Source organism: Bufo gargarizans, unplaced genomic scaffold (assembly GCF_014858855.1).
Source record: "Bufo gargarizans isolate SCDJY-AF-19 unplaced genomic scaffold, ASM1485885v1 fragScaff_scaffold_693_pilon, whole genome shotgun sequence".
In the NCBI taxonomy this organism is placed as follows: Eukaryota; Metazoa; Chordata; class Amphibia; order Anura; family Bufonidae; genus Bufo; species Bufo gargarizans.
Genome location: NW_025334167.1, coordinates 2,374 through 63,845, shown reverse-complemented (window position 1 = coordinate 63,845; position 61,472 = coordinate 2,374). Strand labels below are relative to the sequence as shown.

General features: G+C 53.3%; 1 protein-coding gene across 1 annotated transcript; it reads right to left on the bottom strand.

Annotated features, from left to right (window-relative positions):
• Window positions 1–856: 856 nt before the first annotated feature.
• LOC122922761 (bromodomain and WD repeat-containing protein 3-like) lies at window positions 857–28,831 on the bottom strand. The gene is made up of 29 exons (XM_044273481.1): window positions 28,657–28,831; window positions 28,512–28,570; window positions 27,949–27,978; window positions 27,807–27,866; window positions 24,380–24,530; window positions 24,062–24,160; window positions 23,449–23,609; window positions 23,151–23,372; window positions 20,376–20,476; window positions 17,208–17,278; window positions 16,998–17,098; window positions 16,699–16,739; window positions 14,284–14,388; window positions 14,058–14,211; window positions 13,518–13,652; window positions 13,278–13,406; window positions 12,969–13,194; window positions 11,831–11,989; window positions 10,877–11,060; window positions 8,848–8,941; window positions 8,619–8,765; window positions 7,863–7,939; window positions 5,563–5,740; window positions 5,229–5,336; window positions 4,225–4,332; window positions 3,278–3,402; window positions 1,207–1,289; window positions 1,015–1,126; window positions 857–938 (listed from the first exon to the last, which is right to left on the bottom strand). The coding sequence occupies exons 1-29, from the start codon at window positions 28,694–28,696 to the stop codon at window positions 857–859; spliced, it is 3,342 nt and encodes a 1,113-aa protein (XP_044129416.1). The 5' UTR covers window positions 28,697–28,831.
• Window positions 28,832–61,472: the final 32,641 nt, after the last annotated feature.

The following is a 61,472-nucleotide window of genomic DNA, read 5'->3' as shown; positions in this document are numbered from 1 at the left end:
CTGCCCCCCCACCCCACAATCATGTACGCCCTCTGCTCGGCCCCCCATCCCTACAACTCATTGTCCTACCCCTCTGCTCGACCCCCTCCCCTACCATCATGTACACCCCTATGCTCGCCCCCCCCATTCCTCTTAACTAATCAGTACGCCCCATCTGCTCGCCCCCCATCCCTACAATATGTACGCCTCTGCTCGCCCCCCACCCCTACAACATGTAATGCAACACCCGTCTGCATCGCCCCCCCACGCCCTACATCTATGTACACCCCTTCGCTCGCCCCCATCACTACAATCACGTACACACCCTCTGCTCGCCCCCTCCCCTACAATCATGTACACCCCTGCTCTGCTCGCCCCCTCCCCTACAATCATGTACACACCTCTGCTCGCCCCCACCCTACAATCATGTACGGCCCCTTGCTCGCCCCTACAGTATGTACACCCCTCCTGCTCGCCCCCACCCTACAATCATGTACACCCCTCCTGCTCGCCACCCACCCCTACAATCATGTACGCCCCTCTGCTCGCCCCCCCCACCCTACAATCATGTACGCCCCTCTGCTCACCCCCCCTACAGTCATGTACACCCCTCTGCTCGCCCCCCACCCCTACAATCATGTACACCCCCTCTGCTCGCCCCCCACCCCTACAATCATGTAAGCCCCTCTGCTCGCCCCCTCCCCTACAATCATGTACACCCCTCTGCTCGCCCCCCATCCCTACAATCATGTACACCCCTCTGCTCGCCCCCTCCCCTACAATCATGTACACCCCCTCTGCTCGCCCCACTACAGTCATGTACCACCCCTCTGCTCGCCCCCCACCCCTACAATCATGTACACCCCCCATTCCTTGCTCATTGTATACTCCACGTACTTTCTTCTGGGATCGGCTCCATGTCCCATGGGCTCATGTTTTCCCGTTCATTGTTGTCCCAGCTGGAAACAGAAGATGGCGACACTATAATCCCTGCACGGCTGGGGGTCCGCATTCAGAGCCTGCGGCTGCACTTACTGGACGCTGTAGCACTGGAACAGACTGTCGGGGTACTCCATCCGGAGGGGCTGCTGACTCTCCACAGTCCCAAACCACCAGGCGTCGTCGATGATGCTGCGGAAGCGATCTCCTGCAGAGCGAAGAACATCAGCACATGAACCCACAGACCGTGACGGGAAAGCATCGCCACCAAGACGCCGCATCACCCACCGATCTGCCAGTTCCGCTCCTTCGCTTCCTTATAGAACTGATGGAGGACGAGAAAGTCAATCACATCCGGCATATCGTGATACCTGGAGGAGACAGCAACGTCATATAATAGTCACGTAGCCACTGTATACCCCCCCCCCCGACATTATATAGCCACCGCATACCCCCCGACCATTATATAACACCCCCGATTATATAGCCACCGTATACCACCCCCCCGACCATTACATAGCCACTGTATACTATCCCCCGACCATTACATAGCCACTGTATACCACCCCCGACCATTATATAGCCACCGTATACCACCCCCCCGACCATTACATAGCCACTGTATACCACCCCCCGACCATTATATAGCCACCGTATACCACCCCCGACCATTATATAGCCACCGTATACCACCCCCCGACCATTACATAGCCACCGTATACCACCCCCGACCATTATATAGCCACCGTATACCACCCCGACCATTATATAGCCACCGTATACCACCCCCGACCATTATATAGCCACCGTATACCACCCCCGACCATTATATAGCCACTGTATACCCCCCCCGACCATTATATACCACCCCCCGACCATTAATAGCCACTGTATACCACCCCCCGACCATTATATAGCCACTGTATACCCCCCCGACCATTATATACCACCCCCCGACCATTATATAGCCACCGTATACCACCCCCGACCATTATATAGCCACTGTATACCCCCCCGACCATTATATACCACCCCCCGACCATATATTAGCCACTGTATACCAGCCCCGACCATTATATAGCCACCGTATACCACCCCCGACCATTATATACCACCCCCGACCATTATATAGCCACCGTATACCACCCCCGACCATTATATACCACCCCCCGACCATTATATAGCCACTGTATACCACCCCCCGACCATTATATAGCCACTGTATACCACCCCCTGACCAGTATATAGCCACCGTATACCACCCCCCGACCATTATATAGCCACTGTATACCACCCCCGACCATTATATAGCCACTGTATACCACCCCCCGACCATTATATAGCCACTGTATACCACCCCCCCGACCATTATATAGCCACTGTATACCACCCCCCCCCCCCCCCCGAGAAGAATATACCACCCCCCAACCATTATATACCACCGTATACCATCCGCCGAGCATTATATAGCCATAATACACCATTTATCCCTCCACCCGAGCATTAAAGGGGTTTCCACACAAAGAACACTAATCTCCTCTCCATAAGACAGACATATGATCACTGAATGACGGGGGCCCCAACCGCTGGGGCCCCCGTGATCATATGAACAGAGGTCCCGGAGTCTCCAGTGTGTGTGACCATCACTCTCCGTTCTGGACACTGCTCGTTCAGCAGGAGCGCACAGCATTATACTGATAGGTAATGCTGGAAACGCTTGTCAGAAACAGCCCTAAGGGAACAGAGCTGTAGGGTAAAGCATGGGGGAGTGCCACAGCTGCAGCTGGAGCCTCTGATGAGACAGGAGGGAGATTTTACACACCCTCAGACTTCAATAGACCATGCAGATAAGCTGGAGCCAGGGGCGAAGCAATACGGGGTGCAGGGGGAGGTAAGGGGCCCCAAAGACCCTTGTATCAGATACGATGACACCACTATTACAGCTATGTGCTTCCCTGCCCCTGGCCTCAAGGCACTGAGGGAGGGGGGGGGTCCCCCAAGCTGAACTCTTGCACCAGGGCCCATGAGCCTTTGGCTATGCCCCTGGCTGGAACCATTGAGCACAGCTGCATCCTAATGAAGCAGAGCTGCAGTGTAAAGCATAAATAAGCAGAATGTACCAGTCTGATCCAGTCCTGTCCACACAGATGTTAGGTTCCACCATAAGCACCTAATATCTTGGGTCCCCTCTCCCGTCAGCTATATCAGGGTCTCCTCCCTGCTGCGCCCCTGCACTGTACCTACCTTGGCACCTATGTAGACTGATATAGCGGTATACTACTACTCTACACAATCACTGACCCCAGGAGCTGACAATCCAATCCCAGGACCCAGTGAATGTGGGAATCACGTCACTTACTTGACTGAGAACGACTCTCCGCTCAGCTGGCCGGACGTGGCGTCGAGGAAGGCGAGCTTCAGGCAGCAGAGGGTGGGGGGCCCCACCTCGTATTTAATGCCCACAACTTTCAACAACTCCTGTTCCTGAGAAGAAAAGGGGAGACGTGTTTATGGGGGACAGGCGCGGGCGGTGGTGGGGGAGGGGCAGTGACTACTCAGACATGCGAGAAGCTGGTGTAGTATACGGCGCAGCGATGGCGGTGCTGGGATCCCGTCAGGAAACCTTTAACCAAATCTGGAACAAGAGCGCCACCTGCTGGTCATAAAACACCGGGGGGGGGGGGGGGCGGAGGAGCCGCAGGATTGAAGGGGAATTCCAGATCTTAACTGAGCAGGATCTCTGCTTGCCGTCAGTGAACATAAACACTGATCTAATGCATCCGGTCTGGGCAACACTCTGAACTGCCCAACTGGAGACGTGTTACCTGCACTGGCACACTGTAACAAACCATCAGAACAGGATCTACGCAGCTGACAAAGAATGATCTACACTCTAATTAACCCTCAACTGAATGATGAGGACAGAATATATAAATGAGCATTACTATTCACTGACCGCAAGCAGAAGAGTGAAAAAAGATGAGGAATTAAAGATAAAGAGAAAGTTGTAGAGCCCGTTAACTGGCGGGAAGGGGGGGGCGCCTCATGAAGATCGCCACATCCATGACGGGTTAACAGACATCACAGTGGAGGGGTCCACGCTCAGGACCCGCTGTGTCCACGTATTACACTGACTGACGATCATCTCAATGGCCGCCATATGAATTCTACTGCTTCAAGAGGGGCGGGCTGGCTGCACTACAAGGCTCAGCATGCCCCAGGAGGTGGAGAACAGTCTCGCCTACACCAACCAATCAGAGCGCAGCACACAGCGGTTGTGGCCCTCCGGGGTCGCCCAGACCTTACCCTCAGCTCCGTCTTGTTCCACGGCTGTTTCTGCATGTTGACGCTGTAGATTTTCGCCTTCTTCACGGCGCGCACGTACGCTTCGTGTCCCTGCTTGAAATAGATGACCTGCGGGGAAGAAAGCAGCAGCCGCTGAGAGACGCATCATCACAGGAGGCGCGAGAGAACGGAAACGCCCCAGTACATGGAAAAGCTGGGTGACAACATGGCTGCCATAACCAGATGCTTTCCTGGAGTCCTGACCAGGCAGGTTACATGGTAGGGCCGGAGCGGAGCCGACACCTGCATCCATACAATTCAGCTCAAACCTCTCCAGCCACTCCCAGCAGGCTGCTGCAGACTGTAAGGGCATTCTGGGACTTTTAGTCCACCAAAGCAGAATCCTGAGCCAGACACTTAAAGGGGTCCTCTCACTTCAGTAAGTGGCATTTATCATGTAGAGAAAGTTACTACAAGGCACTTCCTAATGTATTGTCATTATCCATGTTGCCTCCTTTGCCGGCTGGATTCATTTTTCTATCACATTATACACGGCTCGTTTCCATGGTTACAACCACCCTGCAATCCATCAGTGGTGGTCGTGCTTGCATACTATAGGAAAGCACTCCGGCCTCTCTGGTGGCCAGAACTAGACACACGTCCGCGTGCGCAGCAGCACCCGTCTCGTCCACCTCGGATCTGCGCCGCAGCAGTGGTTGTAACCATGTATAACATGATAGAAAATTGGATCCAGCCAGCAAAGGAAGCAACATGGAGGATCCCAATACATTAGGAAGGGCCTCGTAGTAACTTTCTCTACATGATAAATGCCATTTGCTGACATCAGACAACCCCTTTAAGGACGTCCAGTAACATCCAGTGTGGACAGATCCCGTCTGGAGGACTATGGGACGGTAACCGCACCAGATCCCTTATCAATGGCAGCCGCATGGAGCGGACCGGACCAGGATCACAGGCACTGCTAGGTGTAGAGCCAGTCATCTGTAACATAAGCCCCCAAATACCTCGTCTCCCATCTGAGGGACGAAAGGGGAGCGGCGTGGGATGGTGTCCAGGATCCACTGGGGCGGAATCCACTCCTCACTGGGATCGCCCTCCAACTCGTTCTGCTTCTATGGAGAGTCACAAAAAGGGCAATGAAGGAAATGATGGACAGCCTTTGGGGAGAGCCAAATATTACTAGCCAATAGGGACTACAACCCTCACTATGCACATCTGCCCTCGGGAGCCTGGGAAAGCTGGGTGACCAGCACTGTGTCAGCTCCAGTGTCACCCAGATTTCCCAGCAGCAGACGACTGCTGAACCTCCTTCAGGACCCAGCCCGGCGAGTACCCAACTGTGAGAGCCCGTCTCCGCGTCTGCTTGCGTTTCCGCTGCCGCTCCTCCTCCTTGGCGGGATTCTCGTCCTCAGAGCTGCTGTACATCTTCCGTGTCGTCTGCCGCGTTTGTCTTTTCGGGGGCTGGAGGTTAATTCCAGCATCCGCCGTCCAGTCTGAATAGTCGCTGGAGGTGTCACTACAAGAGAGAAGGACGATGAAGACAACTCCCAGTGGGCGACGTCCTGCCCTCCCCCGCTATCCACACCAGGCTGACCCTGAAAACTACTCAGCCACAACGTCAGCATCCACACGTCCCGGAAAGCTGGGTGCTAACGCCCCGAGTGACACCCCGCACTCCATAGGCCACAGCACCGGGCAGACGTGATCTGCAGGAGACTGGGAAAGCTGGGTGCTAACGCCCAGAGTGACACACCCCGCACTCCATAGGCCACAGCACCGGGCAGACGTGATCTGCAGGAGACAGGGAAAGCTGGGTGCTAACGCCCAGAGTGACACACCCCGTCCTCCATAGGCCACAGCACCGGGCAGATGTGATCTGCAGGAGACAGGGAAAGCTGGGTGCTAACGCCCAGAGTGACACACCCCGTCCTCCATAGGCCACAGCACCGGGCAGATGTGATCTGCAGGAGACTGGGAAAGCTGGGTGCTAACGCCCAGAGTGACACACCCCGTCCTCCATAGGCCACAGCACCGGGCAGATGTGATCTGCAGGAGACTGGGAAAGCTGGGTGCTAACGCCCAGAGTGACACCCCGTCCTCCATAGGCCACAGCACCGGGCAGATGTGATCTGCAGGAGACAGGGAAAGCTGGGTGCTAACGCCCAGAGTGACACACCCCATCCTCCATAGGCCACAGCACCGGGCAGATGTGATCTGCAGGAGACAGGGAAAGCTGGGTGCTAACGCCCAGAGTGACACACCCCGTCCTCCATAGGCCACAGCACCGGGCAGATGTGATCTGCAGGAGACTGGGAAAGCTGGGTGCTAACGCCCAGAGTGACACACCCCGTCCTCCATAGGCCACAGCACCGGGCAGATGTGATCTGCAGGAGACAGGGAAAGCTGGGTGCTAACGCCCAGAGTGACACACCCCGTCCTCCATAGGCCACAGCACCGGGCAGATGTGATCTGCAGGAGACTGGGAAAGCTGGGTGCTAACGCCCAGAGTGACACACCCCGTCCTCCATAGGCCACAGCACCGGGCAGATGTGATCTGCAGGAGACAGGGAAAGCTGGGTGCTAACGCCCAGAGTGACACACCCCATCCTCCATAGGCCACAGCACCGGGCAGATGTGATCTGCAGGAGACTGGGAAAGCTGGGTGCTAACGCCCAGAGTGACACACCCCGTCCTCCATAGGCCACAGCACCGGGCAGATGTGATCTGCAGGAGACAGGGAAAGCTGGGTGCTAACGCCCCGAGTGACACCCCGCACTCCATAGGCCACAGCACCGGGCAGATGTGATCTGCAGGAGACTGGGAAAGCTGGGTGCTAACGCCCAGAGTGACACACCCCGTCCTCCATAGGCCACAGCACCGGGCAGATGTGATCTGCAGGAGACTGGGAAAGCTGGGTGCTAACGCCCCGAGTGACACCCCGTCCTCCATAGGCCACAGCACTGGGCAGACGTGATCTGCAGGAGACTGGGAAAGCTGGGTGCTAACGCCCAGAGTGACACCCCGTCCTCCATAGGCCACAGCACTGGGCAGACGTGATCTGCAGGAGACTGGGAAAGCTGGGTGCTAACGCCGAGAGTGACACCCCGTCCTCCATAGGCCACAGCACTGGGCAGACGTGATCTGCAGGAGACTGGGAAAGCTGGGTGCTAACACCCAGAGTGACACCCCGTCCTCCATAGGCCACAGCACCGGGCAGACGTGATCTGCAGGAGACTGGGAAAGCTGGGTGCTAACACCCAGAGTGACACCCCGTCCTCCATAGGCCACAGCACTGGGCAGACGTGATCTGCAGGAGACTGGGAAAGCTGGGTGCTAAGGCCCCGAGTGACACCCCGTCCTCCATAGGCCACAGCACCGGGCAGACGTGACCTGCAGGAGACTGGGAAAGCTGGGTGACAGCTGGCGATGTCAGGACGGGCACTTTATGGGGGTTATTTTAGGTGTCAACACTCTGGGCGTTACTCCAATACAACACCCGTCACCAAAATATTGCTAAAGTTTTCACACCATCAGACAAAACCCAGAATATTCCCATGACAAAAATCCAATGCTCAGGACAATCAGTAGAGGAGGGAATCCCCCCATCATCTCACACGGGGCGTCACTGATGGGAGTACCTGGAGGAGCTCTCGGTTTGCCATGGAGCAGCCGCTTCACCATCGGACGCATCGCTGGACGGACGCGACTCCTCATCCTGCAAGTACAGACAAAACAGCAGATCTGTGAGGAGGCAACGGCGTCTGTCAGCGACATGAGAAGTCCGGCAACAATCTAATGCACTGCCTCTCAATTCATTACAGCCTACAAGATCTCTGCTTGCTGACAGAGAATGGAAACATTTGACAGTTGATGCACTGTGAAAGTAGCATGGAATTTTAAAGGGGTTTTCCAAAAAATTTCTACCGATGGTCATCAGTATCTGATCGGTGGGGGGCCGCAGCCTTCTCATAGCTTTTCCGAGCCCAGTGATGACACGTTTATAGGCCACGTAGCCTAGTAGCAGCTCAACCCCATTAAAGTGAACGTTGCCGAGTGCGATACCAAGCACGGCCACTATACAATGTACGGCGCTGTGCTTGGCGAGCACGGAAAAGGCTGCGGCACTCACAGGAGTAACGATACCTTCTCAAACAGCTGATCAGCAGAGGTCCCGAGTGTCGGACCCCCACCGATCAGATACCGATGACCTAGGATAGGTCATCAACAGTAAAATGTCAGAAAACCTTTTTAACTTCTGAAGTTATCAGTGAATGAACTGTACAGCAAAAGGAAGCCGAGCGACTCATTGTACAGTGAGGACACACATATACACGGCAGTGGACGCTGGCCCTTTAACCGCGCAGCATTCCCTCCATGTCCAGTAGAGCAGATACCTCCGGAGAGCTATGAGAATCTTCCCCATTGGTTGTAGCAGCGCTGGTCTGAGAATCGTGCTCCATGTTGGATCGGGTCTGGTAAGTGTGCGGGCGCTTCTTCTGGACTCTCCGCAGTGGACGCCCACTACACACCTGATGTTCACTCTGAACGGAAGAGCACAGGAGACATGGTGAGCCAGACGCCCCCGATACCAGCAGATCCTAACCCCCTATCACCAGTACCTACCCTCTGTGCTGGGTGCAACGGCTTCCTCCTCTTCTCTGTGCTGTACAGATGTACCTCCATGTCACCCTTAGCAGATCGGCAATCCTCCAGCACCCTGCAATAAAGGAAACCGCAAACTAACCCCTGTGCACCGCATACATCACTAATCCTGCATTATACTCCAGAGCTGCACTCACTGTGTACATACATTACTTATCCTGTACTGATCCTGAGTTACATCCTGTATTATACTCCAGAGCTGCACTCACTATTCTGCTGGTGCAGTCACTGTGTACATACATTACTTATCCTGTACTGATCCTGAGTTACATCCTGTATTATACTCCAGAGCTGCACTCACTATTCTGCTGGTGCAGTCACTGTGTGCAGACATTACTTATCCTGTACTGATCCTGAGTTACATCCTGTATTATACTCCAGAGCTGCACTCACTATTCTGCTGGTGGAGTCACTGTGTACATACATTACTTATCCTGTACTGATCCTGAGTTACATCCTGTATTATACTCTAGAGCTGCACTCACTATTCTGCTGGTGCAGTCACTGTGTACATACATTACTTATCCTGTACTGATCCTGAGTTACATCCTGCATTATACTCCAGAGCTGCACTCACTATTCTGCTGGTGCAGTCACTGTGTACATACATTACTTATCCTGTACTGATCCTGAGTTACATCCTGTATTATACTCTAGAGCTGCACTCACTATTCTGCTGGTGCAGTCACTGTGTACATACATTACTTATCCTGTACTGATCCTGAGTTACATCCTGTATTATACTCCAGAGCTGCACTCACTATTCTGCTGGTGCAGTCACTGTGTGCAGACATTACTTATCCTGTACTGATCCTGAGTTACATCCTGTATTATACTCCAGAGCTGCACTCACTATTCTGCTGGTGGAGTCACTGTGTACATACATTACTTATCCTGTACTGATCCTGAGTTACATCCTGTATTATACTCTAGAGCTGCACTCACTATTCTGCTGGTGCAGTCACTGTGTACATACATTACTTATCCTGTACTGATCCTGAGTTACATCCTGTATTATACTCTAGAGCTGCACTCACTATTCTGCTGGTGCAGTCACTGTGTACATACATTACTTATTCTGTACTGATCCTGAGTTACACCCTGTATTATACTCCAGAGCTGCACTCACTATTCTGCTGGTACAGTCACTGTGTACATACATTACTTATCCTGTACTGATCCTGAGTTACATCCTGTATTATACTCCAGAGCTGCACTCACTATTCTGCTGGTGCAGTCACTGTGTACATACATTACTTATCCTGTACTGATCCTGAGTTACATCCTGTATTATACTCCAGAGCTGCACTCACTATTCTGCTGGTGCAGTCACTGTGTACATACATTACTTATCCTGTACTGATCCCGAGTTACATCCGGTATTATACTCCAGAGCTGCACTCACTATTCTGCTGGTGCAGTCACTGTGTACATACATTACTTATCCTGTACTGACCCTGAGTTACATCCTGTATTATACTCCAGAGCTGCACTCACTGTTCTGCTGGTGCAGTCACTGTGTACATACATTACTTATGCTGTACTGATCCTGAGTTACATCCTGTATTATACTCCAGAGCTGCACTCACTGTTCTGCTGGTGCAGTCACTGTGTACATACATTACTTATCCTGTACTGATCCTGAGTTACATCTTGTATTATACTCCAGAGCTGCACTCACTATTCTGCTGGTGCAGTCGCTGTGTACATACATTACTTATGCTGTACTGATCCTGAGTTACATCCTGTATTATACTCCAGAGCTGCACTCACTATTCTGCTGGTACAGTCACTGTGTACATACATTACTTATCCTGTACTGATCCTGAGTTACATCCTGTATTATACTCCAGAGCTGCACTCACTATTCTGCTGGTGCAGTCACTGTGTACATACATTACTTATCCTGTACTGATCCTGAGTTACATCCTGTATTATACTCCAGAGCTGCACTCACTATTCTGCTGGTAGTATTGCACACACTAATCACCTGCTGACACCGGGATGCAGCTCATTCACCACCACCCTCCTCCTCCACGCGATAAGATCTCGCTCAGTCGCCATCTGGCTTCTCGGGGCATTGTCGTGCATTTGGCGGACTCCTTCGATCTGACCGCTCCGTCGCAGGCCAACATTAGGTGGAGATGACAGATCTTGACTCTGACTCCTGACAACTGAAAAAAAAAAAAAACAAGATGGTGAATTTGGGAGGCTGTGACACTGTGAATGCAACCATCGGAAATAGGGTGAGAACCAAGTGTCAGTAAGGAGGCCACTAACAGGATGATGGGAGTGCTAGTCCAGCACTTCATGTGTCTCCTCACCATACTACATGATGATGTCACTGTCATTGTGACAGGTGCACAGATCAGGGACTGGTCGTAGTGATGGGGGTAACTCCGGCAGGGCGGACAGGACACAGAAGTTGGACTCGGCCACATTTGGCGCAGGCGCTGGGAAGGCTCCTGCACATATTCCATCGAATCCACAGGCCGCTTAATGAAGAGACATCCCCCCTCGCCCTCCATGCACACAGACCGGCGGGGCCGGGTGCCGATACATAGGAGCGGGGGACTAAAAGGTCTCCACGCTGCCAACAGTGTACTACTACTGTGCCACAGGCTCAAACTAATAGAATGCCTGTCACTTTAAGAGTGATATAATGGATTACTATAGCCTGCATAACAGCACTGCCAACCCCAACACCCCCCGCCCCCCCCCAAAAAATAAAAATAAAATAAAAACACATTAGCCCTGCAGTACGATGGAAGGGGAATCCACATCCAACATACGTCAGAGAAGTTATGTGCCAGGTCCACGTCACCCGTCTCTATAGAGCTTATTGGGCGGGGGGGGGGGGGTCTCTGTGTTGCTGCTTATGGGAGACGCTGAGGTGCGGGGCAGGGGCTCTATATGTGATCAGAGGGGGCAGCAGGACACTCACATCCACTGCTGACGGACAGCGCGAGGTCCCTGGGCGGGTCGTCCTCGGTCAGCCTATGGTCCTGCGACCTCTGCAGCTCTCGGATCAGACCGTCCAGGACGCTTTCCTCGTGGTCGGCCGTCTGCTGCCCGATGACCTGCTCCACCACGTCTCCATTACCTGTGCAGGGAGACCGATCAGTATGTACATCCGCCTGCACCCCGAGAGGGGGGCTCAGGAATCACATGCAGTGGTCACACCGGTATCATCACATCATACGTGAGCAGCTCGCTCACAATCCTCCATACTCAGGAGTCGCAATGAGGATCTGCCACAGTACTAAGTGAACCCCAGAAGAGCGCAGCACCGTGTGAAAGGCTCAGGAATCACATGCAGTGGTCACACAGGTATCATCACATCATACGTGAGCAGCTCGCTCACAATCCTCCATACTCAGGAGTCGCAATGAGGATCTGCCACAGAACTAAGCAAACCTCAGTGTGAACCCCAGAAGAGCGCAGCACTGTGTGAAAGGCTCAGGAATCACATGCAGTGGTCACACAGGTATCACCACATCATACGTGAGCAGCTCGCTCACAAACCTCCATACTCAGGAGTCGCAATGAGGATCTGCCACAGAACTAAGTGAACCCCAGAAGGGCGCAGCACCGTGTGAAAGGCTAAGGAATCACATGCAGTGGTCACACAGGTATCACCACATCAGACATGAGCAGCTCGCACACAAACCTCCATACTCAGGAGTCGCAATGAGGATCTGCCACAGAACTAAGTGAACCCCAGAAGGGCGCAGCACCGTGTGAAAGGCTCAGGAATCACATGCAGCGGTCACACAGGTATCACCACATCATACGTGAGCAGCTCGCTCACAAACCTCCATACTCAGGAGTCGCAATGAGGATCTGCCACAGAACTAAGTGAACCCCAGAAGGGCGCAGCACCGTGTGAAAGGCTAAGGAATCACATGCAGTGGTCACACAGGTATCATCACATCAGACATGAGCAGCTCGCACACAAACCTCCATACTCAGGAGTCGCAATGAGGATCTGCCACAGAACTAAGCAAACCTCAGTGTGAACCCCAGAAGAGCGCAGCACCGTGTGAAAGGTCCAGGCGAGCACAGACCATGAGGATGGTTACCATTGGATATGTATCCGAGCTGCGGGATCAGCTGCTCGTCTTTGCAGTTCTCCCTCCCTGGGACAAGGCGCTGGAAGCGCGTCGGGTGCGGATTTCCATCAACATCCACCAGAAAGGGCGGAGGCATGATGTGCGGGGCCTGCTGCGTCTGCTCATCCAGGACGTAGTTATTGGAGTCTCGAATCAGCGGCCGGAAGTCCGTGTGGAAGAACATCTGTTCAGGGATCTGCTCCAGACACAGACACCACAGTCAGCCGGGGGCACGAGAAGGGCGCCCCCCGACCTCCTGCCGGGTCACCCCTCACTTACCTTCTCATAAGCTTTACTGCACCCAAAACCGAACAGCAGGAGGTGCCCGTGGGAGTCCGTGCAGGCGAAGTGCTGCCCGTCAGGAGAGAACTTGCAGTCAAACACGGCGCCATGTCCCTGACCTTCAATCTGAAACAGCAGAAACTGCAGGGATGAGGACAGTACACTGCCCTATTCACTGACAGTAAGCAGAGTGTGAGCAAACGCAAGTCAGTCACTGCCGCTCCCGCGGATTCTCACCATGTTAAAGTAATTCCGGATCTTAGTTCCCTTTTCCAGATCCCAGACAAAAATATTCCCATCGTGTCCGGCGGAGAGCAGGATCCGGGAGTCGAAGGGGTGCGCCTCCAGAACGAAGACCTCGTCATCGTGACCCTGCAGAGAGCAGCGACGACACCATTTACAAGACCTCTGCTAATTCCAGCTGAGGGCTCGTCACAGTGTTTCAGTACAGATCTGTGCTCCCCCACTGAAAGACGACAGTTAAGTTCTATTCACTGACAGCAAGCAAAGATCTTTAAAAAGGATATTCCGGTGATATTAAGTTATCCCAACCCACAGGATACAGGACAACTATTAGATCAGCGAGGGTCCTACCGCTCACGAGAACGGGGGCCCTGTACCGCTTTGAGCACCCTGAAGTGAATAGAGTGGCCAGTCAGTATGCGCGCAGCTGCTCCATTGAGTTCTATAGGCGTTGTGGAGACAGCGCGCAGTGTAGGACCCCCACCGATGTAACAGTTCTCCCCTCTGGGGCCCCGGCTCGTTGCCCGCGCTCACCGATAAGATGTGGAGGAGCTGACCGCTGTGGGAATGCCACACTTTCAGCAGGAAGTTGTTGACGGCAGTGATGACGGTGGTGTCGGAGCGGTCCCAGGCCACCATGGTCACCTTCAGCTTGGTCCCTTTGTCCTCGGTGCTGGACACGTTGCTCCTGTGAAAGTACAGACTGATGACCTGAGGTCTCCACATCATCTGCAGGCTCTCGAGCAGCGGCGCCACTTACCCACTCATCCTGGTGCTCATGTCCAGCACAACCATCCTCCATTCCTGCTGCTGATACTGCCAGAGCCGCGCCGTGCCATCCCTGCTGCCGCTGACGAAGCTCAGACTGCCGGAGAAGGGAGACCGGGTCATACGCGCTGAGCGGCGAGGAACATACACCCCCCCCCCCCCACACGCATCCTACACGGCCTCCGGCCACATGTCAGACCGCTGTGATGTCACAGACGCCGCGTACACCGAGGAGTTACATCAGACCGCTGTGATGTCACAGACACCGTCTACACCGAGGATTTACATCAGACCGCTGTGATGTCACAGACGCCGCGTACACCGAGGATTTACATCAGACCGCTGTGATGTCACAGACGCCGTCTACACCGAGGAGTTACATCAGACCGCTGTGATGTCACAGACGCCGCGTACACCGAGGAGTTACATCAGACCGCTGTGATGTCACAGACGCCGCGTACACCGAGGAGTTACATCAGAGCGCTGTGATGTCACAGACGCCGTCTACGCCGAGGAGTTACATCAGAGCGCTGTGATGTCACAGACGCCGCGTACACCGAGGATTTACATCAGAGCGCTGTGATGTCACAGACGCCGCGTACACCGAGGAGTTACATCAGAGCGCTGTGATGTCACAGACGCCGTCTACGCCGAGGAGTTACATCAGAGCGCTGTGATGTCACAGACGCCGTCTACGCCGAGGATTTACATCAGACCGCTGTGATGTCACAGACGCCGTCTACACCGAGGAGTTACATCAGACCGCTGTGATGTCACAGACGCCGCGTACACCGAGGAGTTACATCAGAGCGCTGTGATGTCACAGACGCCGCGTACACCGAGGAGTTACATCAGAGCGCTGTGATGTCACAGACGCCGCGTACACCGAGGATTTACATCAGAGCGCTGTGATGTCACAGACGCCGCGTACACCGAGGAGTTACATCAGAGCGCTGTGATGTCACAGACGCCGTCTACGCCGAGGAGTTATATCAGAGCGCTGTGATGTCACAGACGCCGTCTACGCCGAGGAGTTACATCAGAGCGCTGTGATGTCACAGACGCCGAGGAGTTACATCAGACCGCTGTGACGTCACAGACGCCGTCTACACCGAGGAGTTACATCAGACCGCTGTGATGTCACAGACGCCGTCTACACCGAGGAGTTACATCAGACCGCTGTGATGTCACAGACGCCGAGGAGTTACATCAGACCGCTGTGACGTCACAGACGCCGTCTACACCGAGGAGTTACATCAGACCGCTGTGATGTCACAGACGCCGTCTACACCGAGGAGTTACATCAGACCGCTGTGATGTCACAGACGCCGAGGAGTTACATCAGACCGCTGTGACGTCACAGACGCCGTCTACACCGAGGAGTTACATCAGACCGCTGTGATGTCACAGACGCCGTCTACACCGAGGAGTTACATCAGACCGCTGTGATGTCACAGACGCCGTCTACACCGAGGAGTTACATCAGACCGCTGTGATGTCACAGACGCCGTCTACACCGAGGAGTTACATCAGACCGCTGTGATGTCACAGACGCCGTCTACACCGAGGAGTTACATCAGACCGCTGTGATGTCACAGACGCCGTCTACACCGAGGAGTTACATCAGAGCGCTGTGATGTCACAGACGCCGTCTACACCGAGGAGTTACATCAGACCGCTGTGATGTCACAGACGCCGAGGAGTTACATCAGACCGCTGTGATGTCACAGACGCCGAGGAGTTACATCAGACCGCTGTGATGTCACAGACGCCGTCTACACCGAGGAGTTACATCAGAGCGCTGTGATGTCACAGACGCCGTCTACACCGAGGAGTTACATCAGACCGCTGTGATGTCACAGACGCCGTCTACACCGAGGAGTTACATCAGACCGCTGTGATGTCACAGACGCCGTCTACGCCGAGGAGTTACATCAGAGCGCTGTGATGTCACAGACGCCGTCTACGCCGAGGAGTTACACCATGGAGCTCACGGATACGTGGCAGACTCTTTCTATACTGCGGAGTTACACCATGGAGCTCACGGATACGTGGCAGACTCTTTCTATACTGCGGAGTTACACCATGGAGCTCACGGATACGTGGCAGACACTTTCTATACTGAGGAGTTACACCATGGAGCTCACGGATACGTGGCAGACACTTTCTATACTGCGGAGTTACACCATGGAGCTCACGGATACGTGGCAGACTCTTTCTATACTGAGGAGTTACACCATGGAGCTCACGGATACGTGGCAGACTCTTTCTAGACTGAGGAGTTACACCATGGAGCTCACGGATACGTGGCAGACTCTTTCTATACTGAGGAGTTACACCATGGAGCTCACAGATACGTGGCAATGAGTTACACCATGGAGCCCACGGATACGTCGCAGACACTCACCGGTCTCCATTATTGCAGAACTGAACGGCAACCACCTTATCCTGAAACAAAGCAGAGGAGCGGTCAGGATGTGGACATATAGCCGAGGGCGCCCTCTGCCGTCTCAGCAGTTGCTGCCTAGCATCAGATGGCAGAGAAATACTTAAAAGTTAGCAAAGCTGCTGTCCCTCCACCATGCTTTACACTTCAGTATAGAAGGCTAAAAACTCTAGTGAGAAAGGGGAGATAATGAAGTGATGTGGCACATACACTGACGGGAGGGGCCAAGCAGAGAAGATTTAGGCGAACACTGATCTTACCACATGCGCCTCCAGCTCTGCGATCTTCTCCGGTTCTCCGGAGCCCAGGAAATACACTCTTATAACGTGATCCGTGCTGCCCGTAGCTATGAACATCCCACCTGGAGGGAAAAAGAGGAGACGCTGAGCGGGTGACGCACCCAGGGGGCCATGAGCGGGCGCAGACAACCACTTATCTATGTGACTGGAGAGATGCATGATGGGAAGTACCTGAGCTGAAGGAAGAGCAGGAGATCTGGACGCCCGGCCTGGATCGCTCCATGAACTTCAGGGGCTGATCGCTGCAGAGACAGAATGATCCATTACACTTCTATCATGTGACGCGGGTCAGAGGTGGCACACAGGAACAGTGCCTGGCAGCGGACAATGTCCCGGCTGTGGCTCCAGGGAGATTTCTGCTGCTGCAGAGGTGGCACACAGGGGCAGTGCCCGGCAGCGGACAATGCCCCAGCTGTGGCTCCAGGGAGATTTCTGCTGCTGCAGAGGTGGCACACAGGGGCAGTGCCCGGCAGCGGACAATGTCCCGACTGTGGCTCCAGGGAGATTTCTGCTGCTGCAGAGGTGGCACACAGGGGCAGTGCCCGGCAGCGGACAATGTACTAGGCTGGGGCTCCATGGAGATTTCTGCTGCTGCAGAGGTGGCACACAGGGGCAGTGCCCGGCAGCGGACAATGTCCCGGCTGTGGCTCCGGGGAGATTTCTGCTGCTGCAGAGGTGGCACACAGGGGCAGTGCCCGGCAGCGGACAATGTACTGGGCTGGGGGTCCGGGGAGATTTCTGCTGCTGCAGGAGGTGGCACACAGGGGCAGTGCCCGGCAGCGGACAATGTACTGGGCTGGGGGTCCGGGGAGATTTCTGCTGCTGCAGGAGGTGGCACACAGGGGCAGTGCCCGGCAGCGGACAATGTCCCGACTGTGGCTCCAGGGAGATTTCTGCTGCTGCAGAGGTGGCACACAGGGGCAGTGCCCGGCAGCGGACAATGTACTGGGCTGGGGGTCCGGGGAGATTTCTGCTGCTGCAGGAGGTGGCACACAGGGGCAGTGCCCGGCAGCGGACAATGTACTGGGCTGGGGCTCCATGGAGATTTCTGCTGCTGCAGAGGTGGCACACAGGAGCAGTGCCCGGCAGCGGACAATGTACTGGGCTGGGGGTCCAGGGAGATTTCTGCTGCTGCAGAGGTGGCACACAGGGGCAGTGCCCGGCAGCGGACAATGCCCTGGGCTGGGGGTCCGGGGAGATTTCTGCTGCTGCAGAGGTGGCACACAGGGGCAGTGCCCGGCAGCAGACAATGCCCTGGGCTGGGGGTCCGGGGAGATTTCTGCTGCTGCAGAGGTGGCACACAGGAGCAGTGCCCGGAAGCGGACAATGCCCCGGCTGGGGCTCCATGGAGATTTCTGCTGCTGCAGGAGGTGGCACACAGGGGCAGTGCACTGCAGCGGACAATGTACTGGGCTGGGGGTCCGGGGAGATTTCTGCTGCTGCAGAGGTGGCACACAGGGGCAGTGCACTGCAGCGGACAATGCCCTGGGCTGGGGGTCCGGGGAGATTTCTGCTGCTGCAGAGGTGGCACACAGGGGCAGTGCCCGGCAGCGGACAATGCCCTGGGCTGGGGGTCCGGGGAGATTTCTGCTGCTGCAGAGGTGGCACACAGGAGCAGTGCCCGGAAGCGGACAATGCCCCGGCTGGGGGTCCGGGGAGATTTCTGCTGCTGCAGAGGTGGCACACAGGGGCAGTGCACTGCAGCGGACAATGCCCTGGGCTGGGGGTCCGGGGAGATTTCTGCTGCTGCAGAGGTGGCACACAGGGGCAGTGCCCGGCAGCGGACAATGCCCTGGGCTGGGGGTCCGGGGAGATTTCTGCTGCTGCAGAGGTGGCACAACAGGAGCAGTGCCCGGAAGCGGACAATGCCCCGGCTGGGGGTCCGGGGAGATTTCTGCTGCTGCAGAGGTGGCACACAGGGGCAGTGCACTGCAGCGGACAATGCCCCGGCTGGGGCTCCATGGAGATTTCTGCTGCTGCAGGAGGTGGCACACAGGGGCAGTGCACTGCAGCGGACAATGCCCTGGGCTGGGGGTCCGGGGAGATTTCTGCTGCTGCAGAGGTGGCACACAGGGGCAGTGCACTGCAGCGGACAATGTACTGGGCTGGGGGTCCGGGGAGATTTCTGCTGCTGCAGAGGTGGCACACAGGGGCAGTGCACTGCAGCGGACAATGCCCTGGGCTGGGGGTCCGGGGAGATTTCTGCTGCTGCAGAGGTGGCACACAGGGGCAGTGCCCGGCAGCGGACAATGCCACGGCTGGGGGTCCGGGGAGATTTCTGCTGCTGCAGAGGTGGCACACAGGGGCAGTGCCCGGCAGCGGACAATGCCACGGCTGGGGGTCCGGGGAGATTTCTGCTGCTGCAGAGGTGGCACACAGGGGCAGTGCCCGGCAGCAGACAATGCCACGGCTGGGGGTCCGGGGAGATTTCTGCTGCTGCAGAGGTGGCACACAGGGGCAGTGCCCGGCAGCAGACAATGCCCCGGCTGGGGGTCCGGGGAGATTTCTGCTGCTGCAGAGGTGGCACACAGGGGCAGTGCCCGGCAGCAGACAATGCCCCGGCTGGGGGTCCGGGGAGATTTCTGCTGCATTAGCTCCAACAAGGTTTAAGGGTTTTCCCAGGATGGCAACTGATAACATAATAGGTGATAAGGTTCTGCTTGCTGGGACCCCCACTATCCCCAGAACGGGGTCCCATGACCTGTTTGGATGGAGGCAGCAGTTAACCATGTGTGCCGCCACCTCATACAAACTATAGGCTGCATTCTACTACCCGTCAGCACCATGGGGCACAATGTGCAGGCATGACCGCAGCGCCACTGAGGTGGGCGTCCCGGCCCCCTGTGATAGGCGGTCATCACTGGTTGTATAAAGCTGGGCTGCTGTGTAACGAAAAGTGCTGACATTTCCAATTTCCTTTGGGTTTTCATGATCTCTGCTTGCTGTCAGTAAATGCTTCAAGGTTTATATCCCCGCTGACTAAATACTTCTCAAAGTTGAGGGTTCGTTTCCTTTGTATCCAGTCGACCTCCCCGAGGACCGACACAGTCATGCACAGTAACAGGACAGAGATCCGTGCTGCACCGACACATTGCAGCAAGCCCTCAGCGCGAGCAGGACTGGGTGGGGGTGCAGTTTGAGTCTATGGCTGCAAGATCCCACTCACTGACAGCAAGCACAGATGTTATAAAAGGTGAAGAATTGGGAAGGGATATCAATTGGTTTCGTAATCTCTGGTACAATCACACTTGACATCGCACCAAGCTGCAGAGCGTCGCCCCGGTATGTACACCTTCCCGAGGCCCACTAGTGGACGGTAACGACGAGCCGCCATCTTACCTGAACGTCATGGAGTCCACGTTCCACTGCCAGAAGCAGATGGTCCCGTCAGCTCCCGTGGATGTGAGGTGTCGGGTTTTACCTTTAGTTGACGGACAAAACTGAAAAGAAACCCTAAGAATTAGAAATCCTGCAATCGGGAGATCGTCTCCGCAGCGGAAGGCGAAGTAAAGCAAGAAAAGCGGGCGGAGGCGCCGCTGTGCGCAGGGGGCGGGCCGTTAATCTATACGGTGTATAAAGAGGCACTCTGCTCATTCTGCCTGGAAGCCCCTGAGATGCAGGGAGATCTGGGGCACAATCGCTCCCTAATCCCAGGGAGCCCCAACAGGAAGTGACTGCGGCCGCTAATCCGCAAGTGTTCAGCCCGGGCGTGGAGACTTTCACAATAGCATCGGTGAGCCCATTAACAGTCACATGTGATGTAATGTCTCTGGAGGTTATATCAGCGCTGGAGCGTTATAAGAGGAGCGGCTGATATCAGTCACAGATGATGTAATGTCTCTGGAGGTTATATCAGTGCTGGAGCGTTATAAGAGGAGCGGCTGATATCAGTCACATGTGATGTAATGTCTCTGGAGGTTATATCAGTGCTGGAGCGTTATAAGAGGAGCGGCTGATATCAGTCACATGTGATGTAATGTCTCTGGAGGTTATATCAGTGCTGGAGCGTTATAAGAGGAGCGGCTGATATCAGTCACATAGGATGTAATGTCTCTGGAGGTTATATCAGCGCTGGAGCGTTATAAGAGGAGCGGCTGATATCAGTCACATAGGATGTAATGTCTCTGGAGGTTATATCAGTGCTGGAGCGTTATAAGAGGAGCGGCTGATATCAGTCACGTGTGATGTAATGTCTCTGGAGGTTATATCAGCGCTGGAGCGTTATAAGAGGAGCCGCTGATATCAGTCACATGTGATGTAATGTCTCTGGAGGTTATATCAGTGCTGGAGCGTTATAAGAGGAGCGGACGATATCAGTCACATAGGATGTAATGTCTCTGGAGGTTATATCAGTGCTGGAGCGTTATAAGAGGAGCGGCTGATATCAGTCACATAGGATGTAATGTCTCTGGAGGTTATATCAGCGCTGGAGCGTTATAAGAGGAGCGGCTGATATCAGTCACATGTGATGTAATGTCTCTGGAGGTTATATCAGTACTGGAGCGTTATAAGAGGAGCGGCTGATATCAGTCACATATGATGTAATGTCCCTGGAGGTTATATCAGTGCTGGAGCGTTATAAGAGGAGCGGCTGATATCAGTCACATAGGATGTAATGTCTCTGGAGGTTATATCAGCGCTGGAGCGTTATAAGAGGAGCGGCTGATATCAGTCACATGTGATGTAATGTCTCTGGAGGTTATATCAGTACTGGAGCGTTATAAGAGGAGCGGCTGATATCAGTCACATGTGATGTAATGTCTCTGGAGGTTATATCAGTACTGGAGCGTTATAAGAGGAGCGGCTGATATCAGTCACATGTGATGTAATGTCTCTGGAGGTTATATCAGTACTGGAGCGTTATAAGAGGAGCGGCTGATATCAGTCACATGTGATGAAATGTCTCTGGAGGTTATATCAGTGCTGGAGCGTTATAAGAGGAGCGGCTGATATCAGTCACATATGATGTAATGTCTGGAGGTTATATCAGCGCTGGAGCGTTATAAGAGGAGCGGCTGATATCAGTCACATGTGATGTAATGTCTCTGGAGGTTATATCAGTACTGGAGCGTTATAAGAGGAGCGGCTGATATCAGTCACATGTGATGAAATGTCTCTGGAGGTTATATCAGTACTGGAGCGTTATAAGAGGAGCGGCTGATATCAGTCACATGTGATGTAATGTCTCTGGAGGTTATATCAGTGCTGGAGCGTTATAAGAGGAGCGGCTGATATCAGTCACATATGATGTAATGTCTGGAGGTTATATCAGCGCTGGAGCGTTATAAGAGGAGCGGCTGATATCAGTCACATGTGATGTAATGTCTGGAGGTTATATCAGCGCTGGAGCGTTATAAGAGGAGCGGCTGATATCAGTCACAGATGATGTAATGTCTCTGGAGGTTATATCAGCGCTGGAGCGTTATAAGAGGAGCGGCTGATATCAGTCACATGTGATGTAATGTCTCTGGAGGTTATATCAGTGCTGGAGCGTTATAAGAGGAGCGGCTGATATCAGTCACGTGTGATGTAATGTCTCTGGAGGTTATATCAGTGCTGGAGCGTTATAAGAGGAGCGGCTGATATCAGTCACATAGGATGTAATGTCTGGAGGTTATATCAGCGCTGGAGCGTTATAAGAGGAGCGGCTGATATCAGTCACATGTGATGTAATGTCTCTGGAGGTTATATCAGTACTGGAGCGTTATAAGAGGAGCGGCTGATATCAGTCACATGTGATGAAATGTCTCTGGAGGTTATATCAGTACTGGAGCGTTATAAGAGGAGCGGCTGATATCAGTCACATGTGATGTAATGTCTCTGGAGGTTATATCAGTGCTGGAGCGTTATAAGAGGAGCGGCTGATATCAGTCACATATGATGTAATGTCTGGAGGTTATATCAGCGCTGGAGCGTTATAAGAGGAGCGGCTGATATCAGTCACATGTGATGTAATGTCTGGAGGTTATATCAGCGCTGGAGCGTTATAAGAGGAGCGGCTGATATCAGTCACATGTGATGTAATGTCTCTGGAGGTTATATCAGCGCTGGAGCGTTATAAGAGGAGCGGCTGATCTCGTTATAAGATGTAATCCCTGAGATTTGACGTGTTACCTGTATGGAAGTAATGGATGCCGTGTGACCCTGCAGCACGGCCACCGGGGCGCATGTCCGTAGACACCAGACCCGCACCACCTTGTCGCAACTGCCGGCCGCTATCAGGGTGTTCTCATAGTTGACGGCCATGTCGGAGATCTCGGCGGAGTGGCCACGCAGTGTGGAGAGGAGTCGCCCATCGTCCGTGGCCCAGATCTTCACTAAACAGTCATCAGAGCCCTGAAAGACAGAGGACAATGCAGAGGCCGCGGAGCAGACGGTTACAGGGCGTCTCCAAGGTCTGCGCAAAACTCACCGTGAAGATCCGCCTCCCACTGCGGTCAAACGCCACGCAGTAGACCGACGACAGGTGACCCAGAATCCTCTTGTGCATTTTGATGTGCTGATAAGAAGAGCAGGGGAAGAAGTACTGGAAGCGGGTGCAGCCGGTCAGCGCCCGGGAGGCGGCCACTCTTACTGGAAACGAAACCCCAGAAACCCATCAGCCAATCAGGTCGCTGCACTTACTCTTCACAGCTGAGGGTCTGGTACACTATGGTGTCTAAATAGATGCCTCAATTCACTGAGCACAAGGAATGTGCATAAGTCTCCCCTAAGGGCCGCTGCACACGGCAGTGAGTGTATTGGGGTCCGCAAATCATGGAATCAACTTCTGTAGAAATGTGGGCAAAATGGACAATAATCGGACACGTTCCATCGTTTTTGCGGGGCCGAGGAACGGATACAGACAGCACGCTGCAGTGAATGGATCGGATGAGGACTAAGCAGGGTCGTGTGCATGAGCCCTAATCAGCAGCAGGGGATTGGTGACCGCACTGAGCCGCCCGTCCTCCGGGGGGCGCACACCCCATTTATCTCCCTCTGACACTCCGCCCTGGATCACCTCCACCGACGGCGAGGTAACTTACCAATACTGAGCGGCCTCCCGTAGTTGGCGGGCAGTTCTGGGGGCCGGCCCCGGTGTAGAGCCGCGTATCCTGATGGTTTCCATGACGAATTCTTAAATTCTGCGGGAACGCAACACAGCAACGTCAGAAATAATCAGCTCTTACCCAAGCTACCCCCTCCGCCCCTACCCTCCGCCCCAAGCTACCCCCTCCACTACAACTCTCCTCCTACAGTCCTGAACTACCCTAATCTGTCCCTCCACCGACACCTCCCTCCCCTCTTTACTGCCCTTAATTCCCCCCCCCCTCCCATTATTGCCCCTCAGCCCCCAACGTTACCTTTTGCTCTTCGTAGGAGGGACTGCTTCCCCACCCCCAGCAGGCTGCGCACCCCGGGGACGCTCTGCGGGATCTCCTGCTCTAGGATGGGTCCAATGCGCTCACAGATCTTCAGCAGGTAGTCAGGAGGAATATGAGAGTTGTCAGCCACCTGGAGGTGAGGAGAGCCAGAACATTACAGCACTGACAGAAAGCGAGGCTACTGGGGGTGGGGGCACATATTTATCTCCACAAAAGCAAGTCATGTGACTGCTGCAGCACAAAGGGGGAGGGGCTTGTTCACCAGCGGTAATAGTGTTGTCCCGTATATTGGGGGGTGTTAAGGGAACTCATCCCCAGAGATGCAGTCTGTGTGCTTTACTTTGTAAAACTTCTGCTTGCTGTCAGTGAATGCTGAGACTTTATAATACGTGTATTGAGTCAATCAGTTGTCTGAGGTCAGGACTGGAATGCAGATAATAAATGTTTCCATTCACTGGCAGCCATCAGAGGTTCTGAAAATGGTTAGCTACATCACAGGTTAGGGTACTTTCACACTAGTGGCAGGACAAGTCCGTCAGGCTGTTCACCCTGTCGGATCCGTCCTGCCGCTATTTCGCCGTGCCGCCGTTCCGTCCCCATTGACTATAATTGGGACAGGGGCGGAGCTCCGGCGAGAGGCCGTCGGACATGTCGTAGTTTTAGTCCAGCGGCCTTTCGCCGTGATGTGCCAGGGCTCCGCCCCCATCTCCATTATAGTCAATGGAGACGGAGCAGCGGTCCGGTGAAATAGCGGAAGGACGGATCCGACAGGGTGAACAGCCCGGCACAGGGAGACCCCCCCACCGCAGGTTAGATACAGCCCGGCACAGGGAGACCTCCCCCCCACCGCAGGTTAGATCCAGCCCGGCACAGGGAGACCCCCCCCACCGCAGGTTAGATCCAGCCCGGCACAGGGAGACCCCCCCACCGCAGGTTAGATCCAGCCCGGCACAGGGAGACCCCCCCCACCGCAGGTTAGATACAGCCCGGCACAGGGAGACCCCCCCCACCGCAGGTTAGATACAGCCCGGCACAGGGAGACCTCCTCACCGCAGGTTAGATACAGCCCAGCACAGGGAGACCCCCCCACCGCAGGTTAGATACAGCCCAGCACAGGGAGACCCCCCCACCGCAGGTTAGATACAGCCCAGCACAGGGAGACCTCCCCCCCACCGCAGGTTAGATACAGCCCGGCACAGGGAGACCCCCTCACCGCAGGTTAGATACAGCCCGGCACAGGGAGACCCCCTCACCGCAGGTTAGATACAGCCCGGCACAGGGAGACCCCCTCACCGCAGGTTAGATACAGCCCGGCACAGGGAGACCCCCCCACCGCAGGTTAGATCCAGCCCGGCACAGGGAGACCCCCCCCACCGCAGGTTAGATACAGCCCGGCACAGGGAGACCCCCCCACCGCAGGTTAGATACAGCCCGGCACAGGGAGACCCCCCCCACCGCAGGTTAGATACAGCCCGGCACAGGGAGACCCCCCCACCGCAGGTTAGATACAGCCCGGCACAGGGAGACCCCCCCACCGCAGGTTAGATACAGCCCGGCACAGGGAGACCCCCACCACAGGTTAGATACAGCCCGGCACAGGGAGACCCCCCCCACCGCAGGTTAGATACAGCCCGGCACAGGGAGACCCCCCCACCGCAGGTTAGATACAGCCCAGCACAGGGAGACCCCCCCCCCACCGCAGGTTAGATCCAGCCCGGCACAGGGAGACCTCCCCCCCACCGCAGGTTAGATCCAGCCCAGCACAGGGAGACCCCCCCACCGCAGGTTAGATACAGCCCAGCACAGGGAGACCTCCCCCCCACCGCAGGTTAGATACAGCCCGGCACAGGGAGACCCCCCCACCGCAGGTTAGATACAGCCCGGCACAGGGAGACCCCCCCACCGCAGGTTAGATACAGCCCGGCACAGGGAGACCCCCCCACCGATGTTTTTATACAGCCCGGCACAGGGAGACCTCCTCACCGCAGGTTTGATACAGCCCGGCACAGGGAGACCCCCCCCACCGCAGGTTAGATACAGCCCGGCACAGGGAGACCCCCCCCACCGCAGGTTAGATACAGCCCGGCACAGGGAGACCCCCCCCCACCGCAGGTTAGATACAGCCCGGCACAGGGAGACCCCCCCACCGCAGGTTAGATACAGCCTGGCACAGGGAGACCCCCCCCACCGCAGGTTAGATACAGCCCAGCACAGGGAGACCCCCTCACCGCAGGTTAGATACAGCCCGGCACAGGGAGACCCCCCCCACCGCAGGTTAGATACAGCCCGGCACAGGGAGACCCCCCCACCGCAGGTTAGATACAGCCCGGCACAGGGAGACCCCCTCACCGCAGGTTAGATACAGCCCGGCACAGGGAGACCCCCCCACCGCAGGTTAGATACAGCCCGGCACAGGGAGACCCCCTCACCGCAGGTTAGATACAGCCCGACACAGGGAGACCCCCCCACCGCAGGTTAGATACAGCCCGGCACAGGGAGACCCCCTCACCGCAGGTTAGATACAGCCCGGCACAGGGAGACCCCCCCCCCCACCGCAGGTTAGATACAGCATCCATGTTCCGGGCTGTATCTTAAGAGATTGAGATGGTGACAACTCTGGAACGATGGCCTCTGCAGGAACGTAGCAAGTTGTCAGTGACAGGACGATCTCTATAGCGCTCCCATATTGCCCGCCGCACCGTCCCCGGTACACAGCCCCGCTGCACGCCACAGTTATAGTGACCTCACAGACACAGCGGCGCCCCTCTATCTCCAGGACAGCGCCCCCCAATCACAGCAGCATCCGCTTCTTCATGTTATCAGCCAGAGATTCACAGGGCGTCTGTCTGCAGCCCGGGCGGTGACAATCCAGGAGACGGGCCGCGTCACCCGCCATTGCTGCCTGGCCTTATTTTACCGGGGGGTGACCACCGCAACCCTAAAGGAATCTAACTGATAACATGGGGGCCCCCCTGAGGGACGTCGCCCACCCGCCACGCCGAGGGCCCCACTGAGGGACGTCGCCCACCCGCCACGCCGAGGGCCCCACTGAGGGATGTTGTCCCATCCTCCCCCCATTACTGCAGGACTTGCTCTGAACTCTTCTTATCACAGTATTATTATTATTAACAAAATGTGCCAGGGCCGCCCGGATATGACCGGGGCCGTGTTCCGTTGCCCCCTCCCGGTTGTGCCGGTGTTCCGCAGCCTCAGCGCGGTCCGGGGCATTATGAGGAGCCGACCAATAAGAGGCCCCGTCTCATGCCGGCCAGATGTAAGCGGCTCCGCTATTGGTCCGGATGGCGGTGACGTCACTCCTTGGCGCTGCCCTCACATGAACCCCGGTTTTCACAATGGACACTCTCGCTAAGTGACCCCGACACCCGGTGACCCCCCCGCCGCTCACCAGGTCCGGGTACGTCCTGCGGTGCCGGCTCCCCTGCCAGTCCAGGCGCTCCGGTATCAGCTGCGAAGAGAAGGGACACGGTGAGACGGGCGGGGACCCCAAAACCGGCTCCCCCCAACCACCCGCGGAGACGTTCCGTTACCTGATGCTCCTCCAACTCCTCCGCCAGCGCCTGCAACACAAACACACGGCCGTTACCGGGGCGACTTACCGGGAAGCGGGTGTCATGGACGGGGGTGAAGTGACCCGGAACCGGGTGTCGTGTAGGAGCGGGTGGAGGGGCCCGTCGGGGGGGCTGATGGAATAGGGCGAGGAGTCCCGGGGGGGAATGTCTGCAATAATCGGGCGGTCGATGAGGTGACCCGGATCGGTTCACCGGAAAAATCCGGGCGTAGGAAGAGGTGACCCGGATCGGGTGACACAGGAGATGATGGGTGACATGGAATGATAGGGTGAGGTGTCCTGGATACGAGAGCGGGGAGAGGTGGTGACCCGGACCGGGTGTTGTGTGGATCAGCCGGGGTGACCCGGGCTCGGGTGAGGTGCCCGGTGACCCGGTCCAGGTGATGATAAGCGGGTGGCCGGTGATGTGGGGCCGGTTCGGGTGAAGTTTATTTTTTTACATTTTTTTTATATATTTTTTCTGGGGGGGGGGGGGGGTGATATCGGGTGAGGTGACCCGATTCGGGCGTTATCCGGTCTCACCTGAGCCGATCTCCGGCACGGTCCCGACTGCAGAAAGCGGGCGATCAGGAAGTACAGCTCTGCGGGAGACAGCGGAGGTTAATGACACCGGGCGGCAGCGGGGCCCCGCAGCCGCCGCCCCCTCCCGCCTGTGCCCGGTACTTACCGGCCTCCATGGCGCCTGCTGCTCCGGGCTCTGCGGCCATCACGGTGCCGGGGAGCCCATCGGGGACTCAGCGCATCGCTCTCCCCGGGTACACGGAGCCCCCTCCGGCCTGACACTGAGCACACAGCACGGTCCAGCGCTCCTCCGGCGGCCAGGGGGCGCTATGTACTCCCGCAGCGGCGCCCTGCACCACCACACCGCGGCCGTTGCGCTCCTCCGCGGACAGGTGGCGCTGTGCAGCACAGGGAGCCGAGTGAGCGCCATCATAGAGTGACCGTACTCCGGCCAGAGGGGCGCTGTGTGTACGTGCGCACGGAGCTCTATGGTAAAGGGTCAGGACGTTGTGTGGAGCGCATAGTGGAACGCACAGATGTCAACACCGTCCAGACTGGCAGCTGCAGGCGGACAACAAGCCCCAGGAGGTTGTGACAATGAGCCGTAAACACATCTCCCGGCATGCCCCACGCTGGTCAGTGTCTCCCAGCAGGGCATAGTGTGCGCTTCACTGAGCCCCTGTGTATAACGCAGCAGAGCTGGATATGTGAATGCCCCCCCCTCGGAGTCTAGTAATGGTGGCCCAGCCTTTGGATCAGTGGGTTCTGGATCCATGTGGTGGCGCTCTTGCTATGAGGCGGCCGCAGCTCAACCACTTCTTGGCGTTTATTAGTCACACGCAGGGTGGATAAAAATCAATGATTTTTTAATATAAAATGCTTTTTGAGGAAAATCTATTACCATCCAAATGTTATTTCATTATGAAATAAAGATGACTTTTTTTATTCTGTAGAATAAGGCTGTTTGGGTTACATCCCATGAATCCGTGCACAATGTCCGGCTCGTCCAGAGGTTGTTGTAGGATCACTGGGCAGTTTCTCGGCCTACAAGACATTATCACAGACGCTCGGTTTAATGTTCTCAAAACTGAATTTATAACATGAAAAGAGTTGAGAAAAAGATCTTAATCCCAACTTCTACAAAGCTATAAATACAGAATCAACCCCTTCAGTGAATAGAATATAAACAATATGTTTCTGATTGTTTGGAGTGGAATAGATCTGCACAAGAAGAAAGTGAGACTAAGTGTAAGGAGGAAAAGGCAGGCAGACAAGGAGCCCCGTACTGCACAGCCACAGACAGACAAGTCTTTGGATCTTTTTGTGTATGACCTGAGGTTTATCACATTCTTTCCTTGGAGGAAAACACTATAATGGCAGCAGCCGTAAGAGACCCAGTTTGGCAATATTTTAATGAAGTTCCTTTACCTATCGGTGAGGCAGGCATGGTGCAAACTGCAAACACTGCAACAAACATGGATGTGTAAGCCAATAGCACGCTGTAATGTTATCGCTTCAGCTGAAGAAATCCTATTTAAATTGTTATTATTAAGGTAATGATTATTTTTCTCCTTCCTAAGTACAACAGAAAAATTGTCCAAATATGAATCTATATTTAAAAACCTTTGATTTAAAGGGATTCTGTCACCTCCCCTAACCCAAAATCCGATTTTAACCCCCTCAGCCCCGCTAGCTGAAACCCCCTTCATGACCAGAGCACTTTTTACACTTCGGCACTACACTCCTTTCACCGTTTATCGCTCGGTCATGCAACTTACCACCCAAATGAATGTTACCTCCTTTTCTTCTCACTAATGGAGCTTTCATTTGGTGGTATTTTATTGCTGCTGAAATTTTTACTTTTTTTGTTATTAATCAAAATGTAACGATTTTTTTGCAAAAAAATGACATTTTTCACTTTCAGCTGTAAAATTTTGCAAAAAAAACGACATCCATATATAAATTTTTCGCCAAATTTATTGTTCTACATGTCTTTGATAAAAAAAAAATGTTTGGGCAAAAAAAAAAAATGGTTTGGGTAAAAGTTATAGCATTTACAAACTATGGTACAAAAATGTGAATTTCCACTTTTTGAAACAGCTCTGACTTTCTGAGCACCTGTCATGATTCCTGAGGTTCTACAATGCCCACACAGTAGAAACACCCCACAAATGACCCCATTTCGGAAAGTAGACAACCTAAGGTATTCGCTGATGGGCATAGTGAGTTCATAGAACTTTTTATTTTTTGTCACAAGTTAGCGGAAAATGATGATGATTTTTTTTTTTTTCTTACAAAGTCTCATATTCCAGTAACTTGCGACAAAAAATAAAAGATTCTAGGAACTCGCCATGCCCCTCACGGAATACCTTGGGGTGTCTTCTTTCCAAAATGGGGTCACTTGTGGGGTAGTTATACTGCCCTGGCATTTTAGGGGCCCAAATGTGTGAGAAGAACTTTGCAATCAAAATGTGTAAAAAATGACCGGTGAAATCCAAAAGGTGCACTTTGGAATATGTGCCCCTTTGCCCACCTAGGCTGCAAAAAAGTGTCACACATGTGGTATCGCCGTACTCAGGAGAAGTTGGGGAATGTGTTTTGGGGTGTCATTTTACATATACCCATGCTGGGTGAGAGAAATATCTTGGCAAAAGACAACTTTTCCCATTTTTTTACACAAAGTTGGCATTTGACCAAGATATTTATCTCACCCAGCATGGGTATATGTAAAATGACACCCCAAAACACATTCCCCAACTTCTCCTGAGTACGGCGATACCAGATGTGTGACACTTTTTTGCAGCCTAGGTGCGCAAAGCGGCCCAAATTCCTTTTAGGAGGGCATTTTTAGACATTTGGATCCCAGACTTCTTCTCGCGCTTTAGGGCCCCTAAAAAGCCAGGGCAATATAAATACCCCACATGTGACCCCACTTTGGAAAGAAGACACCCCAAGGTATTCAATGAGGGGCCTGGCAAGTTCATAGAATTTTTTTTTTTTTCGCATAAGTTAGCGGAAATTGATTTTTATTTTTATTTTTCTCACAAAGTCTCACTTTCCGCTAACTTAGGACAAAAATTTAAATCTTTCATGGACTCAATATGCCCCTCAGCAAATACCTTGGGGTGTCTTCTTTCCAAAATGGGGTCATTTGTGTGGTGTTTGTACTGCCCTGGCATTTGAGGGTCTCCGCAGTCATTACATGTATGGCCAGCATTAGGAGTTTCTGCTATTCTCCTTATATTGAGCATACGGGTAATGAGATTTTTTTTCCGTTCAGCCTCTGGGCTGAAAGAAAAAAATGAACGGCACAAATTTCTTCATTCGCATCGATCAATGTGGATGAAAAAATCTCTGCCAAAAAAAAAAATGGAGGGGAAAGGCGTCTGCCAGGACATAGGAGCTCCGCCCTACATCCATACCCACTTAGCTCGTATGCCCTGGCAAACCAGATTTCTCCATTCGCATCAATCGATGTGGATGAATAAATCATTGCCGGGATTTTTTATTTTTTTTTATATACATACAAAGTGTTTGCCAAAGCATAGGAACGCCGCCTCCTCCTCAGCTCGTATGCCTTGGCAAACGTATCTGTTACTGCAGAGTAGAAATCCCGTCTTGCAGCGCCGCATACACCGACTTGCGTGTAATCTGACAGCAGCGCAATGCTTCTGTCAGAATGCACATCAGTGCTGCAGCTAGTCGATCGGTTGGTCCACCTGGAAGGTAAAAAAAGAAAAAAAGAAAAAACCAGGCCGCAACGCAATAATTTTATTAAATTTGCAACAGAACATATAAACTTTAACTTTTTTAACTGAACATTAACCTGTTTGCTTACTGGTGTTTTTTTTTTGTTTTTTTTTTTGTTTTTTTACCTTTATAGAACAAACCTCTCCTTCCCCATGGGTCAATGTGCAAAGCGCAAATCGCCCAAAGATGTGGCGAAGTGCGTTATGCACTTTGTCCCAGGTGAAAGGAGACGTTTGCAGCAGCAGTGAGTGAATGGGCCCTAATAGCCCTGTGTGCCTGTCCTGGTGAGATGATCCCTATGCTAATAGTGTACCTGTGAGTGGTACTTTCGGAAACACTCCCCTAAGCATAGGGCAGGGTGGTCAGGGCAGTCAGGACAGAAATAGCGGGTGTCACGCCTTATTCCACTCCTGCTACAGACACGACATCTTTTTCGGGGTGACGGTTGGGTTGAGGTACCAGGAACGACATTGGGGAAATGTCGCTCGTGTAGACGGCTAACTACACTGGTGGATGGGGCCACGGAACCTCCTGGGTACAGGAGGTTCTCGATGATCTCTTCCTGAAATTTGAGGAAGGATCGTGTTCTCCCAGCCTTACTGTAGAGAACAAAACTATTGTACAGAGCCAATTGAATCAAATATACAGCCACCTTCTTATACCAGCGTCTGGTTCTGCGGGAAACTAAATACGGAGACAACATCTGGTCATTGAAGTCGACCCCTCCCATGTGGAGGTTATAGTCGTGGACTGAGAGGGGTTTTTCAATGACACGGGTTGCTCGCTCAATTTGGATTGTCGTGTCTGCGTGAATGGAGGAGAGCATGTAAACGTCACGCTTGTCTCTCCATTTCACCGCGAGCAGTTCTTCGGTACACAGTGCGGCCCTCTGCCCCCTTGCAAGACGGGTGGTAACGAGCCGTTGGGGGAAGCCCCGGCGACTAGGTCGCGCGGTACCACAGGCGCCAATCCGTTCTAGAAACAAATGCCTAAAGAGGGCCACACTTGTGTAGAAATTGTCCACATAAAGATGGTACCCCTTGCCAAATAAGGGTGACACCAAGTCCCAGACTGTCTTCCCACTGCTCCCCAGGTAGTCAGGGCAACCGACCGGCTCCAGGGTCTGATCTTTTCCCTCATAGACCCGAAATTTGTGGGTATAGCCTGTGGCCCTTTCACAGAGCTTATACAATTTGACCCCATACCGGGCGCGCTTGCTTGGGATGTATTGTTTGAAGCCAAGGCGCCCGGTAAAATGTATTAAGGACTCGTCTACGCAGATGTTTTGCTCTGGGGTATAAATATCTGCAAATTTCAGGTTGAAATGGTCTATGAGGGGCCGAATTTTGTGGAGCCGGTCAAAAGCTGGGTGGCCTCTGGGACGGGAGGCGGTGTTGTCACTAAAGTGCAGGAACCGCAGGATGGCCTCAAAACGTGCCCTGGACATGGCAGCAGAGAACATGGGCATGTGATGAATCGGGTTCGTGGACCAATATGACCGCAATTCATGTTTTTTTGTCAGGCCCATGTTGAGGAGAAGGCCCAGAAAAGTTTTAAGTTCGGAAACTTGGACTGGTTTCCACCGGAAAGGCTGGGCATAATAGCTTCCCGGGTTAGCGGTTATAAATTGTGTGGCATACCTGTTTGTTTCGGCCACAACTATGTCTAAAAGCTCCGCAGTCAAGAACAGCTCAAAAAATCCCAGAGCCGAACCGATCTGAGCCGTCTCAACCCGAACTCCAGACTGGGCAGTGAAAGGGAAAACTACAGGTGCGGCTGAAGTTGGGGACTGCCAATCAGGGTTTGCCAGCACCTCTGGGATTCTAGGGGCTCTACGGGCACGTCTTTGCGGTGGCTGCGACGGGGTCACTACTGCACGTGCCACCGTACCAGCTTCAACTGCCCTTCTGGTGCTCGCTACTTCACCAGGTTGTACGGCAGTGCTGGTACTAGGTCCAGGAAGGGCTGCGCTGCTGGTGTATGCCTCACCACGTAATCCGACAGCACCAGCCCCACTCTGCTGCTCTTGAAGCGGATCCTGCGCAACCTGCGGTCTAGCGACACGGGGCCGGGTACGCCTGGTGGTATCAGGGACCTCAACCTCCTCGTCCGAACTTTGGGTCAGAGAGCCACTGCTTTCTACAGGTTCATATTCTGACCCGCTGGATTCATCAGATGAGGGTTCCCACTCCTCATCCGACTGGGTCAGAAGCCTGTAGGCCTCTTCAGAGGAATACCCCCTGTTTGACATGTGGGCAACTAAATTTAGGGGTATTCCCTGAGACTACCCAAGAAAGAAAAAGCAAGCCTGTCTTACAAAGGGGAGGCTAGCGAAGTACCGGAGGCCGCTGCGGTTGATAAAAAATATCAAAACTGATTTTTTTATCGCCGCAGCGCGTGTAAAGTGATTGTGCAGTGATCAAAAAAAATTTTTTTTTGTCACTGCGGCGGGGCGGGCGTGGGCGAACGCACGTGTGGGCGAGCGATCAGGCCTGATCGGGCAAACACTGCGTTTTGGGTGGAGGGCGAACTAAAGTGACACTAGTACTATTATAGATCTGACCGTGATCAGTTCTGATCACTTCCAGATACTATAAAAGTACAAATGCTGATTAGCGATACGCTAATCAGTGAATAACGGACTGCGGTGCGGTGGGCTGGGCGCTAACTGATCACTAACTACCTAACCAAGGGTCCTAAACTATCCCTAAAACCTAACAGTCAATAACAGTGAAAAAAAAAAGTGAGTTTACACTGATCACTTTTTTCCTTTCACTAGTGATTGACAAAGGGGTGATCAAAGGGTTAATAGGGGTTCAGGGGGGTGATCTGGGGCTAAAGTGTGCTGTTTGGTGTACTCACTGTGTAGCCTGCTCCTCTGCTGGATCCAACCGACGAAAAGAACCAGCAGAGGAGCAGGCAGCCATATAACACCTTATATTTACTAATATGATCTGATATATGGCGCTCTGTGATTGGCTTTTTTGAAAATCAGCAGCCTGCCAGCCGCGATCATTGGCTGGCAAGCTGATGACGAAATGGTCCTCTTCGAAATGCCGGCGCGAACTGCGCATGCGCGGGCAGCATAGCGCGTCATCTCGCGTCTCGTGAGATGACGCGTATATGCGTCGTTGTGCGCAGCGCTGCCGCCTCCGGACCGCACATCTGCGTTAGGCGGTCCGGAGGCGGTTAAAGCCGCCATGCAGCACAGCTTACCTGGATTAGGCTGTGCTCTTCTACCTTGTAATCCGTCCAGTAGTTTCTGTAAAAAACGACTTTTATGGTTATGCAAATGAGCCCTGAAGGTGCCCAGAGGGGCGTTTTGTTCCCCTTAGTGAGCCCAGTACCGCCCCTCTTACAGTGCCCAGCCCGCCTTCCTTGCGACTGTCTAGCCTCCCCCACCCTCTCCTCCCCCTCCCTCACGGCCGAACGAACTCTCGCACAGGCGCAGTACCCACTGAGGGCAGGAGCTTCATCCTCGTCACTGAGCATGCGCCGAGCCCAGTGACGTCCGATGCTCGCTCTTCCCTCAGTCAGCAGGAGGGGGGCTGTGGTCACTGCCACCAATGACTATAATACTGAGGAGGAGGGGCTGTGGTCACTGCCACCAATGACTATAATACTGAGGAGGAGGGGCTGTGGTCACTGCCACCAATGACTATAATACTGAGGAGGGGCTGTGGTCACTGCCACCAATGACTATAATACTGAGGAGGAGGGGCTGTGGTCACTGCCACCAATGACTATAATACTGAGGAGGGGCTGTGGTCACTGCCACCAATGACTATAATACTGAGGAGGGGGGCCTGTGGTCACTGCCACCAATGACTATAATACTGAGGAGGAGGAGCTGTGGTCACTGCCACCAATGACTATAATACTGAGGAGGGGCTGTGGTCACTGCCACCAATGACTATAATACTGAGGAGGAGGGGCTGTGGTCACTGCCACCAATGACTATAATACTGAGGAGGAGGGGCTGTGGTCACTGCCACCAATGACTATAATACTGAGGAGGAGGGGCTGTGGTCACTGCCACCAATGACTATAATACTGAGGAGGAGGGGCTGTGGTCACTGCCACCAATGACTATAATACTGAGGAGGAGGGGCTGTGGTCACTGCCACCAATGACTATAATACTGAGGAGGAGGGGCTGTGGTCACTGCCACCAATGACTATAATACTGAGGAGGGGCTGTGGTCACTGCCACCAATGACTATAATACTGAGGAGGAGGGGCTGTGGTCACTGCCACCAATGACTATAATACTGAGGAGGAGGGGCTGTGGTCACTGCCACCAATGACTATAATACTGAGGAGGAGGGGCTGTGGTCACTGCCACCAATGACTATAATACTGAGGAGGAGGAGGAGCTGTGGTCACTGCCACCAATGACTATAATACTGAGGAGGGGCTGTGGTCACTGCCACCAATGACTATAATACTGAGGAGGGGGGCCTGTGGTCACTGCCACCAATGACTATAATACTGAGGAGGAGGCGCTGTGGTCACTGCCACCAATGACTATAATACTGAGGAGGAGGGCCTGTGGTCACTGCCACCAATGACTATAATACTGAGGAGGAGGGCCTGTGGTCACTGCCACCAATGACTATAATACTGAGGAGGGGGGCCTGTGGTCACTGCCACCAATGACTATAATACTGAGGAGGAGGGCCTGTGGTCACTGCCACCAATGACTATAATACTGAGGAGGAGGGCCTGTGGTCACTGCCACCAATGACTATAATACTGAGGAGGAGGGGCTGTGGTCACTGCCACCAATGACTATAATACTGAGGAGGAGGCGCTGTGGTCACTGCCACCAATGACTATAATACTGAGGAGGAGGGCCTGTGGTCACTGCCACCAATGACTATAATACTGAGGAGGAGGGCCTGTGGTCACTGCCACCAATGACTATAATACTGAGGAGGAGGCGCTGTGGTCACTGCCACCAATGACTATAATACTGAGGAGGAGGCGCTGTGGTCACTGCCACCAATGACTATAATACGGAGGAGGAGGGGCTGTGGTCACTGCCACCAATGACTATAATACTGAGGAGGGGCTGTGGTCACTGCCACCAATGACTATAATACTGAGGAGGAGGGCCTGTGGTCACTGCCACCAATGACTATAATACTGAGGAGGGGGGCCTGTGGTCACTGCCACCAATGACTATAATACTGAGGAGGAGGGGCTGTGGTCACTGCCACCAATGACTATAATACTGAGGAGGAGGGCCTGTGGTCACTGCCACCAATGACTATAATACTGAGGAGGAGGGGCTGTGGTCACTGCCACCAATGACTATAATACTGAGGAGGAGGCGCTGTGGTCACTGCCACCAATGACTATAATACTGAGGAGGAGGGCCTGTGGTCACTGCCACCAATGACTATAATACTGAGGAGGAGGGCCTGTGGTCACTGCCACCAATGACTATAATACTGAGGAGGAGGCGCTGTGGTCACTGCCACCAATGACTATAATACTGAGGAGGAGGGGCTGTGGTCACTGCCACCAATGACTATAATACTGAGGAGGAGGGCCTGTGGTCACTGCCACCAATGACTATAATACTGAGGAGGGGGGCCTGTGGTCACTGCCACCAATGACTATAATACTGAGGAGGAGGGGCTGTGGTCACTGCCACCAATGACTATAATACTGAGGAGGGGGGCCTGTGGTCACTGCCACCAATGACTATAATACTGAGGAGGGGGGCCTGTGGTCACTGCCACCAATGACTATAATACTGAGGAGGGGGGCCTGTGGTCACTGCCACCAATGACTATATTACTGAGGAGGGGCTGTGGTCACTGCCACCAATGACTATAATACTGAGGAGGGGGGCCTGTGGTCACTGCCACCAATGACTATAATACTGAGGAGGAGGCGCTGTGGTCACTGCCACCAATGACTATAATACTGAGGAGGGGGGCCTGTGGTCACTGCCACCAATGATTATAATACTGAGGAGGAGGGGCTGTGGTCACTGCCACCAATGACTATAATACTGAGGAGGAGGGGCTGTGGTCACTGCCACCAATGATTATAATACTGAGGAGGAGGGGCTGTGGTCACTGCCACCAATGACTATAATACTGAGGAGGAGGGGCTGTGGTCACTGCCACCAATGACTATAATACTGAGGAGGGGGGCCTGTGGTCACTGCCACCAATGACTATAATACTGAGGAGGAGGGGCTGTGGTCACTGCCACCAATGACTATAATACTGAGGAGGGGGGCTGTGGTCACTGCCACCAATGATTATAATACTGAGGAGGAGGGGCTGTGGTCACTGCCACCAATGACTATAATACTGAGGAGGAGGGGCGGTGGTAACTGCCACCAATGACTATAATACTGAGGAGGAGGGGCTGTGGTCACTGCCACCAATGACTATAATACTGAGGAGGAGGGGCTGTGGTCACTGCCACCAATGACTATAATACTGAGGAGGGGGGCCTGTGGTCACTGCCACCAATGATTATAATACTGAGGAGGAGGGGCTGTGGTCACTGCCACCAATGACTATAATACTGAGGAGGAGGGGCTGTGGTCACTGCCACCAATGACTATAATACTGAGGAGGAGGGGCTGTGGTCACTGCCACCAATGACTATAATACTGAGGAGGAGGGGCTGTGGTCACTGCCACCAATGACTATAATACTGAGGAGGGGGGCCTGTGGTCACTGCCACCAATGACTATAATACTGAGGAGGAGGGGCTGTGGTCACTGCCACCAATGACTATAATACTGAGGAGGAGGGGCTGTGGTCACTGCCACCAATGACTATAATACTGAGATGGGGGGCCTGTGGTCACTGCCACCAATGACTATAATACTGAGGAGGAGGGGCTGTGGTCACTGCCACCAATGACTATAATACTGAGGAGGAGGGCCTGTGGTCACTGCCACCAATGACTATAATACTGAGGAGGAGGGGCTGTGGTCACTGCCACCAATGACTATAATACTGAGGAGGAGGGGCTGTGGTCACTGCCACCAATGACTATAATACTGAGGAGGGGGGCCTGTGGTCACTGCCACCAATGACTATAATACTGAGGAGGAGGGGCTGTGGTCACTGCCACCAATGACTATAATACTGAGATGGGGGGCCTGTGGTCACTGCCACCAATGACTATAATACTGAGGAGGAGGGGCTGTGGTCACTGCCACCAATGACTATAATACTGAGGAGGAGGGCCTGTGGTCACTGCCACCAATGACTATAATACTGAGGAGGAGGGGCTGTGGTCACTGCCACCAATGACTATAATACTGAGGAGGAGGGGCTGTGGTCACTGCCACCAATGACTATAATACTGAGGAGGGGGGCCTGTGGTCACTGCCACCAATGACTATAATACTGAGGAGGAGGGGCTGTGGTCACTGCCACCAATGACTATATTACTGAGGAGGAGGGGCTGTGGTCACTGCCACCAATGAGAGGAGGGCTGTGGTCACTGCCACCAATGACTATACTGAGGAGGAGGGGCTGTGGTCACTGCCACCAATGACTATAATACTGAGGAGGAGGGCCTGTGGTCACTGCCACCAATGACTATAATACTGAGGAGGAGGGGCTGTGGTCACTGCCACCAATGACTATAATACTGAGGAGGAGGGGCTGTGGTCACTGCCACCAATGACTATAATACTGAGGAGGAGGGGCTGTGGTCACTGCCACCAATGACTATAATACTGAGGAGGAGGGGCTGTGGTCACTGCCACCAATGACTATAATACTGAGGAGGAGGGGCTGTGGTCACTGCCACCAACGACTATAATACTGAGGAGGAGGGGCTGTGGTCACTGCCACCAATGCCTATAATACTGAGGAGGAGGGGCTGTGGTCACTGCCACCAATGACTATAATACTGAGGAGGAGGGGCTGTGGTCACTGCCACCAATGACTATAATACTGAGGAGGAGGGGCTGTGGTCACTGCCACCAATGACTATAATACTGAGGAGGAGGGGCTGTGGTCACTGCCACCAATGACTATAATACTGAGGAGGAGGGGCTGTGGTCACTGCCACCAATGACTATAATACTGAGGAGGGGGGCCTGTGGTCACTGCCACCAATGACTATAATACTGAGGAGGAGGGGCTGTGGTCACTGCCACCAATGACTATAATACTGAGGAGGAGGGGCTGTGGTCACTGCCACCAATGACTATAATACTGAGATGGGGGGCCTGTGGTCACTGCCACCAATGACTATAATACTGAGGAGGAGGGGCTGTGGTCACTGCCACCAATGACTATAATACTGAGGAGGAGGGCCTGTGGTCACTGCCACCAATGACTATAATACTGAGGAGGAGGGGCTGTGGTCACTGCCACCAATGACTATAATACTGAGGAGGAGGGGCTGTGGTCACTGCCACCAATGACTATAATACTGAGGAGGGGGGCCTGTGGTCACTGCCACCAATGACTATAATACTGAGGAGGGGGGCCTGTGGTCACTGCCACCAATGACTATATTACTGAGGAGGGGCTGTGGTCACTGCCACCAATGACTATAATACTGAGGAGGGGGGCCTGTGGTCACTGCCACCAATGACTATAATACTGAGGAGGAGGCGCTGTGGTCACTGCCACCAATGACTATAATACTGAGGAGGGGGGCCTGTGGTCACTGCCACCAATGATTATAATACTGAGGAGGAGGGGCTGTGGTCACTGCCACCAATGACTATAATACTGAGGAGGAGGGGCTGTGGTCACTGCCACCAATGATTATAATACTGAGGAGGAGGGGCTGTGGTCACTGCCACCAATGACTATAATACTGAGGAGGAGGGGCTGTGGTCACTGCCACCAATGACTATAATACTGAGGAGGGGGGCCTGTGGTCACTGCCACCAATGACTATAATACTGAGGAGGAGGGGCTGTGGTCACTGCCACCAATGACTATAATACTGAGGAGGGGGGCTGTGGTCACTGCCACCAATGATTATAATACTGAGGAGGAGGGGCTGTGGTCACTGCCACCAATGATTATAATACTGAGGAGGAGGGGCTGTGGTCACTGCCACCAATGACTATAATACTGAGGAGGAGGGGCTGTGGTAACTGCCACCAATGACTATAATACTGAGGAGGAGGGGCTGTGGTCACTGCCACCAATGACTATAATACTGAGGAGGAGGGGCTGTGGTCACTGCCACCAATGACTATAATACTGAGGAGGGGGGCCTGTGGTCACTGCCACCAATGATTATAATACTGAGGAGGAGGGGCTGTGGTCACTGCCACCAATGACTATAATACTGAGGAGGAGGGCTGTGGTCACTGCCACCAATGACTATAATACTGAGGAGGAGGGGCTGTGGTCACTGCCACCAATGACTATAATACTGAGGAGGAGGGGCTGTGGTCACTGCCACCAATGACTATAATACTGAGGAGGGGGGCCTGTGGTCACTGCCACCAATGACTATAATACTGAGGAGGAGGGGCTGTGGTCACTGCCACCAATGACTATAATACTGAGGAGGAGGGGCTGTGGTCACTGCCACCAATGACTATAATACTGAGATGGGGGGCCTGTGGTCACTGCCACCAATGACTATAATACTGAGGAGGAGGGGCTGTGGTCACTGCCACCAATGACTATAATACTGAGGAGGAGGGCCTGTGGTCACTGCCACCAATGACTATAATACTGAGGAGGAGGGGCTGTGGTCACTGCCACCAATGACTATAATACTGAGGAGGAGGGGCTGTGGTCACTGCCACCAATGACTATAATACTGAGGAGGGGGGCCTGTGGTCACTGCCACCAATGACTATAATACTGAGGAGGAGGGGCTGTGGTCACTGCCACCAATGACTATAATACTGAGATGGTGGGCCTGTGGTCACTGCCACCAATGACTATAATACTGAGGAGGAGGGGCTGTGGTCACTGCCACCAATGACTATAATACTGAGGAGGAGGGCCTGTGGTCACTGCCACCAATGACTTTAATACTGAGGAGGAGGGGCTGTGGTCACTGCCACCAATGACTATAATACTGAGGAGGAGGGGCTGTGGTCACTGCCACCAATGACTATAATACTGAGGAGGGGGGCCTGTGGTCACTGCCACCAATGACTATAATACTGAGGAGGAGGGGCTGTGGTCACTGCCACCAATGACTATATTACTGAGGAGGAGGGGCTGTGGTCACTGCCACCAATGACTATAATACTGAGGAGGAGGGGCTGTGGTCACTGCCACCAATGACTATAATACTGAGGAGGAGGGCCTGTGGTCACTGCCACCAATGACTATAATACTGAGGAGGAGGGGCTGTGGTCACTGCCACCAATGACTATAATACTGAGGAGGAGGGGCTGTGGTCACTGCCACCAATGACTATAATACTGAGGAGGAGGGGCTGTGGTCACTGCCACCAATGACTATAATACTGAGGAGGAGGGGCTGTGGTCACTGCCACCAATGACTATAATACTGAGGAGAAGGGGCTGTGGTCACTGCCACCAACGACTATAATACTGAGGAGGAGGGGCTGTGGTCACTGCCACCAACGACTATAATACTGAGGAGGAGGGGCTGTGGTCACTGCCACCAATGACTATAATACTGAGGAGGAGGGGCTGTGGTCACTGCCACCAATGACTATAATACTGAGGAGGAGGGGCTGTGGTCACTGCCACCAATGACTATAATACTGAGGAGGAGGGGCTGTGGTCACTGCCACCAATGACTATAATACTGAGGAGGAGGGGCTGTGGTCACTGCCACCAATGACTATAATACTGAGGAGGGGGGCCTGTGGTCACTGCCACCAATGACTATAATACTGAGGAGGAGGGGCCTGTGGTCACTGCCACCAATGACTATAATACTGAGGAGGAGGGGCTGTGGTCACTGCCACCAATGACTATAATACTGAGGAGGAGGGGCTGTGGTCACTGCCACCAATGACTATAATACTGAGATGGGGGGCCTGTGGTCACTGCCACCAATGACTATAATACTGAGGAGGAGGGGCTGTGGTCACTGCCACCAATGACTATAATACTGAGGAGGAGGGCCTGTGGTCACTGCCACCAATGACTATAATACTGAGGAGGAGGGGCTGTGGTCACTGCCACCAATGACTATAATACTGAGGAGGAGGGGCTGTGGTCACTGCCACCAATGACTATAATACTGAGGAGGAGGGGCTGTGGTCACTGCCACCAATGACTATAATACTGAGGAGGGGGGCCTGTGGTCACTGCCACCAATGACTATAATACTGAGGAGGAGGGGCTGTGGTCACTGCCACCAATGACTATATTACTGAGGAGGAGGGGCTGTGGTCACTGCCACCAATGACTATAATACTGAGGAGGAGGGGCTGTGGTCACTGCCACCAATGACTATAATACTGAGGAGGAGGGCCTGTGGTCACTGCCACCAATGACTATAATACTGAGGAGGAGGGGCTGTGGTCACTGCCACCAATGACTATAATACTGAGGAGGAGGGGCTGTGGTCACTGCCACCAATGACTATAATACTGAGGAGGAGGGGCTGTGGTCACTGCCACCAATGACTATAATACTGAGGAGGAGGGGCTGTGGTCACTGCCACCAATGACTATAATACTGAGGAGGAGGGGCTGTGGTCACTGCCACCAATGACTATAATACTGAGGAGGAGGGGCTGTGGTCACTGCCACCAATGACTATAATACTGAGGAGGAGGGGCTGTGGTCACTGCCACCAACGACTATAATACTGAGGAGGAGGGGCTGTGGTCACTGCCACCAATGACTATAATACTGAGGAGGAGGGGCTGTGGTCACTGCCACCAATGACTATAATACTGAGGAGGAGGGGCTGTGGTCACTGCCACCAATGACTATAATACTGAGGAGGAGGGGCTGTGGTCACTGCCACCAATGACTATAATACTGAGGAGGAGGGGCTGTGGTCACTGCCACCAATGACTATAATACTGAGGAGGAGGGCCTGTGGTCACTGCCACCAATGACTATAATACTGAGGAGGAGGGGCTGTGGTCACTGCCACCAATGACTATAATACTGAGGAGGAGGGCCTGTGGTCACTGCCACCAATGACTATAATACTGAGGAGGGGGGCCTGTGGTCACTGCCACCAATGACTATAATACTGAGGAGGAGGGGCTGTGGTCACTGCCACCAATGACTATAATACTGAGGAGGAGGGGCTGTGGTCACTGCCACCAATGACTATAATACTGAGGAGGAGGGGCTGTGGTCACTGCCACCAATGACTATAATACTGAGGAGGAGGGGCTGTGGTCACTGCCACCAATGACTATAATACTGAGGAGGAGGGGCTGTGGTCACTGCCACCAATGACTATAATACTGAGGAGGAGGGGCTGTGGTCACTGCCACCAATGACTATAATACTGAGGAGGAGGGGCTGTGGTCACTGCCACCAATGACTATAATACTGAGGAGGAGGGGCTGTGGTCACTGCCACCAATGACTATAATACTGAGGAGGAGGGGCTGTGGTCACTGCCACCAATGAATATAATTAACTAAATTAAATCCATCACATTGGGGGGGGGGGGGCTCTCCTTCTCCACTTTGCCGGCGGATGAGAACATGATGTGCGCCGAGGACGGTGCGCGCCATGTTCTCTGATAGATATTAGCAGTAGTGCAGCCTAGTATTGGAAAATAGCAAATCCCAGTATCAGACCGATCCGGGTACAAAAGTATCAATTGGGTGTCAAAAGTTCGATACCTGGTGCAGCTCCACGGCCCACACAGAGCAGTGTGCCCACAGACAGTGCCCCCTCTAGTACACTGCCATAGGTTCGCCACCACTGACCTAGATCAACATACAAGTATGACATAAAACTAAACCGTAAGAACGGCGACTGCGGTCAGGGCCCCTTACTGTTTGCCTAGAGGCCGAGCTCACACATAAAAGGTGATTTTGCTGAAGGCGGTTCGATAAATGTCCTGTGCATCATGTTAGTGCCTGTTCAGATTGATGCGGTTCCTGTACCGCTAAGATTGACCGTACGATATCCAGCGCTTGCGCATTAATGTAGGAGTACTAGTGGGTGACGCCTGGCGTTCACTCTGGTGCAGGCGGAGCAGCAAGTTACTACACGCACTGATTCTCCTCAGTATGTTTCCCTCACTGGTTGGGATAATACATTTATAAGGGTCCAGTCGCTGCTTATATACTGCCGGAGCCTGTCTGTGTAAAAATCCGGACCACAATAGCGCTGACATCGGTCATACCTTCGGCGTGCAGTGCTTGTTTGTATGACCACATCGCATCGTCTAACTGAACTAGAATATAATACCGAAAAAAGAAAATGAAAAGAAAAATATATTGGGATAGTTTGTCAGGTGACGAGCGGACCGCCTGCGTGTCCCCTCCCTACACCCCATTACAGAAAACCAAGAATGTCCAGCTCTGGATTCAGCCCCAAGGGCAATAAGGATCGAGCTTCAAAGATCTTCTTGACATCCTAGATATGAAATCATCCCCCCGACAATGGCGGTATATCTCAGCCGCTGGACCTTCCCGTACGGCCTATGTGCAGTTTAGACCATGGGCGCTCTAGTAAATATCTGACCGACGGACGGCTGGATGTGGCTGCAGTCGTCTTCTGCAGTTTCGGCAAACTCCACGTCTATGGAATCCCTTTACTGTTGGTAAAGCTTTGACCCTCGTCGTTCAGTCGGTGCCACCTGTGAGCTCGGGTACAGGCAGTAGGTGGCCGTCCTGGGAGGCCAATACGTTTGGATGATCCCTGACATGTTGGATGGTCGGACTCGTGTAGACGTCCCACTGACTTATCCAAGAAGTGGTTTGGACATTGTTTACCTCAGAACTGAGCCTCCAGCGGTTGAGCCCCCTGTTCAGACTGCGCTTGTACAGTCCACGTAAGGCGACGGGAACTTCTATGTAACATGAAGCTGTTTTTGGCCACTGCTTTTTGAAATGTCCTACAAATAAATGTCATCTCATTTCAATCTTCTAATATTCGGTGTGAATTTGAGGTTTAACAGGTTACAATTGATATCCTTAATAAACGGTATTAACTGTTATCATCCCAAATTCACAAAATATTGTCAGAATATCGACTCCAGAGCACCAGGCCCACACCAGTCCGTAACTGGGGGCAGACCTGGTGCCGTCACGAGCGCCAGGCCCACACCAGTCCGTAACTGGGGGCAGACCTGGTGCTGTCACGGGCACCAGGCCCACACCAGTCCGTAACTGGGGGCAGACCTGGTGCCGTCACGGGCACCAGGCCCACACCAGTCCATAACTGGGGGCAGACCTGGTGCCGTCACGAGCGCCAGGCCCACACCAGTCCGTAACTGGGGGCAGACCTGGTGCTGTCACGGGCACCAGGCCCACACCAGTCCGTAACTGGGGGCAGACCTGGTGCCGTCACGGGCACCAGGCCCACACCAGTCCGTAACTGGGGGCAGACCTGGTGCCGTCACGGGCACCAGGCCCACACCAGTCCATAACTGGGGGCAGACCTGGTGCCGTCACGAGCGCCAGGCCCACACCAGTCCGTAACTGGGGGCAGACCTGGTGCTGTCACGGGCACCAGGCCCACACCAGTCCGTAACTGGGGGCAGACCTGGTGCCGTCACGGGCACCAGGCCCACACCAGTCCGTAACTGGGGGCAGACCTGGTGCCGTCACGGGCGCCAGGCCCACACCAGTCCGTAACTGGGGGCAGACCTGGTGCCGTCAAGGGCGCCAGGCCCACACCAGTCCGTAACTGGGGGCAGACCTGGTGCCGTCACGGGCGCCAGGCCCACACCAGTCCGTAACTGGGGGCAGACCTGGTGCCGTCACGGGCGCCAGGCCCACACCAGTCCGTAACTGGGGGCAGACCTGGTGCCGTCACGGGCGCCAGTCCCACACCAGTCCGTAACTGGGGGCAGACCTGGTGCCGTCACGGGCGCCAGGCCCACACCAGTCCGTAACTGGGGGCAGACCTGGTGCCGTCACGGGCACCAGGCCCACACCAGTCCGTAACTGGGGGCAGACCTGGTGCCGTCACGGGCACCAGGCCCACACCAGTCCGTAACTGGGGGCAGACATGGTGCCGTCACGGGCACCAGGCCCACACCAGTCCGTAACTGGGGGCAGACCTGGTGCCGTCACGGGCACCAGGCCCACACCAGTCCGTAACTGGGGGCAGACCTGGTGCCGTCACGGTCGTCTGCAGATAATATTTGTAGTCAAAATAAAAATAGATGAGATACAAAAAGAATCCCCTTGTAATGTTCTAGTCCTACAGACCCCTAGAACGCAGGGCAAGCAATAACTACCAGGCAAGGACCGACACGAATAGGTTATTACAGAGATCAGACATGGCGGGAAACTGGAGCAGCAGGTGAGTGACCAGTGGCCGGGAATACCACTGGGCCAGGTGCATCGGAGTGACTTGGGACCAAACCCAGAGGGCAGTGTTCTTCACGGAGCCCCTGGCGGCGGGGATGAACTTAGCCAGGGGCTCACTGGTCGCACCTCCAGGATGGTCCCAGTGCACTTGGCCACTTACCCACGGAGACTGATGGTGCAAGCATTAGCGGTACACACAGACGAGGACCGGAACCCAGGCGCACAAACTGCAACCCAAACAACTGCACAGGACACAGTTCAGACAAGACAACAGGAACCGGAACACAAGCCGATGCCTGGACCCCATGGAGGTCACAGGCAGAGCTGTATACAGACTAGATGTCCTCCCCCCTGGAGAACCCAGAAGCCCTCTCACCGAAGGCATAGACTCTGACCAGCAGATGTCTGCTCTCCATGTGGAGTTAGTCCATGGTAGATCAGACAGAGCTGTACACAAGACCTAGAACCGGACTAGCAGATGTCTGTTCTGCATGTGGAGTTAGTCCATGGTAGATCAGACAGAGCTGCACACAAGACCTAGAACCGGACTAGCAGATGTCTGTTCTCCATGTGGAGTTAGTCCATGGGTGAGCAGACAGAGCTGTACACAAGACCTAGAACCGGACTAGCAGATGTCTGTTCTGCATGTGGAGTTAGTCCATGGGTGAGCAGACAGAGCTGTACACAAGACCTAGAACCGGACTAGCAGATGTCTGTTCTCCATGTGGAGTTAGTCCATGGGTGAGCAGACAGAGCTGTACACAAGACCTAGAACCGGACTAGCAGATGTCTGTTCTCCGTGTGGAGTTAGTCCATGGGTGAACAGACAGAGCTGCACACAAGACCTAGAACTGGACTAGCAGATGTCTGTTCTCCATGTGGAGTTAGTCCATGGGTGAGCAGACAGAGCTGTACACAAGACCTAGAACCGGACTAGCAGATGTCTGTTCTCCATGTGGAGTTAGTCCATGGGTGAACAGACAGAGCTGCACACAAGACCTAGAACCGGACTAGCAGATGTCTGTTCTCCATGTGGAGTTAGTCCATGGGTGAACAGACAGCTGCACACAAGACCTAGAACCGGACTAGCAGATGTCTGTTCTCCATGTGGCGTTAGTCCATGGGTGATCAGACAGAGCTGCACATAAGACCTAGAACCGGACTAGCAGATGTCTGCTCTCCATGTGGAGTTAGTCCATGGGTGAACAGACAGCTGCACACAAGACCTAGAACCGGACTAGCAGATGTCTGTTCTCCATGTGGAGTTAGTCCATGGGTGAACAGACAGAGCTGTACACAAGACCTAGAACCGGACTAGCAGATGTCTGTTCTCCATGTGGAGTTAGTCCATGGGTGAACAGACAGCTGCACACAAGACCTAGAACTGGACTAGCAGATGTCTGTTCTCCATGTGGAGTTAGTCCATGGGTGAACAGACAGCTGCACACAAGACCTAGAACCGGACTAGCAGATGTCTGCTCTCCGTGTGGAGTTAGTCCATGGGTGATCAGACAGAGCTGTACACAAGACCTAGAACCGGACTAGCAGATGTCTGTTCTCCATGTGTAGTTAGTCCATGGGTGATCAGACAGAGCTGCACACAAGACCTAGAACCGGACTAGCAGATGTCTGTTCTCCATGTGGAGTTAGTCCATGGGAGATCAGACAGAGCTGCACACAAGAACTAGAACCGGACTAGCAGATGTCTGTTCTCCATGTGGAGTTAGTCCATGGGTGAACAGACAGCTGCACACAAGACCTAGAACCGGACTAGCAGATGTCTGCTCTCCATGTGGAGTTAGTCCATGGGTGAACAGACAGCTGCACACAAGACCTAGAACCGGACTAGCAGATGTCTGTTCTCCATGTGGAGTTAGTCCATGGGTGATCAGACAGAGCTGCACACAAGACCTAGAACCGGACTAGCAGATGTCTGTTCTCCATGTGTAGTTAGTCCATGGGTGATCAGACAGAGCTGCACACAAGACCTAGAACCGGACTAGCAGATGTCTGCTCTCCATGTGGAGTTAGTCCATGGGTGAACAGACAGCTGCACACAAGACCTAGAACCGGACTAGCAGATGTCAGTTCTCCATGTGGAGTTAGTCCATGGGTGAACAGACAGAGCTGTACACAAGACCTAGAACCGGACTAGCAGATGTCTGTTCTCCATGTGGAGTTAGTCCATGGGTGAACAGACAGCTGCACACAAGACCTAGAACCGGACTAGCAGATGTCTTCTCCATGTAGAGTTAGTCCATGGGTGAACAGACAGAGCTGCACACAAGACCTAGAACCGGACTAGCAGATGTCTGTTCTCCATGTGGAGTTAGTCCATGGGTGAACAGACAGAGCTGTACACAAGACCTAGAACCGGACTAGCAGATGTCTGTTCTCCATGTGGAGTTAGTCCATGGGTGAACAGACAGAGCTGCACATAAGACCTAGAACCGGACTAGCAGATGTCTGTTCTCCGTGTGGAGTTAGTCCATGGGTGAACAGGCAGATCTGCACACAAGACCTAGAACCGGACAAGGTGTCCTTGATGTCTCACTAGGAGACCACACAGACGGCAGATGGAATATCCCAGGCCAGGTGTATACAGCAGCTCACAGGTATAGTAGCGCAGGGTGAGGAGGTCCTCTGGCACCGAGCACACACACCCAGACCATTAACCCCACCAGAACCGAGACATCAGGGAGGGGAGCATGCAAGCACAAGGAGCAGTTCACACACAGGTGATAGCCACCATCCTACACGGAATCCACCGCAGCCGGTACACCAGAGATCTACTAAGGCAAGTACGTACGGCAGCCGGCGACACCGTGACCGACACCGCGACAACCCGGCAATGTCAACTGGACTTGTTCGTCTTCTTGTTGCTGTAATGCCCGGCTGTGGCTCATACAGGTATAGAGGAGCTGGTATCCGTAGTCGCGGGACGTTGTGCCTCTGACCTAGGCCCCTTGTACACAAACGTATTTTATTTCCGTGTCTGTTCCGTTTTTTGTTTGTGGCCCGTATGCAGAATCATTCATTTCAATGGGTCCGCAAAAAATCGGAAGTTACTCCGTGTGCATTCCATTTCCGTATGGCCGCATTTCTGTTCCGCAAAAAATAGAACATGTGCTATTATTGTCCACATTACGGACAAGGACAGGACTATGAAGGGCCAGCTGTTCCAATACGGAATGCAAACGATGTCATCCGTTTTTTTTGGCGGTCTGCAAAATACATACGGTCGTGTGCATGAGGCCCTAGGGTTGTAAAGTCCGACCTAAGTATATTGAGACAAGTTAGATGGGGCAGAGAGAATCGCTCAGCCTGGGGGATGGTGCCCAGTATACCCCCCCAACCCCCCGCCACCCCCAAATGCAAGGATGTCATCGCATGGGCCTTTAAAAAGACGCTAAAAACAAATGTAAAAAGTGTAAATAAATGACCCCATTATTCATTGAACTACTACTCCTCCCATCGTTGCAGCCACCACCACTCCCCTCCTTGCTTCTGACGCCTTCACGCTGCAGATTTTGTTGCTGTAATTTCCTCAGTTCCAATGGAACTCGTTTTCAGTCCCGGAATCCGCAGCGTGTGAACGAGCCCGAAGTGCTGGGCTGCCTCTCGCTCCTTGCCTGAGCTTAGGTTCCTGGTACAAGCCCAGTTTCACGTCTCACTTTACCGAGGAACAGCCTCCTGGCGTTCACCATATCCGGCATCGACTGTAATGGGATCCAGCGGGAATCCGGCCAGATGTCAGCCTGACAATAATAATCCTTATTTCTACAGCGCCAACACATTCTGCAGCGATTTACACTCTGAGGCCGACTAAAAGAAGAGTGAGGACCCTGCCCACAAGAGCTTACAATCTATAGGGGTAAAAGTGCTTGTTTAGGACAATGGTTCGGCCATCTTAAAGGGATTGTCCCATGAAAAATATTCTACAGTTTTCTAACCAGCTCTCTGAGGTGGCGGCACATGCTCAGTTTCATCCTTCAACTGCCTCCTGAGCTGTCATAGGGAGAGCTGAGACACGCCCCTGAGCTGTAGCAGAAAGGACACACCCCTAAAATGTAGCAGAAAGGATGCGTCTCTGAGCTGCAGCAGAAAGGACACTCCCCTTAAAGGGGTTGTCCAAGTTATATTTATTGATGACCTATCCTCAGGATAGGTCATCAATATCAGATCGGCGGGGGTCTGGCACCCGGCACGACACCCAGCACCCCCGCCGATCAACTGTTTGAAGAGAAGGCGCGCGCAGTGTCAGCGCTGCCTCCTCTTCACTGTTTACCTTCTAGCTGTTGCATCTGCAGTGGTGAGCAGCTGTAATTACACCCAAGCCTTCCTATTGAAATGAATGGGACTGTTAGGTGTAATTACACCTGCTCACCACTGCAGATGCAACGGCTAGAAGGTAAACAGTGAAGAGGAGGCAGCGCTGGCACCGCACGCGCCTTCTCTTCAAACAGCTGATCGGAGGGGGTACTGGGTGTCGGACCCCCGGCGATCTGATATTGATGACCTATCCCGAGTGTAACGGACCGTTTCAGCAGACAAGGGGTTAAGCTCCGTTTAGGCGATATGCCCCTTTCCGAGGGACAGGCACAGCTACTGCAGAACACCAACCTCCCGAACTGGATACAAAATAGCACTCCAAACTGGAACCTCACAACTAGCTGTCAGCAGACGAACAGGAAAAGCGTACAGTCAGCTTACACTCCTGGCAATCAGTCTCCAACAGCATACAGGGAATCCCCCCAATAACGAGACAAGGCTCCGTCTTGAGGGTCAAGCAGTGGTCTGACGTGCTGGCACACCCAGCCTGGTTTTTATAAATACAGAACAGATACAACACATCCCCACAATGCATCATGGTTTCCTCCTCTCTGCCTGGGAGACAACCGAGGGCAATCCAATTATCTCTCAGGACAAAGGGGAGATCGCCAATACACATGTGGAGACAACAGGACAGACATCACCATTTAAACACACAATGGGACAATAGAAACACACCCACACAAAATCCTCCCCTCTGCCGGTGATGATTATTGAACACAATAACGAATATAATTATCAAAGGCAGAGAAATACAGTTTTATAAAACATATCACAGGAACCCCAAAACATGCAATAACCCCATAACCAATATATCCTCGGAACCGGGGGATCTGGGTGAACCACATGTCCAAAATTCACCCACATCCGTTCAGTAGTTTGGAAGATACAGTTACACTGAAAATATACAAGTTATACCGAAAATAGTCACTAATAAATGTGTCCCCTGTTTGGTAGTTTCAAACTACTGAATGTAACGGATCTCCTAGCACCCCAACCGGGTACCTCCGTCGATAGATGCTCCTAGTGCTTTCCGAGGACTCCAAGCACTCCACTTGACACCGTACGCCCTGCAGACCCCACAAACCGCCGCAGCTTGGTTGGGGTCTCACCGTCCTCCACCCACGCTGGACCTACTACAAGGCTCCAGGCTCCAGTGGGTGAACCTCTCCTACAGCCAGAGAGCAGGAACAGCTCTTACAAGAGCTAGTAGTTATGCCAGGGGAGTATAGCAAATCTTCAGCGTATAGCAATCCCCCAGTGTTGATCAGTTATCCAAACACCAGTCTCAGCATGATGAAGGATAAAACAGGAGCACTTTATTGAGGGCTACCCGCCCGTATTTATGCAGGTCCCCATCTGGTGGCCACCCCCTTAGGGGACCAGAATGGAGACTGCGACACAGGACAGATATGCAGAAATTCAGGATACACAGACACAACACATCCCCACAATGCATCATGGTTTCCTCCTCTCTGCCTGGCGACACCCGAGGAGCAATCCAATTATGTCTCAGGACAAAGGGAAAACACCAATACACATGTGGGAACAACAGGACAGGAATCACCACCCAAACACACAATGGCACACCCCCACAGCAAACACAGACATTTAACATATCCCCAGATAGCTCAAGTCTGAGTGCATATCATTAGGTGAATGGCACTCAGACCACACGAATACAATAATATTAGCTATCTGGGTGCCCTCACATAACATACAATTTAACCGAACACATAATAACATAAAACACAATTCCAAAGACAGAGTTAAGCTGTGCGGCCGGCCTGTTTTCTTTAAAGTTAGTATGGGCCATAATCCTGAGGCAAGAGGCTAGCAACCAGCCCCCTCCAAAACACCGTGGCGAGGTTGGTTTCGTCACACATCTCCCCCTTCCAGGGAAGACTAACCAGATACCTGACCTCACGGTCAGTACCTGAGTTAGTCTGGCAGTCCAACCACAACCCCATACTGGACCTGTTGAATTTTGGGGCCTGGCTCTGTTCCGTATGTCCCCAGCTGTTTAGTGGGCATCTGCGACTCCTTGCTGCCTTGTGGTTCTCCAGCTTGGAGCTGTAGGTACTTGGTGGGCAGAGGCCGACTGCGCTCTGCCCAGATGCCAGCTCTTCTGCGGGGGTAGCCTGTGGAAAGTCCGGCTCTGAAGAAGAGGGTAGGGGAGGGCAGAGGCTGACTGCGCTCTGCCCAGATGCCAGCTCTTCCGCTGGGGTAGCCGGTGGGGAGTCCAGCTCTGGAGAAGAGGATAAGGGAGGGCAGAGGCCGACTGCACTCTGCCCAGATGCCAGCACTTCCGCTGGGGTAGCCTGTGGGATGTCCGGCTCTGGAGAAGAGGATAGAGGAGGGCAGAGGCCGACTGCGCTCTGCCCTGATGCCAGCTCTTCCGCTGGGAAGAAATCAGTGGGTAGCGCAGGCTCATCGCTTACCTCCTCCTCCTGGTATCCCTGCGGAGATGGATGGGGATCTGGACCGACTGTCCAGCATCCCTGTAGGACTGGCACCGAGCCCGCGGTCTCATCTGCGCCCATGCAGAGGGGCTTGTGCTCCCCTTTTCCCGGTATCTCCGGCTGCTGGTGGAAGGTGAGGCCGGTTGCCTCTCCTCCCCAGGACTCTGGTTGCTGTAAGGCAGAGGGACCCCGCATCTCCTCCCCCTGGAACTCAGGTTGCCGCTGGGGAGAGAGACCGGTTGTCTCCTCTCCCTGTGATATGCATTGCCGCTGGAGATCTGGGCAGGCGGCCCAGCATCCCTGTAGGGCCAGTAGAGAGACCTCGGTCCCATCTCCACCTGCCATCTGTGGGGCCTCCCAGGACCAGTCTGTGAGGTCGCTCAACATTTGCGAGTCAGGATCACCTGCGTCCACACCTGGCAACTCCGGCTGCTGCTGAGGGTCTGGGCCAGCATCCCAGCATCCCGGTGGAGAGACCTCGGTCCCGTCTCCACCTGCCTGTTGTGGTTCCTCACCGGACCAGTCTATGAGGACCCCTACCTCTGTAGCTGGTACTGAAGCAGGGGATACTTCAGTCGGGTCTTCCCAGCTGTAGGGTTGTAGGTCTGGGACTGCCACCCAGCTCTCTGGCAGTGTATATTGGGACCGAATTGAGCTGAAGAAGTATTGGTAGTCCTGCTCCAGCTCCCACTCCTTTGTCACTAGAGATGCCAGGTCTTGTCTCACCTCTCTCGCTGTAGCCCAATCATGCATAGCCTCTCTGTAGTCATAGATATCCCAGAACCGGGACCCTCCAGCATCTCCGAACTCCGGTTCTGCAAAGGCCTCAAACAACAGGCCAGGGCCATCATAATCCTCACCCTCGGGTCTGTCGTGCTCAGCCCTCCAGGGGGAGTACCGAATCACATACCACCAGAGTGCCTGGTAGGCGTCATCTAGCCAAAGCTCCTTCCATACCAGGCTCTCCAGTTCTGTCACCCACTCATTCAGGGGCTCCTCTCCCAGAAGGGGCATTCGCAGGGCCACTCGCATCCGCAACTGCTGCTCCTCACTGGGGAGACACTCGCCCCGCCGACGCTGTACATCTTCCAGGGCCTCGTGCCAGACGCCTTTCCGGACTGCATCCCTCCAGTCCGGGTCATCATCCTCCTCGTAGTGGAACGCTGTTCGAAGACTAGCCGATTCCATCCTGCTGTAGCCAGGGGCGCTGTACGGATACTAGCGTTGCCCTCAATATACTCCACGAACGGTGTCTCCGAGCTGCTTCTCCTCACACTAGGACGCCATCCCACTACTTGCCACCAATGTAATGGATCTCCTAGCACCCCGACCGGGTACCTCCGTCGATAGATGCTCCTAGTGCTTTCCGAGGACTCCAAGCACTCCACTTGACACCGTACGCCCTGCAGACCCCACGAACCGCCGCAGCTTGGTTGGGGTCTCACGTCCTCCACCCACGCTGGACCTACGACAAGGCTCCAGGCTCCAGTGGGTGAACCTCTCCTACAGCCAGAGAGCAGGAACAGCTCTTACAAGAGCTCGTAGTTATGCCAGGGGAGTATAGCAAATCTTCAGCGTATAGCAATCCCCCAGTTTGATCAGTTATCCAAACACCAGTCTCAGCATGATGAAGGATAAAACAGGAACCTTTATTGAGGGCTACCCGCCCGTATTTATGCAGGTCCCCATCTGGTGGCCACGCCCTTAGGGGACCAGAATGGAGACTGCGACACACCGAACAGATACAGCACATCCCCACAATGCATCATGGTTTCCTCCTCTCTGCCCTGGCGACACCCGAGGAGCAATCCAATTATGTCTCAGGACAAAGGGAGATCACCAATACACATGTGGAGACAACAGGGCAGACATCACCATTTAAACACACAATGGCACACCCTCCCAGCAACCACAGACATTTAACATATCCCCAGATAGCTCAAGTCTGAGTGCATATCATTAGGTGAATGGCACTCAGAATACACGAATACAATACTATTAGCTATCTGGGTGCCCTCACATAACATACAATTTAACCGAACGCATAATAACATAAAACACAATTCCAAAGACAGATTTAAGCTGTGCGGCCGCCTGTCTTCTTTAAAGTTAGTATGGGACATAATCCTGAGGCAAGAGGCTGGCAACCAGCCCCCTCCAAAACACCGTGGCGAGGTTGGTTTCGTCACACTGAATGATGTCTCTGTGCACCAAATACAGGCAAGATAGCACCGTGTGGAAAGTCAGAACAGTGTCTGTGAGTTACAATGGCCGCTATCTATTGTTCTCACCATGTGCTTCATCCAAGCAAGTAAGGCAGAGGATGCAATCCAGGGACTGAGGGCTCCGTCCCAAGTGCCTTAAGACCCAATAACTTAAGGGACCATAATCACAGGGCAGGAGGCTGGTAAACAGCCCCCTCCAAAACACCGTGGCGAGGTTGGTTTCGCCACACCGAGGATAGGTCATCAATAAATATAACTTGGACAACCCCTTTAAGCAATGAACGGGGAGATCTCTGGATCCATGTGAGGTGCAGGGCTGTCTCTGGCTTTGTTAGAAAGATATTGTCATGTCCTATATGATGTCTGATTTGTATCTTTTACAATAATCATGGGATCACCCCTTTAACACAATAAGGGAGTAGATATAAGGCTGCTATTAAAAGAGCTCAGCAGTGAACTAGCAAAACCAGTAACAGATTTATTTAACCAATCACTGGCAACAGGAGTCGTCCCGGAAGATTGGAAATTCGCTTATCTGGACTTTAGTAAGGCTTTTGATACTGTCCCACATAGATGGCTTATCAATAAAGTGCAGTCTTTGGGCTTGGACTCCCATATTGTTGAATGGATTAGGCAGTGGCTGAGGGACAGACAGAGGGTTGTAGTCCATGGAGTATATTCAGACCAAGGTCTTGTTACCAGTGGGGCACCTCAGGGATCTGTTCTGGGACCTATATTGTTTAATATCTTTATCAGCGACATTGCAGAAGGCCTCGATGGTAAGGTGGGTCTTTTTGCGGATGACACAAATATTTGTAACAGGGTTGATGTTCCTGGAGGGATACACCGAATGGGAAAGGACTTAGGAAAACTAGAGGAATGGTCAAAAAATCTGGTAACTAAAATGTAATGTTGATAAGTGCAAGATAATGCACCTGGGGCGTAAAAACCCAAGAGCAGAATATACAATCAGTGATACAGTCCTAACCCCAGTATCTGAGGAAAGGGGTTTAGGGGTCATTATTTCAGAAGACTTAAAGGTAGGCAGACCATGTCATAGAGCAGCAGGAGATGCTAGCAGAATGCTGGGTGTATAGGGAGAGGCATTACCAGTAGACAGAGGGGGTGCTCATGCCGCTCTACAGAGCCCTAGTGAGACCTCATCTGGAGTATTGTGCTCAGTACTGGAGACCATATCTCCAGAAGGATACTGATACTTTGGAGAGAGTTCAGAGAAGAGCTACTAAACTGGTCCATGGATTGCAGGATAAAACTTACCAGGAAAGATGAAAGGACCTTAACATGTAGAGCTTGGAAGAAAGACGAGACAGAGGGGAGATGAGAGAGACTGCTAAATACATAAAGGGAATCAACAAGGGAAAAGAGGAGAGAATATTTACAATAAGAAAAACTACCACAAGAGGACATAGTGTTACATTAGAGGGGCAAAGGGTTAACAGTAATATCAGGAAGTATTACTTTACTGAGAGAGTAGTGGATGCAGGGAATAGCCTTCCTGCAGAAGTGGTAGCTGCAAATACAGTGGAGGAGGTTAAGCATGAATGGGATAGGCATAAGGCTATCCTTTATATAAGATAGGGCCGGGGCTATCCATAGTATTCAGTATATTGGGCAGACTAGATGGGCCAAATGGTTCTGATCTGCCGACACTTTCTATGAGCCGTCACCAGCTGGTATCTGTAGTGCTTCTGAGGGTGTGGTGGATCCTGATGGATCAGGCTCAGAAGGGGGCAGTGAATGGAGAAGGGTGAGATCAGGGGATGTGGTGGCCACCCTAGAAAGACGTGTGAATAAACCCGACTGCGTGGGGTAGTGCGATCCAGAGAACTGATGCACCGATTTGTGTGCGTCCATATCCCAGCTGTCACACCGGAATAGTCTGCCGGATTGGGTAATCGGAGATGTGAAACTAGCATTTCAGTGAAGGTGTGCTTTTGTGGCCATTGTGGGGATTTGCTCTGGTAGACAGGCTGCGGACGCAGTATAGAGGTAACGACAACGTCTTTAACTTGAACAGTTCGGTGTTTATTCACACATAAGGATAAGTAAAGCAAAAAGTCAGTTTCAAGGAAACAGTCCCCTTGAGTCTGGTGTTGGTTCACACCATGCAGCAATGCAGAAGCCCTTGGACATAGCAGAAACCACCTCCTCTCACGCCAAGAAGGTAGCAGGCCTTTACCCAGGCCCAAACTCCCAGGTCCTAACACAGAGACTGGCAGAGCTTCACTGTCCGAGAGGAGTAAATTCTCACCACCTGACAGTGCTGCCTGTGTTTTATAGCCCAAACCAAGACCCGGCCTGGAACGTGGGGAGAAGCCACCCACCCTGCACTTTGGCTGCTTCCAGTAAGAGCCGGCCCGGATCGGCTTTACAGCCATACTAAATAGCAAAACCATGTCAGCCAACACTAGCTGCCGCTGACACTCGAAACTATCGGCTCTTACCTCACCGAGGCCAGGAATCTCGGTGACACATACCTTCCATCAATGATGGACCATTGTGCCCTTCTACACCATGTACTGAACTTCTCCCTGTTAACCGCTGCCTGCCCTGACCTCAGCCTGTCTACCATACTTACTCTTTACTGCCTGCCCTGACCTCAGCCTGTCTACCATACTTACTCTTTACTGCCTGCCCTGACCTCAGCCTGTCTACCATACTTACTCTTTACTGCCTGCCCTGACCTCAGCCTGTCTACCATACTTACTCTCTACTGCCTGCCCTGACCTCAGCCTGTCTACCATACTTACTCTATACTGCCTGCCCTGACCTCAGCCTGTCTACCATACTTACTCTTTACTGCCTGCCCTGACCTCAGCCTGTCTACCATACTTACTCTTTACTGCCTGCCCTGACCTCAGCCTGTCTACCATACTTACTCTTTACTACCTGCCCTGACCTCAGCCTGTCTACCATACTTACTCTCTACTGCCTGCCCTGACCTCAGCCTGTCTACCATACTTACTCTTTACTGCCTGCCCTGATCTCAGCCTGTCTACCATACTTACTCTTTACTGCCTGCCCTGACCTCAGCCTGTCTACCATACTTACTCTTTACTGCCTGCACTGACCTCAGCCTGTCTACCATACTTACTCTTTACTGCCTGCCCTGACCTCAGCCTGTCTACCATACTTACTCTTTACTGCCTGCCCTGACCTCAGCCTGTCTACCATACTTACTCTTTACTGCCTGCCCTGATCTCAGCCTGTCTACCATACTTACTCTTTACTGCCTGCCCTGACCTCAGCCTGTCTACCATACTTACTCTCTACTGCCTGCCCTGACCTCAGCCTGTCTACCATACTTACTCTATACTGCCTGCCCTGACCTCAGCCTGTCTACCATACTTACTCTTTACTGCCTGCCCTGACCTCAGCCTGTCTACCATACTTACTCTTTACTGCCTGCCCTGACCTCAGCCTGTCTACCATACTTACTCTTTACTACCTGCCCTGACCTCAGCCTGTCTACCATACTTACTCTCTACTGCCTGCCCTGACCTCAGCCTGTCTACCATACTTACTCTATACTGCCTGCCCTAACCTCAGCCTGTCTACCATACTTACTCTTTACTGCCTGCCCTGACCTCAGCCTGTCTACCATACTTACTCTTTACTACCTGCCCTGACCTCAGCCTGTCTACCATACTTACTCTTTACTGCCTGCCCTGACCTCAGCCTGTCTACCATACTTACTCTATACTGCCTGCCCTGACCTTAGCCTGTCTACCATACTTACTCTTTACTGCCTGCCCTGACCTCAGCCTGTCTACCATACTTACTCTTTACTGCCTGCACTGACCTCAGCCTGTCTACCATACTTACTCTTTACTGCCTGCCCTGACCTCAGCCTGTCTACCATACTTTCTCTTTACTGCCTGCCCTGACCTCAGCCTGTCTACCATACTTACTCTTTACTGCCTGCCCTGACCTCAGCCTGTCTACCATACTTACTCTTTACTGCCTGCCCTGACCTCAGCCTGTCTACCATACTTACTCTTTACTACCTGCCCTGACCTCAGCCTGTCTACCATACTTACTCTTTACTGCCTGCCCTGACCTCAGCCTGTCTACCATACTTACTCTCTACTGCCTGCCCTAACCTCAGCCTGTCTACCATACTTACTCTCTACTGCCTGCCCTGACCTCAGCCTGTCTACCATACTTACTGCGTGCCCTGACCTCAGCCTGTCTACCATACTTACTCTTTACTGCCTGCCCTGACCTTAGCCTGTCTACCATACTTACTCTTTACTGCCTGCCCTGACCTCAGCCTGTCTATCATACTTACTCTTTACTACCTGCCCTGACCTCAGCCTGTCTACCATACTTACTCTTTACTGCCTGCCCTGACCTCAGCCTGTCTACCATACTTACTCTCTACTGCCTGCCCTGACCTCAGCCTGTCTACCATACTTACTCTCTACTGCCTGCCCTGACCTCAGCCTGTCTACCAGACTTACTCTCTACTGCCTGCCCTGACCTCAGCCTGTCTACCATACTTACTCTTTACTACCTGCCCTGACCTCAGCCTGTCTACTATACTTACTCTTTACTGCCTGCCCTGACCTCAGCCTGTCTACCATACTTACTCTCTACTGCCTGCCCTGACCTCAGCCTGTCTACCATACTTACTCTCTACTGCCTGCCCTGACCTCAGCCTGTCTACCATACTTACTCTTTACTGCCTGCCCTGACCTCAGCCTGTCTACCATACTTACTCTCTACTGCCTGCCCTGACCTCAGCCTGTCTACCATACTTACTCTTTACTGCCTGC

Bases quoted from the DNA above. Each gene is read 5' to 3' on its own strand.
- LOC122922761 (XM_044273481.1), bottom strand. From the start codon at position 28,696: ATGGCCGCAGAGCCCGGAGCAGCAGGCGCCATGGAGGCCG. The intron at 23,373-23,448 runs GTGAGTTTTGCG...TCTGTCTTTCAG, and splicing joins GTGGGAGGCGGATCTTCACG to GGCTCTGATGACTGTTTAGT. The intron at 13,407-13,517 runs GTGAGAATCCGC...CTGCTGTTTCAG, and splicing joins TCCGGAATTACTTTAACATG to ATTGAAGGTCAGGGACATGG.